General features: G+C 38.1%; 4 protein-coding genes and 1 non-coding gene across 5 annotated transcripts; 3 read left to right on the top strand and 2 right to left on the bottom strand.

Annotated features, from left to right (window-relative positions):
- Nucleotides 1–12711: 12711 nt before the first annotated feature.
- LOC104213304 (uncharacterized protein At3g49055) lies at nucleotides 12712–24728 on the bottom strand. The gene is made up of 5 exons (XM_009762778.2): nucleotides 22991–24728; nucleotides 22839–22915; nucleotides 22526–22637; nucleotides 22245–22361; nucleotides 12712–13281 (listed from the first exon to the last, which is right to left on the bottom strand). The coding sequence occupies exons 1-5, from the start codon at nucleotides 24386–24388 to the stop codon at nucleotides 12928–12930; spliced, it is 2058 nt and encodes a 685-aa protein (XP_009761080.1). The 5' UTR covers nucleotides 24389–24728; the 3' UTR covers nucleotides 12712–12927.
- Nucleotides 24729–26889: 2161 nt separating this feature from the next.
- LOC138879822 (replication protein A 70 kDa DNA-binding subunit B-like) lies at nucleotides 26890–28905 on the top strand. Its single transcript, XM_070159460.1, has 9 exons — nucleotides 26890–27060; nucleotides 27152–27182; nucleotides 27536–27620; nucleotides 27705–27829; nucleotides 27908–27989; nucleotides 28075–28192; nucleotides 28271–28428; nucleotides 28519–28639; nucleotides 28747–28905. The coding sequence occupies exons 1-9, from the start codon at nucleotides 26890–26892 to the stop codon at nucleotides 28903–28905; spliced, it is 1050 nt and encodes a 349-aa protein (XP_070015561.1).
- Nucleotides 28906–31450: 2545 nt separating this feature from the next.
- Nucleotides 31451–34564, top strand: LOC138879821 (uncharacterized). The gene is made up of 4 exons (XM_070159459.1): nucleotides 31451–31817; nucleotides 31904–32789; nucleotides 32862–33091; nucleotides 34356–34564. Exons 1-4 carry the CDS (start codon nucleotides 31451–31453, stop codon nucleotides 34562–34564), a joined length of 1692 nt encoding a protein of 563 aa, XP_070015560.1.
- A 77-nt stretch (nucleotides 34565–34641) lies between these two features.
- On the top strand, nucleotides 34642–37033 carry LOC104213305 (uncharacterized). The gene is made up of 2 exons (XM_070159458.1): nucleotides 34642–35804; nucleotides 36586–37033. Exons 1-2 carry the CDS (start codon nucleotides 34642–34644, stop codon nucleotides 37031–37033), a joined length of 1611 nt encoding a protein of 536 aa, XP_070015559.1.
- A 15397-nt stretch (nucleotides 37034–52430) lies between these two features.
- LOC138880532 (small nucleolar RNA R71) lies at nucleotides 52431–52537 on the bottom strand. Its single transcript, XR_011403267.1, has one exon. It is a non-coding gene; the product is annotated as a small nucleolar RNA R71 (small nucleolar RNA).
- Nucleotides 52538–72089: the final 19552 nt, after the last annotated feature.

Raw genomic sequence — 72089 nt, 5'->3', positions numbered from 1 at the left:
CTCAATAAGAACCGTCACAGGCTGGAGAATTTGTATGGACTATCGAAAGTTGAATCTAGCCACCCGGAAAGACCACTTCCCACTTTCCTTCATTGATCAGATGTTGGACAGATTGGCAGGGAGGTCACACTTCTGTTTTCTGGATGGGTACTCAGGGTACAATCAAATCTCCATTGCACCGGAGGACAGAGAGAAGACCTCTTTCACATGCCCGAATGGCATTTATGCCTTTAGACGGATACCCTTTGGCCTATGCAATGCACCTGCCACATTCCAATAGTGCATGATGGCCATATTCACTGACATGGTTGAGGACATAATGGAGGTATTCATGGATGACTTCTCAGTGGTGGGGAATTCATTTGATGAGTGCTTGATAAATCTGACGCGTATGCTGAAACGGTGCATCGAGACTAACTTGGTTCTGAACTGGGAGAAGTGTCATTTCATGGTACAATAAGGCATAGTCTTGGGGAACCGGGTGTCAAGCAAGGGAATAGAGGTGGATCGCGCGAAAGTTGATGTAATAGCAAAGCTGCCTTCACCAACTTCAGTCAAAGCCATCAGAAGCTTCCTTGGACATGCCGGTTTTTACCGGAGGTTCATAAAAGACTTCTCCAAAATCGTCAACCCTCTCTATAAGTTGTTAGAAAAAGATCACCCATTTTTGTTTTCTGATGATTGCAGGGTAGCATTTGAGGAGTTGAAAAAGAGACTGGTCACAACACCCATCATTGTTGCCCCCAACTGGGAGCAACCATTCGAACTAATGTGTGATGCCAGTGACTATGCAGTGGGAGCAGTGCTGGGCCAGTGGAAAGACAAACTGATGCACCCAATCTACTATGCTAGTAGAACGCTGAGTGGAGCCCAGTTGAACTAAACTGTGACTGAAAAGGAGATGTTGGTTGTAGTGTTCGCGTTTGACAAGTTCCGATCCTACCTGATAGGGTCCAAGGTAATTGTATATACTGACCATGCAGCTCTCAGGTACTTAATAGAAAAGAAAGAATCTAAGCCACTCCTAATTCATTGGGTGTTGCTATTGCAAGAGTTCGATCTTGAGATTCGTGACCGTAATGGCACTGAGAATCAAGTCGCTGATCATCTATCACAACTTGAGGGAGCTGAAAATGTAGTTGAGGTTGAGGAAATACTAGAAACTTTTCCAGACGAGCAGTTGCTCGCCACCACTCATCAGGAAGCGCCATGGTATGCAGACTTTGCTAATTACCTGGCCAGTGGTATAGTTCCTCACGGCCTTTCATCGGTCCAAAGGAAAAGATTTTTTCGTGAAAGTCGCTAGTATTACTGGGATGAACCTTATCTGTTTAGAATATGCCTTGATAATATGATCCGGAGATGCGTCCCCGAGATAGAGCAATTTTCTGTTTTGCAGGCTTGTCACACATCGGTGTATGGTGGACACTTTGGAGGGGTTAGGACAGTGGCAAAGGTGCTAGAGGCTGGATTCTTCTGGCCGACAGTGTTTAAAGATGCGCAGCTATGGGTGAAGGGCTGCAATGAATGTCAGTGGACCGGGAACATTTCCCGACGCAACGAGATGCCCATGAACCCAATTCTAGAGTTGGAAGTGTTTGACGTCTGGGGGATTGACTTCATGGGTCCCTTCGTCAGCTCCTATGGCAATAAGTACATTATTGTTGCTGTAGACTATGTGTCCAAATGGGTGGAAGCTGCGGCGTTACCCACCAATGATGCAAAAGTGGTGGTGGGATTTCTAAAGAAGAACATATTCACCCGCTTTGGGACACCACGAGCAACTATCAGTGATGGAGGCACTCATTTATGCAACAGGGCCTTTGAAAAGTTGCTTGCTAAGTACGATGTGCGCCACAAGGTGGCTACTCCTTACCACCCGCAAACTAGTGGACAGGTTGAAGTGTCCAACAGAGAAATCAAGAGTGTGTTAAACAAAACTGTGAACGCCACAAGAACTGATTGGGCGAGGAAGCTAGATGATGTACTCTGGGCTTACAGAACTGCCTTTAAAACTCCAATTGGTATGTCACCATACAAGTTGGTGTTTGGAAAGGCCTGCCACCTGCCAGTGGAACTTGAACATAAAGCGTGGTAGGCATTGAAATAGCTGAACTTAGACATGGAAGTTGCGGGCACGTCAAGAGTCACTGAATTGCATGGGCTCGAGGAGTTCAGATATCTTGCTTTTGAGAGCACAAAATTGTATAAGGAGAGAATGAAGAGGCTGCACGACCAGAACATTGTTGAGAGAAATTTCAAACCCGGGGACATGGTATTACTATACAACTCAAGACTATGTCTGTTCCCAGGTAAACTTAAGTCACGATGGTCTGGACCATTTCGAGTAGTTGAAGTTTTCCCTTTAGGAGCTATTGAGATTGCCACAGAGAATGACTCTCGTACATTCAGAGTAAATGGTCAGAGATTGAAGCCATATGTGGGCATGAGCGAGAAAAAGGAAGTGTTTGAGCTGCACCTGACTGAACCACAGAGGTCGAGCGAGCCTTAAATGCGCTCATCATGTGTCATGCCACGACGTTAAATCAGGCGCTGCGTGGGAGGCAACCCACGAAATTGTTGTAAGTGTAACACATTATATATATATAAAAATAAAAATCAGATAACTGCCCAGACCGCGGTTCCACCGCGACCGCGGTCAAACCGCGGTCAGAGACCTCCTCTGAACTTCGTTCACCGCGTTTCCACCGCGACCGCGGTCAAACCGCGGTGGGAACCCCTCTCTGAACTTCATCTACCGCGGTTCAACCGCGACCGCGGTAGAACCTCGACAGACCCCGTCGGGCCCAGGTATGCAGAAAAAAACATATCCCCCTCCCATTTCTAATTCACCTAACCCTGCACCTACCCCAAAACAATTATTCCCCCTCCCTATTCAGAATCCCTCCCTTCTCTTTCTCTCTCAAATCCCTCCCTCACTCTCAAAAACCGCCATTGTTATCTTCTACACACCTCCTCTCACCACTACCCACCCCTTCCTACCTTCATCAAGTAAGTGTTCTCTTCTTTTTGATTCTATTTCTTCTTCTAATTAGTGTAATTTAGTCTAAACTAGTTTAGTTAAACCCTAGGTAGGAATAGTGTAGATTTTCTTTCAATTTTTGCTTCTTCTCTGTTTTTATTATTGTATTTGCTTCTTGTGGATTTGTTTGGTGCTAACATGGTTGGGTCCTTCTTATACTTCGATTGTGGGGGTTGTTTCGATGATTTGGAGGCCTAGAAATAATTTTGCGGTGTAGTTTGGTGGAGGTCCCTCTTTGGCCGAAAATTTGGGGCTTGTGGTGCTATTTTGAGGTATTTTGTGCCTATCCTAGGTTGTGGTGGTGTTGTATTTGGTGCATGGTGGTGTTATATTTAACGTGAATCACTTGAGGGAGTAAGTGTGGGGTGTTGTATGCCAGAATTTGTAAGAAAGTTGTGGGGCCATTGTGGAGGTTGTAACCTGGAACACCTCACTAGTTGGGGGTTTGGCATAGTGTATGAATAGAATAAATGGGGGTTATTATTTGGTGCCATCGGGTGGTGAAATCTGAGTAACCATCCGGCTGGCACATGTAGGATATCTTTGATAGTTCTATTGTATTCTTTGCAGGTCATATGGCTTGTAAGAAGCAAAAGAGATCGGCAGGCACGTCCCAACAGCCTACATATGATGCCTCAAGGTTCGAATCAGAATTGGCAGAGGACGACTTTCATGCCAAGGCCTCAAAGAGCTTCATCCCTGAGATTCCGATTGACAGGGCAGCCCTCCGTGCAGAAAAGGAGGAGATGTATGAGGAAATCCGACGGAGGGAAATGGAGTTCTTATTTGATGAACCTGAAACGGTGAACAGGATGCTTATAAGAGAGTTCTACGCGAACTGCCCATCACATACGTTGCGGGAGGTGACTGTGCGGGGCAAATGGGTAGATGCCTCAGTTGAAACTATTCAACAGGTGTTGCAGCTGCCCAGGTTTACTGGTGACGTCGACTATTACCAGGACGCACCAGGATTCACTTGGGATATTATGACTGATGCACTCTACACAGGGGGCAACCAATCTGGATACGTGACCATATCACCCTGAACTCCAATTCATTCACCCATTTGGCTAAGTGTTGGCTCACTGTCATTTGCAGCCGGTTCTTGCCCTCAGGCAACACGACTGACATGAACTTCCAAAGAGCCCTCTTGACGTGGTGCTTCGTCACAAAGAAAGATTTTGATGTGGCAAGACTTATTGGTGATGAAATGATCATATGGTCCCCGCTGAGGTCAAAATGATTCTACTTCCCCTCCCTGGTGACTATATTGTGCCTGTTGAAGAATGTCCCCACTCATCCTACTGATGGAGAGTTGCCCCCTAAAACAGCTTTCAGAGCTCCGGGCATCAGAGTGGGCAGGAGTGCACGCACCACCATTCAGATCGATGATGAGGATGATGACCCGGTTCCCATGGCACCATCCAGGAGATCCTATGACAGTGCCGGACACTCTCGGTGCCCCCATGCTGGGGCAGGCTTATCCAGATCACAGTCCACCCAGCCTATGTTGTGTACTATGGAGGAAGAGGTCGCGGATCTTCGCACCTCGGTGGAGGGCCTACACACGCGTATGGATTCCATGTCTCAGCGGCAGGCCAGGTCTGAGAGCCGGTTTATGTCTTGGTTCCGTGCTTTGGGGAGAGCTTGCCATGTGGACCCCAACACCGTCTCCGACTCTGATTGAGGCTCAGGGAAGTCTTCTTACCCTTCTGCTCGTTATTTTTTATATGACATGGGGACATGGCATAATTTTTAAGTGTGGGGTGGGAGACTTGCTCGGGTAATGTATTGTAGTGTACATAAACATGGTGTATGTTGTAGTATTTGATTGGTGTTGTTGTGTATAATTGACTGTACTCACATTAGAAATAACTGACTTGGCCCAACGACGGACACTTGTCGACAGGTCTCTTGAGGGTCAAAGTCGGATTTATAAAAAAAAAATGTAGAGGACTCTTCCTGAGGACGGACCACTTGGACAGTACTTTTGAGGGAAGTAGTCCATGTAGTTTCTTTATTTTCTTTTTTTTTTTCTTTTTTAGGTAGTGTAGTAATTTTTCCTTGGTTTTTCTTTTGACCACGGTTCTTTTCCAAGGGCTTTTCTTGAACCGGGTTAGGTAGATTTTTCGTTTGTAGTTTTAGGACCAAAATGGGTGAAGGCTAGAATGCAACCCTTGATGTACACACCTGAGAATAACAAAAACGAACATGAGGGTGCGACGTCTAGGCTCGTTTGTAGACTCGTAAATCTATGCCTTAATTTTGCACATCCTGTCTTTCTTGAACGCTCGTATGAGTGTGTTGATAAACTAATTCGGAATGAGTTACATGCCAAGTGTGTGTGAGATATTACTTGTATTCTGTGCTTGCATGTGATACCTAGAACTTGCCCTGTGTGTTTGCAAAGTGAAATAGAAGCTGTTTGGTTTTAGAGATGATTGAGGCAATTCTTTGAGTAGCCTGTATATTTGTGAATCCACCTGTATATATTGCCATAGTTAACCCCTTTGAGACTGAAGTCTGTTCTTTGATAACCCTATAATGACCTATATCCCTGTGTTTGAATAGTTTGACTATTTGAACCAGTACCTCCTAGAAGCACTTGAATTACTAAAGAACATACAAAAGTCAAAGTGTGGGGTGGTAAGGAAGTAGGAAAAAGGGGAATCAGGAAAGAAATACTTGAATGGTACAATGGATTTGTAAAAGAAAAAAAAAGAAAAAAAACAGTTGCACCTAAAGAAAAGTGGGGGTCACCTATGAACTAAAATGTGGAAGAACGAGTGGGCTGAGCATGGAAATTGAAATAAAAGGAAGTGTGTATTAAAAGTGCTTAGGGAGGTTAGTCACTATATCCAAATATATCCTACCCGTCCCTTAGCCTACATTACAACCAAATAAAGACCTCTTGATCTTTGACTGAATAGCTCGATTAGTAGAGTACTACACTAGGGGCAAGCTTATGGTGTGTCTGTGTGGCATGTGAATGTTCTTTGCTGAGAGTGAGTGAATTCTTCCTATCTTTTGTTCCTTGTTGCTTGAATTTTATGTGTGTGGAACTTCTCTTAGAATTATGATGTGAGGTCATGTGACTCAGGAAGAAAAAGTGAGTTTTCACCTCTGTTAGAGTAACTAGAGTGAGCATGAGTGTGTCATGGTGTTAGAATCTTCATCTGAGGCGTGACTATTGCACTGCTTAGGTTGTTTCTTCATAATGGCGGGTGTGACATAAAAATTGGGTAATGCATCGAACGATTAGGCCTAGAAGTGTGGTTTAACTTGCTCGAGGACGAGCAAAGGTTTAAGTGTGGGGTGTTGATAATAGGTGAATTTAACTATAATTAGGCCCTAAAATAACCACCTTCTTGTATAGTTTGGATGATAAAAGTGATAACAAAATGCTCTTATTAGTGTTTTTCATGCTTTGCAGGTTATATATGACCAGAGAAGGCTATGGAGTACTTTTGGGATCAAATATGGAGAAAAAGAGGCCGATCGTAAAATTCCGTCAAGTAAACCACGCGAAACAGCTCAAGTCAGAACCGAAAGAGGACTGCCGCGGTTCCACCGCGACCGCGACAGAACCATGGTAGAAGAGGGCTGCATACAAAGTGAGAATTAGAGAGCATGTTTGGCCGTGGTTTGACCGTGACCGCGGCAGAACCGCGGCGGAGGCGGAGAACTTCAGGGACTAAAGTGCAAAACATGGGATTTTTAGCCCAAAACCCTATTTTAAACACTAGACTTCGCCCAAGAGAGGCATGTATTGATTTGGAGAGTATTTTGTAAAGGAAAAACAATTGTGAGAGATCACCCAAAACATCTTTCTTCTTTTCTTTGATTTTTCTTGCAAGTTTTATGATGAATATTGTTTTAGTTTGTTTACCCATAGTTATGAGTAGCTAAATCTTTTGTCTAAGGTTTTGATGGAACCTATTGGGGGATGAACTTCTTGTTTATGTGAATACAAATTGCTAGTCTCAATCTTTATTTGTTCAACTTTGTGCATGTTGTAGTTAATTGACATGATCCTCAATTAGCTGTGCTAATTAGTGTGCATAACTCGGGAGAGAGTGCATATTTAGGTTATTGTTGAACAACACCACTCCCAAAGTATAAGAGGGATCTATAACTGCGGGTTTAAAGGCGGGATTAGGGATAACGAAGCCTTGAGTGCAATCTAAAGTGAACCGTGTTAATTAGAGCTAGCTAGTGTATCTCGGGAGAGTGCATTGAGTATATTACTGTGATTACTCGGGAGAGATTTACGGTAAGATGAGCGTTCATGATTGATAGAGAGGTGTTGGTCAATTTGTATGAAGCATAAATATAAGGGATTCCATCAATAGGGGAAGTCATTACCTTAGCGTTTTCTCATTATTGTTTACAACCTTAGCATCCTTAGTTTACAGCTGTTTATTTACTTGCAATTTTAGTTATTAAAGACACCATCAACTGTGATTCACACGTTTGGGGAAATTGGTTCTCAAGAGTTTAGTGGGTCTAAAGATAGTGAGTGATAGGTTAACTCTCTGTGGATTCGACTCTGGGCAGAATACTCAGGTTATATTTGCAACGTCCGCAGGGTCCTTTTTATAAGGCATAGTTGAGTGTGATCAATGGTCTTCAATGGTGGACTTCTACTCTTCAATTTTCTTACATTGCAACCAGACGACACAAGAGGAGAAGCAGAAAATATACGGTCCCTTGAAGCATATGTAGAAGATGTGAGAAGAAGAGAGTGAAAGTAATGGTTGTGAAAATACATATTTAATTTCATAGCTTTTAGAAGCAATGGTTGTAAGAACATATATTTTGAATTTGTTAGTGCTTTCAAAATATGTACAATATGAGCTAGATCGGATAAAACTTAAAAACATGAGCCATTTTTTTGTTATGGTGTGAAGTCATGTGTATTTTTTTGTAATTCTTTCTTCATTAAAAATATTACTTTAGTTGATGTCGTGTCCCAAAATAAGGATATATATAATGTTTGTGTAAGGCATAATACATGGACATCCCTTTAAAGTTGTCTTCACTTTTCACTTAGACCCTTTATCTCAAATTGTTTCATTTGAACATTTTAACGAAGATTTTACTGTATCATTTAAACACAATATGTTGACATAGCAAAATAAGTGTTTCTCATATTTTTCAAGCGCGTGAAGTCATCCAAAAAAGTAAAGCCACGTACTTCTTGCCGAAAATGTACAGCTTCTGCCGAAAAAAATTCTGTCCAACTTCTCTTTTCTTCTCCACATGATCTGGACTCACCAAATTCCGCATACTTCTTTTTTTCTTCTGTCGGATTCTCGATCAACCAGTCCCTCAGTTTTTGCGTACCATGTGGCTTTCTTCCCCAAAGCCATATTGTTTCACATGACCAAAATTAGATTAAACTTAGTTCTTCTAAATCACACAAAAGTACGATTCTTCTCAAATCTAAATGCTTTCTATATTTATTCTTAAAATTTGAAGAAAAAATTACAACCAGATCTCGATCTACCATGCTCCACTTCCACCACTACACTATATAGATTGGCCTCGGAATATTATAGCTTTAATGAAAAAAAATGAGCAAAAAGAGATCACTAATTGGTTCACTTATGGAAAAATTTAGCCCATAATGGGCGGAGTCTCCAAGGTCGTATGTCAAGTTCGCCGAACTTTTTTTTTTTTGGAGATTCATGACATTTTTTAGACGGTTAAATGATTTATGCTTTTGCAAGCTTTTGGGAATGACATGGGAAGAATCTTGATGGAACAGAATTTGCTCAAGGTGGAAGCTGGTGACAATTTTAGAGAACGAACAAACATAGTTGAGGATTAGTCCATTGGGGAAGATGACGGTGGTGGGGTGGAGTCCTTGTTTTTATATTTTATTTTATTTTCGAATTGTTTTTAATTTTAAAAAGTTAAATTCACGTGTCGTCATTTTATTCGTCAGGCGTGTGAATTACACGCACCTTTTGTGTGTGGCTGCCTACGAATTGTGTATCCAAATGACACAATAAACCCTTGGTTAAAGTACTCAAATAGAACAAATTTAAGATAGAGTGTCTAAGTGAAAAGTGATACAACTTTAAGGGACTGTCGATGTATTTTGTATTTATGTAACAATACAAGTTCTCTTTTTATGACTTTTAACTGATGACATACTTAAGCAATGTTACATACTTCTGAGACAAATCTGATGAGTTTTCCTTTTTATATCGCAACTAGTAAAATTGCTTCGCGCGGTCGTAAAAATTAAAATAAAACTAATTTTTTTTCTAATATCTGAGTATTAAAAGCATTTAGTCCTTAAGTCCAAATATGGAGTAGATTTCATGTTTTAATCCATTTTATTACTAGCAATTATTTTAACTTATTTGTTTAATTCATCATATGAGGATATTTTGCTTTTCCTAAATCTTCCTTTTTCTTTTTCTTCTTAAAGTAACTAAAGAGACCCCAAAGCATAACAATAGTATGCAAATAAGGGAATTCAAAGCATTAATTAGCCGATACAGTTCAGGGAATTGATTGGCCGTATGCTTTATTCATTTTTCAATGCCAAAAAATTTGAATGAACCGTCTTGTCCTGTATGTAAAAAAAATGCAATATATATCATGAGATAAAGAAATCTTAGATGCAAAAACTCAAGCACCTTTTCTGCCGGCACGCAAATGTATATGTATTTCAACAATCACCATAATTTGGAGGATCAACACAAGAAGTCTTTGATGACTTCCAAGTTATCAATCAACATTTAATTTATTAACAAATGTATTAACTAAAAATTTGTGAATACAATACAATTTCATAAAGATAAGTTTCGAAATTTTCATTAATGAATATACCTGGCGAACATGCAGTATCTCTCTTCGTTATCTAATCACGAACGAAAGAGATATGGAAATCTTATAACATACAACATACCTTAACTCCTAATTATGTTCTAGCCAGAAATTTTTATCACACTACACATGAGTCCATCTTATAGGAATAAACAAAAGAAATTATAATTTATATGTTCTAGTTCTAATTTGTTAGATTGAAATTTTATGACTGAGTCATTCCAAACGAAAAAAATTAAAATCAAACATAATTCTCACAAAGTTTTCCAAAAGTTAAACGATCGACATTTCTGAATTCCAATGTGTTCAATCTCACAGAAATACAACAAAAACTTATTGATTTTTGGCTCGCCTGCCATAAGTGATACATTACTTAAGTACTATTTTTTGCTCGAAAATATACAATATTAAAGATATAGAATAAAAAATATGAAGAAGGTTAAAGATTATTCAATTCGCTCACATTGAGAAAAAGAAGAGAACTTTAATGAAGCAAATAACATTTTACCAATATATCTCATATTCCATGTTCTCCAACTGTCACTCTACTTGTTAGGGGTGGATCTATGATACCGAGATCACTTAAACTCAATATTTTCAATGCGGAGCATAAATTTACGTATAAAATTTTATTAAGTTGCAACAAAAAGTAAATATAAACACTTTAAAAATATAATGGCCATAGAATAATTAAATCCGCCTCTAGTGCCAGTATTTGTGTGAATGCATCAATGACAAAAAAAACTCAGCTTACTATAACTCTTATCCAAGAAACGAAAAAATAACGGAGAGAGAGAGTTAAAAAATCATTAATAATTATAAATAAATAAATAAAGGAGAGAGAGAGTAGGAGAGATCTCTTTTTGAATTCAATTGCCAAGTGAGGTTCATATCTCCATACATACTAGTAACTTCACAAATTTTTTTCTTCAACTTCTATAACTTCTTTTTTATCAATTGTTCCAACAGAATGAGATAGACAATTGTCATTCTGGATAACTTATTTAGTCCTTTAGAACAGAATTTTCTTCAAATAACACCTTCAGTTAATCATATATTATAATGTGACAGAAATTGAGGAAGATAAAGGGTTTCAGATCAAGAAATTAAAATAGGTCAGGAAGAAATAAACGAAAAAACTAAGAATTAAAAATGGGAAGAGAGATATTATCTATCACGTGGTTAGTATAACGTATTGATCTTATGTCAAAAAACCCTAGGAAATAGATTGAAGACAAAGAATAAATCTGCAAATTCTTGCTTCTATTACTTTTTCCTTTAACAGTTGAATTCTCAAGTGAGATGGTTTGTACATGATTACATCTATTTACAAATGGGAAACTTGAGGCGACATCTGTCGCGAGATTTTACTTCCCGTGGTGGGCACATCTCTCATTTATGCAAAACTAAAACTACATACAAAGAAGAATAGCAATACTTTAATTCAAACAATCATATAATTGTTGATAATTTCATAAAGTGAAGAATAACGATATTGCAAGATAGAATAAGGAGCCATACCTATACCGCGGTGTCTTTAGAATTGATGCACTTTCCATGGGTAGACATTGGAGGAAGAAGAAAGAAGCTGAAAGACCTAGCCATTGTATTTGGAAGCCTAAACTAAATACAATTAATTTGAGTTTAACTTTTTAGAAGCATACGGTTAGCTTTCTATGTTACCAATGTGACCTATCAGATTAACGTTTTACGTTACCAATGTGACCCTTCAGAGCAAATCCATTAGTCTTTTATGAATCAGTTTTTTTGTTCTATAGCAGAATGAAGAAGAAATTGTAGGAAAAAGGAAAAAATAGGTAAATACTAATGTTGATCATAGGGACTGCCACATCATCTTTATATTGCCAGCTTTATATTTATATATAGATATTCTAAAGATCAATTATTATCCTTATTATTGGAATTTTTAACCCATTTGATTGAAAGTTGAAATACTATTATTGAGCAATCAGAACTCTTCGAGCACCATTTTTACATATTCATACAAATAGACCCTAGGAGATGAGTTGAGGTTCTACGAGATACCCATTACTCGGAGAACCTTCCTTATAGTATTGATGTGCTCCATTTATGGATATAAAAAAGTTAAGCGAGTCAAATTGATTATTGATTTTGGAATAAGGAGTCGTAGGCTCTATTTATTTTCGGTAAGATTATCATATTTGAATTTAAAGACGAATATCGCGGTATTTAAACTCATCCAACGATGTAACGCGTGACAAGATGAACATGTCCCGACAATACTAGCAATGTAAGGATTCACCATGAAATTGTCTACCACGACTTTTTTTATCCGGACTTAAATCGGTAATGAGTATTCACGCACACCGAGTTGATTTTTACGCGACTGAACATTGACCTCAAATCAGCCTTCTTTCGTGTCAAAACATGAATTGAGTTCAACAAAAATTTGTAACATCCTTTATTTTTGTAAATGGAAATTATTATTGAAGAAATATCCTACAATCCCTGCGAGCAAACTCTAGCAAATTAAGAACTACACTATAACTCTAATGCAACAAATGGTTTTACCTTCAACTTTACGAAATGAACAGTCCAATTCTTCGTTCTTCAAAGCACTTCCCACCATAAATCATTTCTCAGATACCATTTCAATTTCCTCTAATATTAATGGAGCTACCTTTACTTTTATTTGAGACCTTCTACTCCATTTCTATCGAAAGATTAAAAAACAAAGCTATTGAGGCCAAGAAAAAAATACCAATCCTTGATGCATGAACTACGAAAAGACAGACTTCCTCTGAACAGAGCCAGTGTAACTTGTGTACAATCCAAAAGGCTCGTTTTACTTTGAACAATTAATCTCCTATATCATTTATCTGATTATTTTTCTTACAAGTATCACAAAAAATATACAGCAGGTGGAAATTTGAAAAAGAAAAAAGAAAAAGCAGAGGAAATAATAAAAATGAATTACAAGAAGAGAACAAGAGAAAAGAATAAAATACTGGGAGTTCAAAGAAGCATACTATTGTCACCAGTAAGAGAAGAGGAGGCTGTCAAAGAAGGGGTTCAGAAAGTTCCATTTCATTGGCACTCTCTTGTTGTGTCTCTACACGTCTCGTACCTACCAAATCTAAGCCAAGCCATTGCCATGGCCAGCATATGTATCTTGGCCTGTTTAGAGCAGTTCTGGATGTTTCCCTGCCATCTAGCTCTTCAAGCTGACGAGTGAGCTCTTCCACTTTATCCCTCAGCCTCGATGCTCTTAAATCTGCCAGTCTCAATGATTTCTCAGCTGCATCTCTTGCAGCTATGGCTGCATCAGCTGTTTCTTCTTTGAATTTGAGCTTCTTCTCAGACTCTAGTACGGCTTCCTTCGCTGCCTCAAGCTCCTGGCGTACAGCCGACAACTGCAAGAACCATCGTTTTTTTGTTTTTGTAGAAATAGTCGATGAGTCAGTAACCGGAATGGCAGAACATGCAGCAGTTTATTTACAAGAAATTGCTGGAGAATTGGGGGGGGGGGGGAACCCATAGGCATACTGCTCGCTTTTCTTTTGTATTTTACTAATAAATTCTAAAGCATGAAATCTGAACCGCATTAATGTTAAATTATTTGGTTGATAGATTATTATAGAGTTCTCAATATCTCTAAACCACGATCCATGGACAATTTCATAAACTGAGGTGTATTCCTATTTGCATGGGGGACAAATGGTCAATGGTGCAAAACCCAATTGTTCATTCATTTCGGTAAGAGTTATCCTGTTGATTAAGAAATAAAATGTGATAATGTCCATGCACTTCCACGGCTGCACTGTTTTTCTAGTAGAAGAACATCTAAGTGCATGACTCCAATATAAAGTGCTGTTCTGAGCTTTAGTAGAATCTGATTCTCTCTCCGATAACGGCTCTAAAATTCGCTTTGACATTTGAGGTTCAAAGATTCACATAAAACCTGCATTACAAATTGACATAAAGAGAGATTTCTCTTCTGTCTATGGTCAGTGATGCTTGGTCATTGTTATTGTTTAAGTTATCTTGTTAATTCAGTAAATAAATGTGACATTGTCTATGCAATGCTCGGTATGCATTATTTTTCTAGTAGAATCAGACATCCAAGTGACTTACCCAGTATAAAAGTGCTTTCTTGAGCTTTACTAGATTGTAGATTCTGATTTTTCACAATAGCGACCCAAAAGTTTGGTATTCCATTTGAGAGCTAGAGATGGAATAAAGGCAATAACTTCTGGACATCAAACTCTGACCTTGCATCTTAGCTTAATGCATGTATGTAACAAGGCATAGTTAATAGCAACCTAGTGAACAGTATCAAACACCCAAGTTGCAGTTCTTCTGAAACGGCATGCCAAAGTTCATACCCCTTAGCAAGCTTTCATACATCACATCACGAATCACTACTACTATCTTAATACATAGGACACCCTAGTCTTCATATCGAGCACTCTACTCACTCTAATTCTCTTCCACTCTTTGTAGCCATAGTTATGATATTACAACCCAACTGGTCATTTTGAGTTCTAGGACTGTGGTCCCTTATTTGAGACTTCTCGTAGGTTCATTTGGTGATTTATGGGTAGCACGGCCCCGAAGGGTTCGGAAGCGTTTTGGGAGACTTGAACTTGAACTAGAAGCCTAAAGTGCTTAGACTTAACCAAAGTCAACATTTTGAATAAACGAGCTTAGATTCATGGTTTGAAGGTTCCAATAGGTTCAAATGATTTTGGACTAGTATGTATGTTAGGATTAGGACCCGAGGGGCTCAGGTGCATTTCGGCAAAAGTTTAAGAATTTTTAAGTTGATTTGAGTTATAGATTTGATTTGTAGCATTCCACTTTGTGTTTTGAGCCGTGGAATATAGTTTATATAGAGTATTTGGACTTGTTGGGATGATCTGAAAGGGCCCCCGGGCACTCGGGTGAGTTTTGAGGTGTTCGGGGAAGGTTTTTAAGGCAAAAACCAGCAATAAAATAGCAGCAGCACCCATTTCAGTCATTTTCTGTAATTTCAGCCAATTTTCAGCACTTGTAAATAACCTCATTTCATACATTCATTTCACCATTTTGGGAGCCAAGGAGCTCGGACTGAGGTGATTTTGAGGGGATTTTCATCTACCTCATTAGGGTAAGTAATTCTAACTTTTGAATCTATGATTATTACATAAATCTATTTTCGATTTTGCCTTAGAATCAAGGATTTCAAAGAGGGAAAAAGGGATTTTGAACCAATTTTTTTTTATGACCGAGAAATCAGTCTGGGGCCGATCCTTTGGACCAACGCAGCCTTCGAAACTCGGTGGATAATGAGCCCGCCCTCTACCCTTCTCCACTTAAATATCAGGCTTTGCTTAGCATGATGTGGGGGCTTGAACCTGTGACCTAAGACACAAATCCACCACCCTCTGCCACTTGAGCAGGGCCTGGGGGCATTTTGAACCAAAATTTTGAAAAGTGAATTTTGAGGTTTCGAATACCGATTTGGACTCAAATTTGAAAATAAATTACATATTTGGACTCGAGCGGCTATAAGTCACCGGAGTTGGTCTTGATCTTGGATTTTGACCATGTGGGCCCGGGTACATTTTTTGTTGACTTTTGAGATTCTGATAAAGATCGAGTCTTTTTCATATGTGATTGATTCCTATAGCCTTATTTAACCTCGTTAAGTATTATTTGGCTAGATTTTGGACGTTTGGAGGCCATAAAGAAAGGAAAGGCGCTTTTGAAGGTTGAAGCTTATTTCGAAGAAGGTAACTATCTTAGCTAACCTTGACTTGAGGAAATTTTTCCAAAGAATGGATTTTTTTTTTTTTTGATAAGGTAAATTGTATTAATCAAAAGGGAGAGAACTCCCGTATACAAGAAGTATACCAAAAAGTAGAGAATTTACATCAGAACATGATTCTTTACAAAAGACGCCCAATCTTCTATACAAATAGGGGCTATATGAGTGAACCAAAAAGCGATCAAAGATAAAAGACTATTCTTAAGATGTGAAAAAGGAGACTCAATCCCCTCAAAAGCTCCCCAAACTATCCACATGAGTGCTAACGGGGCGAACTTCCACGCCTTTTGCTTTCTTCTTCTACGGAAACCGGCCCAGTTATATAGCATTTCCTTTACGGTGCTTGGCATCACCCATTGAACACCAAAAAGGTTCAGGATCGCCCTCCACAAAGCCGAGGACACAGGGCAATGCAACAAAAGATGATCAACTTCTTCCCCTGAGCTTTTACACATATACCACCAACTAACAAGTGTAATTCCCCTCTTTTGCAGATTCTCAGCAGCCAAAATCACTCCCCTCGCCGCTAGCCATGCAAAAAAGCACACCTTCGTGGGCGCCTTAGGAATCCAGATCGAGGAATATGGAAAAGAGGCCTCCTCTCTCACCAACATACTCTGGTAAAAGGACTTTACGGTGAACAGACCATCGCCACGCAAACCCCATCTCCAAGAATCACAAATGGTTGAGGCCTGTCTTGCCCATATAGCAGTGTCAATAAATCTTGGAGCTCCGCAATCTCCCAATCTTGCATGTTCCTTCTAAATGAGAGGTCCCATACTACCCCCTACATGCTCGTTACGAATCTGTTGGACCATCAATTCCTTCTGGTTTGAAACTCTGAAGACGTGGGGGAAGGAGACCCTCAGAGTATCCTCTCCACACCACCTATGATTCCAAAAACGGATTCTCCTTCCATCTCCCACCCTGTAAGAGATGTTGCCACCGAAGGATTCCCAATTCTTCATGATGCTCCTCCACATGCCACACCCGAAAGGTGTTGTGATTGCCTTGGTCCTCCAACCCCTCCCGTGGAATCATACTTTTCTACTATGACCTCCCTCCATAGAGCATGCTCTTCTACCCCGAATCTCCCCACCCATTTCCCTAACAAAGCTCTGTTGAATACCCTAAGATCTTTTACTCCAAGTCCACCCCACTTCTATGGGGAAGTGATTGTTTGCCAATTCACTAGATGATACTTTCTAGTTCCATCCGCTGCATCCCAAAGAAAATTCCTTTGAAGCCGCTCCAGTTTTTCTGTAATGCTCACAGGAGCTTGCATCAGGGACAAGTAATAGGTGGGCATACTAGATAAAGTGCTTTTAATGAGCACTTCCTTTCCGCTTTTTGACAAGTACCGTTTCTGCCAGCCTGCTAATCTTTTTTCAACCCTTTTGATCACTGGATTCCAAGTCGTAGTATCCTTATGCGAAGCACCCAATGGGAGACCCAGGTAAGTAGTGGGAAGGGAGCCCACCTTACATCTGAGAACATAAGACAAAACATCAATGTTAGCAACGTCACCCACCGGGAAAATCTAACATTTGCCGAGGTTGATTTTGAAACCTGATACTATCTGAAACCACTGCAGCACCTGCTTCAGGTAGGTCAACTGATCCATATCGACATCACAGAAAACCAGGGTGTCATCCGCAAAAAGCAAATGAGAGACTCTTCGGGCACTGGGCACCCCGATCGGAGCTGAGAATCCTCTTAAGAAGCCTCCGCCCGCCGCTCGATCCATCATTTTACTCAAATCATCCATCACTAGAATGAATAGCATGGGGATAGGAGACCCCTAGAGCTGCTAAAGAAACCACACGGGATACCATTAATCAGGACAGAGAATCTGACTGAGGAAATGCAGAATTTGATCCATCCCCTCCATCTTGCCCCAAACCCCATCCGCATCATAATGAAATCCAGGAACTCCCAATTGACATGGTCGAAAGCCTTCTCAAGGTCCAACTTGCATAGTAAGCTGGGATCTCTATTTTTCCTTCTGGAGTCTACAAGTTCATTTGCCACCAAAGCGGCATCCATGATCTGCCTACCTTCCACAAACGCATTCTGGGAGGACGAAACAGACACGTCAAGAACCTTCTTGAGTCTATTGGAAAGCACTTTAGAAATAATCTTGTAAATGCTCCCCACAAGACTAATAGGCCTGTAGTCACTGATAAAGTGAAATGCACCTTCTTTCTTAGGCACAATAGTAATAAAAGAAGCATTAATACATCTCTCGAAAACACCATTCACATGGAAGTATTCAATGGCTTCCATCAACTCCCCCTTGATGGTGTCCCAACAGAGCTGAAAGAAGGCCAAGAAGAAACCATCAGGGCCGGGGGCCTTATCACCAGCACAAGTCGACACAGCCTCGTGCATCTCCTCCTCCTCGAAAGCCCTTTCTAGCCACTCATTGTCTCCCTCCCCTATGTGGTTGAACTCTATTCCCCCCAAAGCCGGCCTCCAACTAACTTCCTCTTTGTATAAGTTCTCATAAAACCCCACTATCGCCCCTTTTACCTCCTCCTATCCCTCAATCACCCCATCCACAACTAAGGACTCTATGAAGTTTCTCCTTTGATTTGCAACCGCCACCCTGTGGAAAAATTTGGTATTTGAATCCCCTTCCTTTAACCATAGTGCCCTCGATTTTTGCCGCCAACTAGTCTCCTGAGCTATTGCTAACTCGACTATTTCCCTTTTAACCTCCCCCAAATCTCTCTTTCTCAGATTCATCTAACTCTCTCGCCCCTTCCCCTCTCTCTAGATCCCCCAATTCATACATAAGCTCCCTCATTTTAACCTCTACCCTCCCAAAAACCTCCTTATTCCACCTAATAATATCTCCCTTGAGCAATTTAAGTTTCTTCGAAAGACGGAATGAAGGTGTCCCTGATACCCCGTAGCTTGTCCACCATTCTTTCACCTTGTCACCAAATCCTGGCACCTTCAACCACATGTTCTCGAATCGGAAGGGAGCACGCACCCCCTCCCTCTGCATCCATCTAGCAAGATAGGCAAATGATCCGAAGTCAGCCTAGGTAAAGGAATCTGCAGCATATTAGGCACTAGCTCATCCCAGGAGGGCGATATTAGAAATCTATCAAGTCTAGACCTTGAGTTAGAATCCTCCGCCCTGGCCCAAGTAAACCTTTCCCCTGACAGAGGAAGATCAATGAGAAAGTGATCATTGATGAAGTCAGAAAACTCCTCCATGGCCCTCGAAATCATACTACACCCTAATCTCTCCTCCGGGAATTTAATAGTGTTAAAGTCTCCCCCAAGAAACCATGGAATATCCCATTCCCCCATCATATTGGCCAGTTCCTCCCAGAAAAACACCTTGGACCCTTCTCCTACCGGTCCGTACACTCCCCCAAATCCCCACTCCACCCCACTCACTCTATCTTTGACAAGAGCTGCTAAAGAAAAAGCTCCCTTCTTAATCTCTTTTACCTCCAAGCTTCTATCATCCCACATTAGAAGAATGCCCCCGGCACTTCCCACTGCTGGAACCCAGTCATATTTTACCCAACTACCTCCCCAGACACTCCTCACAATCACATCCGACAAAACTTCCAATTTTGTCTCCTGAAAGCAAACTAGGTTAGCACCCCACTCTCTAACTCCCACTTTGATGATGGCCCTTTTATTTGGGTCATTCATCCCTTCACATTCCATGAAAGAATCTTAACTTCCATAAGAAACAATATCCCCCTTCTCCCCACCCCCTCTAACCGAGCTCCCTTCCTCCCTGTCACACACCCGGCCCCTTCTCTGGTACACCACTATATCCCCTAAATTATTTTGCTTAACACCTTGACCCAACTTCCTCCCTGCACCATCATAACAAGATTGTTGCTCAATCTCCCTCAACAGTTCTAACACCCTATCTTCCTTCCCTTCAAAAGAATTACCAAGGAACTTCCCAAAGTTTAATAGTTTATCCTCCATCAAGAAAGACATATCCCCTCCTCCAATCCGTGACGAAATCGGACAGGCGTCTTCTATATGAACCCTTTCCTTACCCCTACCGGAGGAATACAAGACCATAGCATTGCTAGCAATAGGAACTTTAGGTGCCGAAAGGATCTCGCCATTTGCTTGAGGGGTATCAATCTCTGAAATTAGCACCCTGCTGCTACATGAATGACCAGGAACACCAGTAGGGTAGCAGGAAGGAGGAGAGCATGGAGTCATTGGCGGCATCTTAACTGGAGATACTGGTCCGGCACTAACATCAGATGGGGCATGCTCAACGATCTTCCCAGAAGAAGAAGAAGCTTGAAGTGTAGCCTCAACACAACTAAGCCCAGGAGCAGATGAGGGGGCGATGGAGTTGGGTCCATCAGAGGCGGGAGGTTGTGGAATAACAGTACCATCTATAGCCGATGTCGCCCCTGAAGCAGCGGCCATCGAAGAAGCTAACAACGAATGGACTTATGTGCTACATGTGATGGGAGTGACATATACGAGTTGACGAGCGTATATGTTGATACCAATGTTGTACTATGTTTGGGGTAGATTTTAGGCTTCTTTAAGCCTTGTTTTGATCATGTTCTACTTATGACATGCTTTACTTGTTTGTATGACTACCTGAACATTTTATTCATGTTAGAGATAGGTTCATATGTATTGGACTACATGAGTTACTTGTTAGTCATATATTGATCATTATTATTCTTTGAGTCATGACTATATGTGCATCATCACATACTAGTTTAACATGATAGGATATTGTATGTCATAACTAGTTGTTGTACGACCATTTAAGCATCTTATTCATGCTAGAATAATTTTATAGACACCCTTCTTATGCTAATTTAATATTATGGATTTCATGTACTGGTTTTACATCGTAGAACTGTGTAGTCATACACTCTTTCATATACACACTTTGTTAGCTTATATACTTGCTCTCATTACTTATTTGAGACTGTTGTGAGCCATTGAGTTGATAGGGCATGTGAATTCACGCTCCTGCTTTATTTCAGTTAATTTTTTGGGACAGGTGATGACAACACTCTTCTATTTCTTCTGGGTTTTTTTTCCAGATCTATTATTCCTTCCTTCTTTGAATATAACAGGAAAAATCACAAGTATCTTTTGTCAGAAGAGAGAACTCATTGGGTATGGCCTTCTTTTTCCCAGATGTATTGTTCTGATCATCTGGCCTTGCTAAAGGAACAAACTCTTGACCAGGAGAATAAAAAGAAACCTGACAGCAAAGGGATCTCAATTTCTAAGGAAATTCTGTCTCTAAAGAGAGCCAGCAGACATATCACACCAGAATCCAAATCAATCAATCAATCAACTTGACCTCAAAACCCAACTAGTTGCGCCTGTTTGTGTGAATCTTCTATATCCTTTTGGCTCTATACACATTCATTGAATCAATTGCTGATTCCTAAAAGCATAGCTTACATAAGGGCGTCGAGCTCACTACACATGGTAGGTTCTTGTGCGCTTTACATGCTTTGGCCAACTTTCTTGATAATATGAAATTTCACCTCTTTCCTTTTTATATCACAATGTACTACCTCCTGCTAGCAACAAAAAATTACTCAAGACTTTGGAGTTGATTTTCTTTTTGAAACAGAACTTTGAAATTGAATATCTCGTTTTGGCTTTCATATCTTTAAATCTAATTCAAAATTGAGATAGATCGCAACGCAATTTGAGAACTTTTTTGACTCAAAGCTTTCTAAAATTACCTCTAGCATTAAATGTTTAGCTATAAGCTGTTAGAACAGCAGTATCACCGTACTCTAGGCTAAGAGGCACACTCTCAAATCCTGAAGCCAAAATATCCATTTTACAGCATTACATTGTCATCTTTACTTAATAGCAGGATAATACAGAGTTGACATAGAATTTTGTTCCTCCACATGCCCCAAGTCACAATTAAGCATCAACATGCCTGACAAACTCGCAAAAGGGAGATTCAGCGACTAAAAATTGAGAAACGCAAGCCAATAACCACCTCTTCACACTGAAACCCCCCCCCCCCCCCAAAAAAAAAAAAAAAAAACTCCTCCAAAATAAAAAGGGGGGGAGGGAAAGAGAAGAACATTACTAAAACAACTTTTAAGATCCATCTCTTTTCATGAAGTAGTAAATATCTTTTATCATTCCAAGACGTTTAATTTAAAGGCCAAACGAAACAAGGGTTACACTTCAAACCCATGAAAAGGTGTCTGGTTGGAAGAAAAATCTGCCCAAAGCAGATGATTTATCTTCATTCTAAAATACAATAGTTGATACAGAAGTTGAAAGACTTTGGCAGTACTGATGAAGTAACCAGTTTCAGCCTCACAAATAAGTCAGAAACATGCTAACAGTTTCTTAGCAATTGAATAAACAACCACAAGTGTGACAGCATGTGTCAGCTTGTGTTCTAGTGGAAACAGAACAGCATAAAAACCGAAACCCCCAGCACGACAAAAGTTTTCCCGGACCAGTTTAATAGAGATCAGATTCCACTCGTCAGAAATGCATTTATGACTTTCACAATAATTAGTTAAATTACATTAAGAGCGTTTAAGCATCAATTACCTGTGCATCACATTCTTGTTCAACAGCTTTACCTGCAGCAGCTTCTTGCTGTGCAGCGATTTTCCACCGTGTAATTTCTTCTTCAGCGGCAGTGATGTCCATCATAAGCCCTTCAACCTACAATGAAGAAAGTTATTTGTAAGATAATAAGACAAAAAGGATTACATATGAATATGAGCTTACCAGAATTCTCCTACGCAAACCTCCACAAATGACATCAAACTCTATGAACCAAATACCAGTATTATGACATAATATATTGAGATTTGGCAGTGCATTACATTTTCATTTGCCACCCTCTCCTTCTCTTCAAGTTCCTCCACACGTTGCTTCCATTGGCTGAGTTCCTTCACTTGTGTTTCCACATGTTCCTTCAGTAAACTTGACTCTGCCCTTTGATTCAGTAAAGCAAAATGATAAAACAACATAGTCAGGATAAGGATAGGCTAAGTCATACTCGAGTGTTTCTAGAGGAGAAAAAGAAGACAAAGGGGCCATGCATCAGATCTGCTCGCTCAAGCCGAGTAGCATCACATAGTGATGAAATGCGGCTCAAAAAACAGTTAACCCAATATAAGCTTGAACAGGAGGTACCTTAGCTCTTCCACAGTATGTTTTAGGTCAATGATCTCAACCTGAGACTGCCTAATTATATTTTCTAATGCACCAGCCTACATCAAGAACATCAATTAGTTAATAAAATAACAAGAAACTTTAAACACGAATTAGTACCAAAAAAGACTTACCAAAGCATATACTTCATCCTCTTCTGTATTCGCTGCATCCTTTTTATTATCAGAAGCAGGGATCTTGCCATCGCCAACACGATTATTGAACTTGTAATTTATCCCAGCTTCTCTCAATCCATTTTCCGCTATCTTAAACAATTCATTTGTTTTGGATGATAAATCCACTGAAATTCTCTTTGAAAGAGCACTTCTCAGTAAAGACCCAATTTGTTCTTTTTCTTTTACTAATTGAGAAACTGACTCATTTAGTTTTTTCACTTCACGACTCCTCTCCTCTAACAAATCCCTCGTTTTATGGACAACGAATTCACTCATTTCATAAATAGATTCCAATCCCGCTAAAACCGCCCTTATATTCTCTTCCATGTCCATCTCTTGCGCAAGAAACAAGGATTCCGACAACTCAGATGCCTTCCTCGCATCAACAACCTTAACAGCATTATAAATCTGTTCGTGTATATTCCCAACATATTTCAGTTGCTCAGCAAGTAATGGTCTTTGCATTTCCAGCTTTGTTTCTGAACTGCTTAACCTACCCTCGTATTCACTCACCAAATCCCTCAATCCAGCCACTTCACTCTCCAATGCATTTTGCTTCTCACACATCACTCCTTCCAACTCCGATAGTTTCTCATCTTTTTCACTTACAGATTTCTCTAAACTGTCGACAACTGAAGCTTTCTTCGCAACCTCCTCTCTCAAACCACTAATCTTCGCCTCTAACTCTGAAACTTCAATAGCAATTTCATAATTCCTGTGTTCCATTTGTTCCCGTGCCTCGTTCCATGACTTTGTTGTTGATTCAATCTGTCTTAAAAGCTCCTCTACAATCTCATTCATCCGTTTGATCACACCATACGAGACAGCTGGCAATCCTGTGTATTTCGGTGACCTAGGTAATCCACCAGCTACAAAATTCTTAAATTGACTAACTTTTCCAGATATTTTATCAATTCCACTAACTAACATTGAACCAGAAGTTTCCATCTCAGTTCTCATTGATTCTTTCGCTTTTTTCACTTCCTCTAACTGCTTAGCAAAATCATCTTTCTGCTTAATCGCTTCTTTTAGTTCATCCGTTACCTTCTCGACTGTTCTAGAAACTTCTTCCTTTTCCCGTAATGCTTCATCGCGTTGTCTCGAGTGCTCATCGCGCTTTTTGATTGCTTCATGAGCGAGAACTCTCAATCTGTTAAACGAAACTTGCAATTCCGATTTCGAATTCTCTGCGGCTAATCGAGATTGCCGCTCTCGATCCAGCTCCGCAAGAATCTCATGGAATTTCTCAATTGAGACATCTTCCGGTGGCGGAGAATTTATATCAATAGGTAGCGGATCATCCGCCTCCACGTCGCTCAGTACAGCGTCGTTGTCTTCCTCACCGGCGCTCGCCATGAATAAATTGCAAAATTTTACAATCTAAAACTTTGACATGACTAGTTACTTACGAATTCTTGCATCAATTCGATAATTCAAAATCCTCAAACCCTAAAATTAAGATAAAGCTGAAGTCAACTAAGTGTAAAACAAAAGGAAACCGATCTCGAAGATATGGTGATCGCCGGAGATTACGTCGAAAGGAGTGGATTTTGTATATTGTAAGGATAATCGGGGATTGATGATCGGCGAGATTTCAGTTCGGAGAAATTAAGTGCAGTAAATGAAGAGAATGAAACCTTGGGGGTTCCGTTCAATTATGCCACCACCTAGTCTCTCGTTCTTGTTGGTTTTTATCTTGTTTTTACTTTCTTTTTTTTTTTTTTTGGATGTTGGGTTTTTAATTCAGTTTTCTTTTATGTTTCCCGAAAACCGGAAGGAAAAAATGTGACTCGTGCACTTGTTGTCTTTTGGCTTTTACGGTCGGAAAAGGAAAAACATGTGAGGAGGAAGCTTCCTTTTTTTTTTTTTGGTAATAAAAAAAAGTTAAATATATTGTTGTCTTGGTTGTGTAATTACTAACAGTAGTAATTAATCGCTCTGATAATTATATACTAGTATAGTAATTATCTTTGTTATTTGCCATAACGTAATTGTAATGTAATTCTCGCTGTCACGTTTGATTGGACAAGTATAATTATATAATTAAATATATTTTTTCCAGATAAACCTATTGAAATATATTAAAATTTGGGGGAGTTACATTTAAATACAACTCTCACACATACATTGCAATTAAGTGATCTATATTTAACTTTGCAAGCCCAAAAATAATAGGCTAAGATTCAACATTCAATTCCAAATAGGTTCTCGAAATTATTATTTAATTTTTTTTTAAAATGCTCAAGCTTTTAATCTAATTTTCGAATCTGTAATTGTCACTCAAATATTAGTTCAACAAACTAAATATATTTGGGTGGTAAAAAATTAAATTTTTAAGATAATCCACCATTGTTGAACACACTTTAATAAGTAGGTTTAAATTTCGAATATGATTTTATTAGAAATTTGGAGTGGATGTTGTTTAGACTTGTTAGAAATAGTATAAAGAGGTTGTATACAAAATTTGAAGTCATTTAGTAAAGATTAACCATTGTTGAACAAGCTTAAATAAGTTTATTTAAATTTCGAATCAGGTTTTGTGAGAAAATTGGAGTAGGTATTCTTTAGACTTGTTAGAAATAGTATAAGGAGGTTGTATACAAAATTTGAAGTCATTTAATGGAGATCTGGAATGGTTTGAACAAAAATTGCAATTGAAAATCGTGGAAGTTTGTATACAAAAGTTTGTATAAATCTATATTATATTAAAAGCACGAAGGCCCTTAGCGAAATGTCGTTCGCCTTTTTTTACCCTTTAAGACATAGAGTTCCCATATGACAATATAGTGATTTAAGTATTTCATAAATATTTAAAAATATCACTTAATTAATTTAGTTTTCTGATTTTTTGGTAAATTTTTCTTCAATTATTTGTTATTAAACTTTGCCTTAATTAATTGGTTAAATTTTGTCACGTTTCTTACCGAAGGAAAGTTAACAAAAAAAATTTCCTAAACTTTTACTCTCATTAAATTTTGTCCCGTTTCTAACCCAAGGAAACTTAACAAAAAAAATTTCCTTCGTCCGTTGCACACAAGGAAAGTGTAAAAAAATTTCCTTCGTCCGTTGCACACAAGGAAAGTGTTTAGAATTTGACTTCGTCCAGGGAAATATTTTGGTAGAAGTTTTTATTATTTGATAAATTTTTCTTGTCTCTTTAACTTACACACAAATTTACTTTATATAATTTCTTTTATGTGTCAAATTGTGTACCATAATACTTCTATAAAAGAAGCTACAATGTCACAATTTAATCATCAAAGTTCACCCTATTCCAACATCGCGATTTCAGGTGTTTTTTTTTTTTTACTAATATCAACATCTTTTGCTACTTTGTATTTTCCAAGCACATTTGCATGCACCAGTTTTTAATGTTGTATCACTAATTTATTTTTATTGTTGCATCAATAATTTTTTATTATATAGTTTTTGTTTCATGTTTTTGACTTGGATAATTTTACATCTCACATAATTTATAAATTTTGTTACAGGTTATTGAAGAATTGCAATTCATCACAGAAAATCGGTTAGACATTCGATCTAAGTCTTATCATTTAAATATTAGTATTATTTATTTCCTTTGTTGTATAATTAATAATACTTATAATTGTTATGCCAGCTCAAGTTGCTTGTTTTAAAAAGAATTAAAAATTATACTATCTGCTTTAATTTGTGTTATATTAATACTACATGATTTGCGTTATTGCAATTTCCATGCTTGAATCACTCAGATTTCAACAATTACATCTGTTCAGGTAAACAATCTTCCTTATATTATAAAAATAATCAATTATTGAATTAGTCACTTTGATAACTTATAAAACTCTTAAGCATGCTTTATTTTAGGTACACTTGCAATGGCCAGTGAAAAGGAATTGTTAGACCAATGTGTCCCAATTAATAGTCTAAGAGTATCCGATTCAAGTTGGGTAATACGAGTGTTAGTGTTTGGGAGTGGAATAGTAAAAGAATTCAACAATAAAACAAATCAAGGCACCCGAAAAATTGTGACATTAGTTGACGAAGAGGTAATTGTTATTTTATATCAATATTTTATTTCATGTCTTTTCATATTATAGTTTTAACCATCAGATTAACTTACAGTGAAATTTTTTACAGGGAACAAAAATTCACGCTACACTTTTCAATGGTTATATTGAGTTGTGGAAAAATTATTAACAACAAAACAAGATCTATTATATCATAAACGGACGCATCAATAGTGCAAATCCGAATTTTCAATCAGTGCACAACGAGCTTGAGATTGGATTTAAGGAAAATACGTTAGTTGAAGAAAGCAATAGTCACTTTTCGACCATTGGTTTTTCAAATAATTTTATTTCATTCGATGAGGCATCAAAGTGCACCAATGGAACAATTTTTGGTAAGTTGTTTAGATTTCATCTCATAATCTTTCACTAAATATACAAATAATATTTTATTTCTATTCTGCTTATTAATTTTTGGGTAATATACATATAATTATTTTGATATTCTTTTTAGATATAGTTGGAATTTTAGTGGATATTAAACCCTCCATGGGAGAAGGTTCAAAGAAACGAAGGGAGATAGTGCTTATCAACGAGATGTAAGTTGGTAGTTTTAGTTCAATATGTTAAATGTTTCTTCGTAATTAAGATGAATGTCTAATATATTTAATTGTAAATTTCAGGGTTGATAGAAAGACTGTAACCTTATGGAATGATTTCTCAGAGATAGACGGTCAAGTACTACAAAAATTGATTGATGAAAAACCTGTCGTTGCGGCATGTGATGTTAGGAAAACATCATATAGAGGTAATATATCAAGAACTTTGGTATTTTTTGTAAATTGTAGAATTTTTTATTATATTTAACCTTTTTTTATTTGTGAAGGAAATTTTTCAATATCTACTACATACGTTAGTAGTATAATGATAAATCCAAAGTTTGAAAAGGCGGTAGCTCTCCAAAAATGGTAATATTTGCTTAGTTTTTCTTTTAAGTTTAAGCAATCTTAGTAAAATATAGTTATTATTATTTACTAATTACACAATATGCAGGCATGACTATAAAAAGGCAAAAAACATAGATATTAGTTTATTGCCAAGTATACAACTGAAAAATGCTCGAGAAGTAAAGATTGAGGACATCAAAGATGATTCGTTCGACAATAAAGAGGTAAATTATTCCAACTACTTAATATTTATACTTTTTAAAAATGACCTATCTAACCTATTTTGTTATATTTATTTGCAGGATACATATTTTAAATTTAATGCAAGAATAAAAGATATAATGAACAAAGACGAACCATGGTATTCTTCTTGCAAGAAATGTTACAAGAAAGTGGACGTTATAAATAATATTGCAAAATGTCATCATTGTGGCGTCGAGAATGTTGATTACCAGGAAAGGTAAAACACATAAAAAAAAATTCAATTCTTTCTCTACATTTTCACATATCAATAAATGAGTTAATTGTTTGATTATTTATGAATTTGTAGGTATATTCTAAAGCTTGAGGTGTTTGATAAGAAAGAACGTTGTTATGTTACACTGTTTGAATCTACAAGATACTTGCTTGGTTGTGATGTTACAACGTATATACAATCAATATCTCAAAAGGTCAGATTATCTCTTGATTACACCATTATAAAATATACAAATTAGTGACATTTATGTGGTTTGAATACCTTATCCAATCTTAACTAATTTACTCTTTTTTTGTACAGAAAGAAGAATTCAAATTTTATCGCAAATTGGTGTTGAGTCGGGAAAAAGAGTTCACCTTTCTTGTCAAAATTGATTCCAAAAATGGTGGCGATCGAGATGGAAGACGATTTATTGCGGAGGAGATCCAGGAAGTTGAAAAATTGCTGCAATTGAAATAGATGAAGAGATACAAACGGAAACAGGAATCAAGAAGACCAAAAAAGTCGAAGAAGACATCAACAACCCAATAATTTGCAAAAAAGTCAAAATTGAAAAGGATTAGTGTTGTTGCATTCTCTAAGAAATATAAGCTCTTTTTTCCCCGTATTCTATATAGTTATTGATTGTTGAAGTTTCTATTTTCTTTTAAATAATAAGGAACAACTTTTGCTGGCATATATATAATATTTAAATATCAATTTTACTCGGTGTATTCTTTGTACTATGTGTGTTTTAGCTGAATTAGAATACGATATTAACTACTAATTGTATTCCACAGGCTATTCTTCATTAACCACATATGGCAAAACAAGGTACATATAAACATAATTAACAAATTATGTTCTTTATAATTTTGTTAATTGCGGCATTAATTTTTTTAAAAAATATTTCTTTCTATATGTATAGATCAAGGCAATGTTTCTTATGCGATTCGGAGATTTAGCAAATATAATGCTTTACATGCGTCAAAGTCAAATTATGGAAACAACAATATATATGAAGAACAAAATTCAGGTAAAATTACTATTAGCATGTAGCTGTTTCCTTGGCAAAATTCACTTCAAGCTGCATATTTTAACTTATTACATCAGATCAATACATAATCACTTTTATTCATGCATGTGTATTAATTGTTTTTAAATAATTTTTGCTCCACTAAAATATTATAGGCTAAAAATGTTTATTTACTGCAACTTCCAAATGAAATTCTAATTCATTATAGCATAAATCAATTTAATTGTTGGGACCATTATCCATCTAAAATCCTACTATAAATTCGTTACCCTTTACTTAGTTATACTATATTAAAAGCACGAAGGCCCTTAGCGAAATGTCGTTCATCTTTTTTACCCTTTTAAAATAAAGTTCACACTAGACAAAATAGTCATTTAATTATTTTTCTAATATTTAGTATTTTAAAGTCAACTAAAACTTTACTTATTAAAGTTTTCCTTATTTGAACGACTACACAAAAAAATCTAAGTATATATCAAAATCAGATACATTTACCATATACAATATTATAATACTAAAAATATGAATGTTTCCGTATTATATTTTCTAAGAGGATGTGCATATAATTAATGGAAGGAAACGGCCAAACTTATAATAGAATAGCCCGATCATAATTTGAAAAGAAAGAATTACAAGAAAACATATATGACTTCACACCATAACAAAAAATGATCTATGTTTGATATTTGTCGGTGATTGATATATTGTGCATTAAATGTTTTGTTTTACCATCTGAAGTTAAAACTAGCCATTTCTTGTGGATGCTTTTCCATGCTGACATATATAGTATAACCATTGACCATAGAAGAATGTCAAAGATGCTTGAGAAGTTTGCCTTTGAAAAACATAACGTATCAGCATGTGGAGTCCATCTTAATAGTATGGTCATTGACCATTTTAAGTTTTTCATGCTCAAATGGAACAAGTCCTCATGCACCTTGTCTCTTCATATAACCTATTCTGCAGGTGTCCATGTAGGATACCAATTATTCAGACAGATAAGCCATTTAAGCTTGGACCGTTGACTACGGTAGCATCGGTCATAGAAGCACGGAGGTTAAAATCACCGGCGTTGAATGCTATAGTTGCGGCGCCGGTAGCGGCGGCTTTGTCACTCTCATATTTAGCTTTCACTGATGCCTTCGTCATTTTTGCCATAATTTTTTTTAAGGACCTTGTCTTTTTTTTTTCTTCTTCTATTTATGAACCTTTGTATGTCGTCAATTTTTTGAAATATAATTAGTAGAATTTACTTTGGATCTAAAATATGCTTCTTATTTTTGGGAAATCTTGACTCAATCAATGGAAGATATTAATATTGAAGAAAGAAGACCAAGGAAGCAACGCATGATAAATTGGTTTTTGAAGGCTCTATCAAAAGAGTGTGAAATTGAAGGTAATATGCAGTACTAAATTATCCAGCAAAATTACTTATATTTTATTTGTGTTCGAGTTATTACCTTCTAACATTTGGCTACATAAATCATAACATTTGGCTACATAAATATAGGTGAAATTGTCTCTAAACCATCTACATCTTGTACTCAAAAGTTGGAAAATATTTCCGATTGTATTCATTGTCACGCTATGAGGTTTCAGCATGAAACTCCAACATTTTGTTGCGGGGAGGGATCAGTAAGATTGGCAAATACTGAAGTTCCAATATAATTATACGAGTTACTTGTTGACGAGTTAGACAAAGCAAAAAAGTTCCGTCGAAACATTAGAGCATATAATAGTATATTTGCATTTACGTCTTTTGGTGTTAGACTTGACAAAGAACTTGCATCTTCAAGGAAAGGAGTTTACACCTTTAAGGCACAAGGTCAAATTTATCACAATATTCCGTCATTGCTTCCACGTGAGGATAATCCATGTTATTTTCAATTATATTTTTTGACACGGACAATGAATCATGCAGTCGGATTTCAAAATTGCAAGAAGCCAACTTATCTGAGGAAGTTGTGACAAAAATTAGGCAGCTAATGGATGAGAATCCAATATTTACAAATTCGAATTGCTGCCAATGCTACACTGGATCAACGTGTCTACAACAAACCATCGATAGATCAAATTGCTGCAATTTGGGTAGATGGAAACAATCCAAATGTACCATTCGATAGAGAGATTATTGTTCATGAGCATTCCGGCAACAAACATAGAGTCAAACATTATTATGGTTGCTATGACCCACTCCAATATCCTCTGCTTTTTCCAAATGGAGAGGTTGGCTGGCACCAAGGAATACACAAATATAAATCAAAAAGAGGTGCAAGTACATCTGAAGTTGCCAATGTAAACCAGAATGTCCCAACATACACGTCCGCTAATGAGGTGTTTCACAAAGAGGAGCAAGGTAAAGTATTGCAATTAAATTACGTATCACTTTAGTTTTCTTATTTGAATATTAACTACACTAATAGATACGACTTATTTTTGTAGGGGTACGTCATGAATCTAAATCATGTGTGTCTTGTAGAGAGTATTATTGCTACAAATTTCAAATACGCAAAGGAGAAAAGACAATACTACTATTGTGCGGACGGTTATTGCAGCAATTTGTGGTTGACATGTACATCAAGTTAGAAACAATAAGACTTGAATTCTTTAGATTACAGCAAGCATTACTTAAAAGGGAAATATTACAAGGTATAGTTGATAGTATCATGGCTGGAGAATATAGAGGAGATAAAGTTGGCCAAAGAGTAATATTGCCGGCATCATTCATCGGAGGCCCTAGAGATATGCGCCGTAGGTATATGGATGCAATGGCTTTGGTTCAACGTTTTGGAAAACCAGATTTATTTATCACAATGACATGTAATCCCGATTGGGTGGAGATCCAGGAAAATCTATGTGAAGGACAACTTGCACAAGATAGACCAGACTTAGTGACTAGAGTTTTTAGGGCAAAATTACAAGATTTAAAGGATCAGATTTTTAAGAAAAAAATATTTGGTCCTGTTGCGGCACATGTCTTCGTGGTTGAATTTCAAAAAAGAGGCCTACCACACATACACCTTTTGATAATACTTGAACAAGGGTACAAGATAACATTAGCAGACCAATATGACAAGTTTATTTCTGCGGAACTTCCTGATGAAGAAGAATATCCACTCTTGCATGACTTAGTTGTCAAGCATATGATGCATGGTCCATGTGGAAAACATCGTCCAACAAATTCATGCATGAAGGATGGTCAGTGCAAGAATCACTATCCTAGGCCATTTAGTAATAAATCAATACAAGGAAAGGATGGATACCCTATTTATAAGAGAAGAAATGATGGAAAGATCGTAAATGTCCGTGGCATGAGAATGAATAATCAGTGGGTTGTGCCATATAATCCTTAGTTACTAACTAGATACAATTGTCATATTAATGTGGAGTCTTGCTCTAGAGTGAAAGCAATCAAGTATCTCTATAAGTATATATATAAAGGGCATGATAGGTGTGTTGTTTATATTGAACCAGATGATGGAGAAAAAGTAGTTGATGAAATCCAAAATTTTCAAGACGCACGTTGGGTATCTCCGCCAGAAGCACTATGGAGAATTTATGAATTCAATCTCAGTGAAATGCAACCTCCTGTCATTAACCTTCAACTACATCTCCCGGATAGACAAACAGGTAAATATTTATCTCCAACAAGGTTAATTAAAACTTTTGATGAAATAAATAACTATACAAGTTTTTGTGAAATGTCAACACACAGTGTGCTATTGGAGCAAGCAAAATTTGCAAAATGTGATTGCGTGGGAATATGCGACGCTAACCATGCTCACGGAGTATTTTCGGACATGCTCGAGGGATACTGAAGCACGACAATACCTATACAAAGAATTTCCAGAGTATTATGTGTGGAACTCACAGGGAAAGATATGGACAAAAAGAAAAACAAGATCAGTTATTGGTCGAATTGCTACTGGTAAGATGATCTATCTATTCTCTTTCAGATAAATCTTGATGAAATTAATAATTTGAAACAATATTAGTCTTGTAAGATTGGGCACTTTCTGTTTGATAAATTAAAACAATTAAGGCATCAACCAAATAATACACAGTCTAGGATATGATATACAGGCTATCAAAAAACAGAAGTCAGGGGTAGAAAGTTCACAACATAAATGTGAGTTTCAGAATGTAGCCAATCCTAAACCCAAATAAAAGAGGAGGGTAATGACAGGCTGACGCCAACGCAAAAATAGTCAAAAGTATAACGAAGCTGTGATTTATAGTCCAGAAACAAATGCGAGTCCTTTGGAACTATTTATGCAAAATAGAATAGGGCTATTACTTAAAGTTCTAATCAATAAGAACAAGAATCAGTAATTCTAGATAGTTTTTTCCGGGGGTCCTATTCCTTTTACTGCAATATGGCTATATAGCAGTCTATAAGAGTTCATCATTATTTCTTAGAGCTGAATCCATTAGTTTCGTTACATGATTGATTGAAATAAAATAGGACACAATGACTTCAGCTAATGCCTAATCTATTTTTGGCATATGGCCGATTTGAAGTTAACGTGATGAAGATACTAAATGGAAAATATTTTTTGTGCTGCATACAAAAATATCTACAAATGTGTATAATGCAAAATTATCAAAAACTATTTGCACTTGTCACAACAAAGTTAGAAGCTGGTGTTATATGTTTCTTGATAAACATATTTCAATTCTTATCAGCTAAGAATATTCTAAGGCTTCAACAAGAATTCAGAATCCAACATGTTTAAATAACGACACTTCTTTTAAGTAAAGAAGGAATATATTTTGGCATCATTCATTGACTTGGCTACATTATACTGACAGTCTGCACCCTATTGTATTTTATCTGGATAAATGACAATGATTAGTCTTAACAGTTAATATAGAATTTTACTCAATGTTACAGCTAATCCTAGAGAAGGCGAAAGGTATTATTTGAGATTATTGTTGAATCACGTCAGAGGACCCTTATCATTTAAAGACTTGCTAACTGTTAATGGAAGAGAGTGTGAAACATTCAAAGAAGCTGCAAAGGAAAGAGGTTTATTAGAATCAGCAACAGTATTTCAGAATGCTTACGTGAAGCGGTCCTCTTCAAAATGCCATCGGCACTGAGAAATTTATTTGCAACAATTTTGGTTCATTGTAATCCAACGGACATTAGGAAGCTCTGGGAAACCTATTACGAAGATATGTCAGAAGATTTTAGAAAAATACGTGACAATTCTCCTGTTGCTCAACTCCAATGCACATTGAAGAGCATCAATTATTTCTTAGAGAGCATGGGCAAGAAAATTGACAAGTATGACTTACCTAAACTTGATCATGGTAGGGATAATGGTAATGTATCGGAATGCAGAGAAATAATCGAAGAAAGGTCTATAAATGTATCGCCCGAAGATTTTGATGCACAATCAAAACTAAATCCTGAACAAGAACAAGCTTTCAAGACTATATTAGAGAGAGTCGACTCTGGCAGAGCGGGATTGTTCTTTGTGGATGGACCTGGAGGAACTGGAAAAACATTCCTATATCGTGCATTGCTTGCAAATCTCAGATCAAGAGGCATGATAGCTTTAGCAACGGCAACAAGTGGTGTAGCAGCTGCAATTTTACCCGGAGGTCGTACAACTCACTCTAGATTCGACATCCCTCTTCAGACAACTGATACAACAATCACAAATATGTCAAAACAGAGTGGTGGTGCTAAATTGATAAGAAAATCAAAGCTAATAATTTGGGATGAAGCACCTATGGCCAATCGTCAGACGATTGAAACCGTTGATAGGAGCTTCAGAGATATAATGGATATTAATGAACCCTTTGGTGGAAAAGTGATGGTCTTCGGAGGTGATTTTCGTCAAGTACTACCAGTAGTTCCAAAATCTACCAGAGTTGAAACAATAAATGCAAGCTTGGTAAAATCATATTTGTGGAATAAAATGGAAAAGATTCAATTAATAAGAAATATGAGGGCAAGAGCAGATCCAACATTCAGCGATTTCTTACTACGGATCGGTAATGGAGAGGAACCTACAATAAGATATGATATGATCCTTCTTCTAGAAAAATTGATCGTCAAACATGATGGTGATAGTATTGGTGAAGATAATTTAATAAGAGAAATATTTCCATCTCTAGATGAAATGTCAAGTTGTGCAAAATACATGACAGAAAGGGCTATCTTGGCTAGCAGAAATGAGTATGTTGATCAACTAAATGAGATGTTAATTGCTAAATTTCCTGGTGAAAGCAGAACTTTTTTGAGTTTTGACTCCGCAGAGGATGATACCAACAACTACTGCCAGGAAGAGTACTTAAATAATTTAACACCAAATGGCCTTCCACCACACAGGTTTGTGTCAAATTGCTATTCTCTATATTTCTGTGAATTCATTGTGTACTAGATCTGACAATATAAAAAGAATCTCTCGATATGTTTTTAATTGAAATAAATTTATTAAACTTACCGTAATCATATTATGTATACTCTTGCAAATTCATCTTATACAATTTTTTCTTCAGAGTTTTACACAAAAGTTGCATGCGTTCCTTTTAGTTATACGAATACTCAGTTCTATTATTGAAGTCAATATTCGAAACTTATAGCAAATGTAACATTCAGGATAGACAAAAAAATAGAAGATCATTCTGAGAATTGGGAATTATATTAATATATACTATCACATACAGTAGCTTCATCTTTACAATCTACAATTGCAGATTTATTTGAATATTTTATAGTTTGCAGGTAACTATTTTTTTGTGTGAATGGTGTTTTTTTTTTGGATTTTTCTATAATTTCTAAAATATTCTGTTTGTTACATTCTACGTATATGTCAAGGAAATAAAGACAAAGTAACATACTTCATCCTTAGACCCGGTAATTTTAGCATTACTGTAATAAAGTATGTCTATTTCTCTACCGTCTTCCTTGTGTGCCTTTTTATACTCAAAATCAAGCAGAAAAATGGACATCAGGGATGAATAATTCTAATTATCTTGGTGGCTTGCAAATCAGCTAAAGGAATTAAAAAAGAAAAAAGAAAAGAAAAGAAAGAGTATTATGAAATCATTTGGATGATAACCTGAACTTCTGCTTGTTATGTTTAAAGATATTATTTGTTGTTTGACAGGTTGGTTTTAAAGAAAAATGCTCCGATCATGTTATTAAGAAATTTGGACCCGGCAAATGGCTTATGTAATGGTACAAGAATGATATGTAGAGGCTTTGACAACAACGTCATCCATGCAGAAATAATGATGGGCGAAAATGCTTCCAAACATGTGTTTATTCCCAGAATTCAACTTTCGCCTCCAGAAAATGAAGGTTACCCTTTCAAATTCATCAGAAAACAATTTCCAGTACGTCTATGCTTTTCGATGACAATAAATAAAGCACAAGGACAAACAATACCTAATGTGGGACTGTACTTACCACAACATGTATTCTCACATGGACAACTATATGTTGCACTCTCAAGGGGAATATCTATGTCAACAACAAAGGTTTTAGTCTTGACCGAGCAGCCAAAGCGAAAAAAGGAACATATACCAAGAACATCGTCTATAAAGAGATATTAGGTAAGATTCACCACCATAACATAACATATATCATAGAAACATAATTGTATGATGATCTGTTGTTATTCTTCAAGCAATATTTTCTTTTTCATGAAACTTCCTCAACTATACACAAATTAATTATACATATTATACATGAATTTTACATATATTATAACTATATAATTATATTTATTTTTACAGACTCTAAACTGTTTCACTGAATGCATCGACAATACCATTATATTTTAGAGGCGCCTTCCTCTTACCAGAATCAACTGAAGCAACATTCTTCATGGCGCACATCAATATTGTTCCACATATGACATCAAGAGGGTAGCAACAGTCTGACTAATAGTTCCAGCAACATCATCACACCCATGCTTCATTGTAACACTCAATTTAGTGTCTGCATGCTCAATACAACTATTTCTTTAATGTAATAACTTTTTTTGCATCGTCAAATGCTATTTCACTTAATTCATTCTTATTCAATTTAATATGCACTATTTTAGATAGTTTACCATTTAAATATTTGTTATATCATCAATTACCTTTATACTTAATTCATTCTTATTCTACCTAATTAAAATACGTTCTTTTGTGCATAACGCATAATACACGTGCAACGCACGTACACTAAATCTAGTATATATAAAAGTGTATAATAGTATATAAGAAGCATTTATATACACATATATGTTATTATACAATACTATACATCATTATACAAAAACTGACTTCGTCTTCTTCTTTGCGTCTTTTCTGAAATTTAACTCAAATCTTGCTCAAATCTACTCCAAATCACTTCAAATTTTAATTTTGAACTACTCTTCATATTTTCAATTAATTGGAACAACACCCATCCAAACAACTAACAAACTCAAAAAAAAAATCTTATTTCAAAAGCGAAGCTTTAATTTGAATGGTTTTCAATGGTGGACTTCTATTTTTTAATTTTCTGTTCTTCAATTTTCTTACATACACACGCATACACTGCAACTAGGTGATACAATTATAACTTTGCAAATCTGTAACCCTGGCCAAGGTTTTAAAGAAATTAATTTTTCATACAATTAACAACTATTTTCATACAAAGGTAGCAGAAAATATAAAGCAGAAGCTCCAAACAACTAAGTCTGATAGCTTTCAATAATTTCTTTTCAAATTATGTACACATTGGGCTAAGCCGGGTAAAAATTTGAAAGATGGGCCAATTTGTGTTATGTGGTCCAGCGAAGTGATTCTAAGTGTAATAATTATTCCTTAAAATTTATAAATAATACATTAAAAGTAGTAGTAAGTATCTTCTAAATAAATAATATTATTACTTAAATGAATTAATCAAAATTGCAGTAACGATTTAATTTTTACTAACTCATTAACTTATGATAAATACATGTATATATAAGAAATGCTAGATATTAATTGTAATAAGGTATTTAAACTAATATCAATATTAGAATTATTATTATGGGATGTATGAATAGCTATAAATTTTTACACTCTCTTTCTTATTCTTTTAAGTCACTATCTTTTTTTTTTTGCTTCTCTCATAAGATTACATACTTTCTCTTTTATTTCTTTCTTATTTTCTCTCTCCTATGAGTTTAAAGTGCAACAGTGGTAAAATTTGAGATTATTAATGATAAAAATTTTAAAAATAGTCTTAACCTTGAATATTCCTTAAAATATATTCAATAGTCACTATGATGTTGATGGTTCAGACTTATTCTAAATTAAAATTGTTCAAAAAAAAAATAGTACAAATAGAAAATAATACTCTAATCAACATATTCAATCAAATAAAAATATTTTATTCTTTTCTAAATGCTTATATTTCTTATAAAATAATATTAACATTTGCCTCAGCGGAAAGAAGTTTTTTAAAAATAAATTGATAAAATCTTATATAAGATCAAATTTTCTCAAAAAAGATTAAGTGAGTTGGCAATATTATCATTGAAAAAGGATTACTAGAAGAAGTTGATAACAAAAAAAAATTATTAACAATTTTGTATCTCAAAAAGTTAGAACAATAATTTTTTTTGGAGATTTTTTTTTAATTTAAGGCCTCCAAATAAATTTTGATTTTAGACCACTAAAGTGCTTGAGCCTCCCTTGAAGAGGGGTCAAGGACAATTATTCCAACTTAAAAACTTGGGGGGTAAAATTTAAAAGGCTAAAAATTAATAAAAATCCACCGCCCAAAATCGTTCTTCCCCTGCCTACCCAATTTTTCTCTTACTTCTTTTTAGAACTACTATTTCCTCGCCTTTTTTCTCTCAAATTAAACCTCTCTCCAACGATTTTCATTCAAAATTAATTATCCCACAATCTAGGGCTCCAAAAATCGGCTCAATTTCTACTATATTTCGTTCAAACTTGTAACGATTTGGCCGATTATTTTGTGTACTTGGAGACTCTGTCCTCAGGTGGGCAGAGTGTGGGACGGGAGGTAGGGGAGGTATAGGGGACAAGGGAGCCTATAGGTTGAGAATCGGGTCATGGAACATAGGTTCGCTAACGAGTAAGTCTATAGAGTTGGCGAAGATACTTCAGAAGAGGAAGATTAATATAGCGTGTGTCCAGGAGACTAGGTGGGTTGGATCGAGGGCGAAAAACGAGGATGGGTATAAGTTATGGTACTCTGGAGTCCTGAGGGGTAAGAATGGAGTGGGTATCCTGGTAGATAACCATCTTAGAGATTCGGTGGTAGAGGTCAGGCGGGTGAATAATAGACTAATGACTATTAAATTGGTGGTAGGTGAGTGTACTTTAAATGTCGTTAGCGCGTACACGCCGCAAGTAAGCTTGGATGAGGAGATTAAAAGGCGTTTTTGGGAGGGTTTGGATGACATCGTTCGTAGTATTCCACCTTCGGAGAGGTTATTCATAGGAGGAGATTTCAATGGTCATATTGGGTCGTCTGCAGTTGGTTATACTGAGGTGCATGGTGGCTTTGGTATCGGGGAGCGGAACGGAGGGGGCACTTCGCTGTTAGACTTTGCCAAGGCATTCGATCTAGTGATTGCGAACTCAAGTTTTCCTAAGCGGGATGAGCATTTGGTTACTTACAAAAGTTCGGTGGCAAAGGCTCAGATTGACTATCTCCTCCTCAGGAGATGCGACAGAAGGTTGTGCGAGGATTGCAAAGTTATCCCAGGTGAGACCTTAGCAACGCAACATAGGCTTTTGGTGATGGACATTGGTATTAGGATAAGGAGGAAGAAGAGGTCAGTACGAGGCCGTCCGAGGATTAGGTGGGGCGCCTTGACTAAGGATAAAGCTCAGGAGTTAGAAGGAAGGTTATCGGCAATGGGAGCTTGGAGAAGTAGTGGGGACGCAAACACTATGTGGTCGACGACGACTGATTGTATAAGGAAGGCGGTGAGATAGGTGTTAGGGATATCTTCGGGCCGCACCGGTGGCCACAAAGGAGACTGGTGGTGGAATGCAGTTGTCCAAGATAAAATGGAAGCAAAGAAGGCGGCGTACATGCAGTTCGTAGGGAGCTCTGGAGAGGAGGAGAAGAGAGCGAACAGTGAGAGATATAAGGTAGCTAGGAAGGAGACGAAGATGGCAGTAATGAAGGCTAAGATGACAACTTTTGCTCGTCTGTATGAGGAACTAGGGAATAAAGAAGGGGAGAAGAAATTATTCTGACTCGCTAAGGTTAGAGAGAGGACGACTCGGGATCTGGACCAAGTGAGGTGTATAAAAGATGATGACGACAAAGTTTTGATGGGAGATGACCAGATTAAGAGGAGATGGCAGACCTACTATCATAAACTTCTAAATGAAGAAGGGGATCAGGATATTGTGCTAGGTGAATTGAGGAATGCCAACAGCCCCCATGAATTAAGTTATTGTAGGGACATTGAGGACGATGAGGTCATGGAGGCAATGCGTAAGATGAGGAGGGGCAGAGCTACCGGGCCAAACAAAATTCCGGTTGAACTTTGGAGGTGTGTGGGTAGAGCAGGCATGGAATGGCTTACTGGGTTGTTTAATGTTATATTCAAGACTAATAAGATGCCTGAAGAGTGGAGGTGGAGTACAATGGTTCCGCTGTATAAGAACAAAGGCGATGTTCAGAGTTGTAACAACTATAAGGGTATCAAATTATTGAGTCATACCATGAAAGTCTGGGAGAGAGTGGTAGAAATGAGAGTGCGAAGGACGGTGTCTATTTTAGATAACCAATTCGGGTTCATGCCGGGGCGATCTACCACAGAAGCTATCCACCTTATTAGGAGGATGATGGAACAATACAGGGATAAGAAGAAGGATCTCCACATGGTGTTTATCGATCTAGAGAAAGCGTATGACACGGTTCCTATGGAGGTCCTATGGAGATGCCTAGAGGTTAAAGGGGTCCCGGTTGACTACATTAGGGTGATTAAAGACATGTATGATAGAGCTAAGACTCGAGTTAGAACAGTAGGAGGCGACTCCGACCATTTTTCGGTTGTTACGGGGTTGCACCAAGGGTTTGCGTTCAGCCCTTTCCTATTTGCCCTGATGATGGATGCCATAACACATCATATTTAAGGGGAGGTGCCATGGTGCATGCTATTTGCTGATGACATAGTCCTAATTGACGAGACACGACGCGACGTCAATGAGAGGCTAGAGGTTTGAAGACATGCCCTTGAGTCTAAAGGTTTCAGGCTGGGCAGGACGAAGACGGAATACTTCGAGTGCAAATTTGGGGTCGAGCCGATGAAAGCAGGAGTGGAAGTGAGGCTCAACTCTCAAGTCATCCCTAAGCGGGGTAGTTTCAAGTACCTTGGGTTAGTTATTAGGGGACCGGGGAGATCGACGAGGATGTCACACATCGTATAGGGGTGGGGTGGATGAAGTGGAGGTTAGCAACGGGAGTCTTGTGTGACAAGAAAGTGCCACCGTTACTAAAAGGTAAGTTTTATAGAGCAGTGGTTAGGCCTGCTATGTTGTATGGGACCGAGTGTTGGCCGGTTAAAAATTCACACATCCAGAAGATGAAAGTAGTAGAGATGAGGATGCTGAGGTGGATGTGCGGGCATACAAGGATGGACAAGATTAGGAATGATGATATTCGAGAGAAGGTGGGTGTGGCCCCCATGGAGGACAAGATGCGGGAAGCAAGACTTAGATGGTTCGGGCACATTCAGAGGAGGATAACTAATACACCAGTGAGGAGGTGTGAGCGACTGGCTGTGGTGGGCACGAGGAGAGGTAGAGGGAGACCTAAGAAGTATTGGGGGGAGGTGATCAGGCAGGACATGGCACGACTTAGGATTTTTGAGGACATGGCTCTTGACAGGGAATTGTGGAGGTCGAGCATTAAGGTTGTAGGTTAAGGGGAAGTTTGTGAATATTACTACAACGCACTAGAGGGAGACTAGCCATTTAGGGGTTAGACTTAGGATACTACTGATCAGCTACTGATGCAGGGCTGTATCTGCTGGATATTAGTATACCTTACATCCTTTTCGTATTTCCTATATTGTTGTTATTTTGTTATTTTATGTTATGTATTTTATGTTATTTACTATGAGTCTATTGATAGTACTAATATATTGTCTCTTGAGCCGAGGGTCTCCTAGAAACAACCTCTCTGCCCCTCGGGGTAGGGGTAAGGTCTGCGTACATATTACCCTCCCCAGACCCCACTTGTGGGATTATACTGGGATGTTGTTGTTGTTGTTGTTGTTGGAGACTCATTTCCTATTTGACATTTTGCCTATGCTTGTTTGATATTTTATGATTTTGGGGATGGTTATTTTGGCTTCGGGTAGGTTTTGGAGTGAATTCGGATATTTAGTCTCATTTTGGAAGCTTAAGTTGTATGAGGTGACCAAGGTTTGACTTTTGTATAAACGACCTCAGATTGGTGATTTGATGGTTCCAATATGTTTGTATAGTGATTTTGGACTTAGACATATGCCCGTATTTGAATTTGGAGGTTCCTAGGATGTTTTGACACAATTTGTCGAAAGTTGACAATTTGAAGGTATGGAGAGCTCACAAGTTTGACCGGGAGTTAACTTTGATGATATCGGCTTCAGATTATTGTTCTAGGACTTGGAATATGTTTGTTTTGTTAGGACTTGTGTGCAAATTTTGGATGTAATCCGGATTAATTAGACTTGAATTGGACGCTTGGTTTGAAGTTTGGAAGTTATTGGACTTAAGAGAAGTTTAACTTGTGCTTGATCGATAATTCTTGATTTTGATGTTAATTACAGTGTTTTGAGCCTCTGAATAGGTTTGAGGGAGGTATTAGGACTTGTTGGTATGATTAGACGGGTTCCTAGAGGGCTTGGGTATGTTTCGAATGGGTTCAGGACCATTTTGTTTTTTGTTAGCAGGTCTGGTGCTGGCGCATCGCACCTACGAGCAGGAGATTCGTAGATGCGAAGAGGAGTCTGGTTAGGTAGTGGTTTCTTTTGCGAAGTGTCACGACCCCAAACGGGACCCGGTCGTGATGGCACCTCTCATGAAGACAAGGCGAGCCGACACAATTTCCAAATCAACCATTTTCAACTTAAAAGTGATTTTTATACCATTTATAAACCATTAATCTCATAATGAACATTTAAAAGAAAAATGCGGAATAATTACACAAGCCCGACATCGGGGTGTCACTAGTCATGAGCATCTACCAAGGTCTGAATACAACAAAAACAGTCAAGTGTACTAAGTACAGAAATGGAAATGAGATGAAGAAGCAGTGCTACGAACGTCATGTAGCCACCTTGCTAACTCTGATGACTCCACGTCTGAGCAATCAATACCCACTACCGGGTTCTGAAATACCTGAATCTGCACACGAGGTGCAGGGAGTAATGTGAGTACTCCAACCAAGTAAGTAATAAGAGCAAATAAAGACTGAGTAGTAGGAAACAATGAATCCACATTCATGATAACTCAATAAGCACACAGGCTGCTAATTCAGAATACGAGTCGATCGTCTTATTTAAAATCCAGCCTTTTGGTAAAAATCATTTAAACAGGTGAAAATGCTTTCCAACAGTTTCAGTAGGGGTTCAATACCATTTATAATAAAAGAGATGAAAACCATAATCGGCCCCTAGGGCAAAACATAGTTCGTAAACAGCCCCTCGGGCAAAAAAATAGGAATCATAAACTGCTCATAACATGAAAATCTCAGTGGAAATAACAAAGCCAAATCAGTGATTAAATTCTGAACATCTCATAAACCCCAACTTAAATGAAAGTTGTTTTAAAACATTTGTTCAACACTTTCGACAGAGGCTCAATATAAAGATGAGTGAAAACAGTCTATAATCAACATATTCGATAGAAACTCATTTTTAAAGAGGAGTGAAAAATCAATAAGTTCATAAACAGGCCCCTCAGGCAAAGCATAACTCATATGCATGTATATATCTATCGCCCCTCAGACAAGCCTCCCAGTCACTCGTGACTCAACTCTTACTAATCAGCGCTCACACTTAGCACTCACACTCACTAGGTACCATATAGTAACCGCTGCGGCGCGCAGCCCGATCCATATATCGCTGCGGCGTGCAGCTCGATCCATATATCTCATCGACGACACTCACTGGGGGTGTGCAGACTCCGGAGGGGCTCCTACAGCCCAAGCGCTATATCGCTGCGGCGCGCAGCCCGATCCATATAAGTATCGCTGCGGCGTGCAGCCCGATCCATATACATACATACATATATATATATATATATATATATATATATATATATATATATATATATTGTTGCGTCGTGTAGCCCGATCCATAACTATATAATCCTTACAACCAGGCCCTCGGCCTCTATCAGTCATTAACCTCACGATCACTCGGACCATCAGTAAAACAGGGAACTTAGCCTAAACAATTTTCATATTTTTAAGAAATAAAGTGATAAACTAGATTTAAACAATAAACAGGTAAAACATGACTGAGGAGATGCTTTCAAAACAAATAGAGTGAGGATGTCATACAGTGAGGATATGCTCTCAGCAGGTCGGCACAAGGCCCCAAGCATGGCATATAGCCCAAACATATAATATCAATCTCTAGAACATGGAACATCATAAGAGTTCAAATCAAATACGCGACTTAACAGTCGTACGGGGCAGACCAAGTCACAATCCCCAACGGTGCACAACTCCACGCTGGTCATCTAGCGTGTGCGCCACCTCAAAGTAACACAACGATGTGTAATCCGGGGTTTCAAACCCTCAGAACAGTATTTACAATCATTACTTACCTCGAACCGGCTAAATCTCTAGCTCGCGACGCCCTTGCCCCTCAAATCGGCCTTCACGCGCATCGAATATACCCAAAATCAGAACGAATATGTCACAATATGCCAAGGGAACAAAGCCCAAGCGAAAACAATCGAGAAATACCAAAAATTCCAAAATTAGCATAAACCCGAGCCCCGGGCCCACTTCTCGAAACTCAGAAATTTTCACATCATCAGATTCCTTATTACCCCACGAGTTCATACATATCAAAAGTCCTCAAATCCGACCTCAAATGGCCCTTCAAATCCCAATTCAAAAGTTCAAAATCCCAAGCCCTAGTTCTTCCATTTTTAACTTAAGTTCCATGATTTTCTAGGTAGATTTCACAATAAAATCACGTTTTAGGTTCAAAAATCTTACCTCCAATTGATTCTCCTTGAATCTCTCTTTAATCTCCCTCAAAAAGCTCTCGAAATGAACAACTATGGAGGAAAAATGACCCAAAATCGCGGATGAAATAACTTAAAAACTTTCTGCCCAGCACTGCCCGTTACTTCATCGCGATCGCGGCACAAGCCTCGCGATCGCGAAGAGCAAATCTTCAAGACCTCAGCAGTACACTATGCGAACGCGACAAATATTATGCGAACGCGATGCTTCAGCTTACCATACTTATGCGAACGCGATCCCTCTAGTGCAAACGCGAAGAGAAATTCCTCTTGGACCCCATTTCTTATACGCGAACGCGGACAGCCTCATGCGAATGCGAAGCACCAGCTCCTAGCCTTCTGCGAACGCGAGGCCTCCTATGCGAACGCGAAGGTTTAAATTATGGCCTTCCAAATTCCTTCTACGCGATCGTGATATACCCCACGCGATCGCGAAGGCTTAAATGTCTGCAACACCTGAACAGTTTTTCTACAACATTCCAACTCCAAAAATAGCCCGATTGACCACCCGAAACTCACCCGAGGCCTCCGGGACCTCAACCAAAAGCACCAACACATCCTAAAACCTCGTTCAAACTTGTTCCAATCATCAAAACACCTTGAACAACACCAAATCCACCAATTCACATCGAATTCTAGCCTAAATTTTCTACAAACTTCCGAAATACGCTTTTGATAAAAAACCCAACCAAATCACGTACGAATGACCTGAAATTTTGCACACACATCTCAAATGACATAACGAAGCTACAGCAACTCTCGAAATTCCATTCCGACCTCTATATCAAAATCTCATCTATCCACCGGAAAACACCGAAATCTCCTTTCGCCAATTCAAGCATAAACCTTCCACGGACTTCCAAAATGCATTCCAATCACGCTCCTAATTCCCAAATCACCTAACGGAGCTAAGAAAATCATAAAAATTCTGATCCGAGATCATATACAAACAAGTCAAATATTGGTCAAACCTTTCGAATTTCAAGCTTCAAACTGGGAACTGTTCTTCCAAATTCATTAAGATTTTCTTGAAAACCAAAACCAACGATTTAAATAAGTCATAATACATCACACGGGGCTAGTCATGCCCAAGAACTGGCGAGCAAAGTGCAAAATCTCAAAACGACCGGTCGGGTCGTTACATCCTCCCCCACTTAAACATACGTTCGTCCTCGAATGTGCCCAGAGTTGTTCCAAAAGCCAACCAATCGCTGAATAACCTTACCATGCATATACCCGAGGGTGATCCCACGTCACCCTATCTCACATAGGTCCGATAACACCTTGTAACTGAAATTACACAATACCAATCCAGCCCATAACCATAGAACCACATTTCCACTTCTGAAACCATCAATACGATCACAACCCCACATCTATACTCTGAATAGGCCCGAACCAGCTGTAATAACCCATGCTTGCAACCTCAGGTGCAATTATATGATATACCACATAACTCAAGCACATGTAGCGATAACTCCCATTCACAACAACTGCACACAACAACTGAATACCGGTAGAAAACCTTTTATCCACTAAAGTCTCATTCCAACACTTTCATATACTGCCAATGAAAGGCCATAACCATTTCTCAGATCAACCATTCATGAAGCCCCTTCTCCTTTGTCAAAGACCATAGCAATTTTTTTTGAGCCGAACCTCGATATTATCTTTCCAACATACTGAAATCGAATCCGTTCGTATTCATTAATGATCCCAACGATCTCCTCTGATCCAACACACTACTCTGGTGACATGACACATCAATACAGGCTTAAGCCACAACTTGCATAATACACGCACCAATAAGCAACGGTCCGAACATACTCGAATCATGAAAATGACTCTAACGAAAAAGCTGCCCTTCAAGCTCACCAGTACCATCACAACACAAGGCTGAGAACCCATATCTCATCATAGAAATAGAACACATGAATCTAACATGCAAGGTCATAAATCCACATAGCTTCGCTGCAACGCGCGATCCTAACCAAACACTGCTCCACATGAAACTCCTCGAGTCACTATGCTCGAAATCGACAACCACGCACAATTTGATGTCTTGAGCCAATGCAAATCATACACCCACGGAGAAACAAATAACATACACCACGCAAACCCGAAAGGACATAAAGGATACGCCATTCACCCAGCAATACCCAATCACTCTTCCCGCTCGACTTCCACTATGAAACTCCATAGAACCGCACAATAAGTGCTTATAATCAACAGATCATAACGTCTCGCAACACAAAAAGGTAACTCATAGATCTCCCCAGATTACAAATAAGCTCAATAACAAGCGAATCAACATATCCCTCGCCTATAACAACTCGAAGTCAACAAGGCCGTCTCGATGCCGTACACATATCCATATAGGTCTACCAATGGACCACACATCAACTCTAGTTACCCACAACAGATAAGTATGAGGTTCACCACAGTTTAATTGAAAATAGGAAGGAGAAATCATGTTGCGGGGTACAACAAGTATCAACAGGAAACCAACAATCTAGTGTAGAGAAACAGTAACACAGTTATCAATAAAAATTAGGAAATAAAAGACAAGTGCACGGCATCACCCTTCGTGCTTTTACTCTCTCTCACCAAAACAATACACGACATCACCCTTCATACTTTAACACTCTCTCACCAAAACAATACATGGCATTACCCTTCGTGCTTTACGCTCATCCTCACCCAAACAACAATTACAAGGCAAATAGGGTAAGGGAATCTATAACCTCGAAATAAAATTAAGTAACAACAAAAAATTAGTAAATAAACGCAAGGGCATAACTCAATTATCAGCAAGAATCAGGGAAAATCAAGGTCAAGTGCACGACATCACCCTTCGTGCTTTTACTCTTGTCCTCACCATAAGGATCAATACAATAGGCACAGAATGGTACATCATGCGGCATGACATCACCCTTCATGCTTTACACTCTTTCCTCACCATAAAATCAATATAATAGGCACGGAATGGTACATCGTGTGGCACGGCATCACCCTTCATGCTTTACACTCTTTCCTCACAAAACAAACAATGCATGACATCACCCTTCGTGCTTTAACTCTCTTCCTCACCCAAACAACAATCACAAACAATAGGGCAAGGAAATAAAGAAAATTGCAATAAGAATCCCGGCAAGGGAGCAACAAGTCAACAATTAAATCCCGGCAAGGGTACAACATCAATAACATCAACATCCCGGCAATGGAGATAACAATTAAATCAATAATAGCCCGGCAGGGGTGACAACATAATGATCTCTTCTCTTTCTCATTTTTTACTTCACGATTCACTTCACAACTCGAGCCAATGCTCTAGAGGTTCAATTATCACTTATACCTTCACAACTCATTTCACAACTCGAGCCAATGCTCTAAAAGTTCAATTGTCAATTATACTCTCACAATTCGTTATACAACTTGAGCCAACGCTCCTCAATGTTCATAGGTCACAATTCTTTCCACAAACTTTATACAACAAATATAAACCATTACCAAGGCATGAAAGATACAACAGAGTCATGATAATTACAATGTAAAGACTCACGGGCATGCTAGACACCAACGTATAGATACTCGTCACCATGCCTATACGTCGTACTCAACAATTACCACATAGAAAATAGGACTCAACTCCTAATCCCTCAAGCTAAGGTTAGACCAAACACTTACCTCGATGCCACAAACACAATTCATGATTCAATTATAGCTTTACCCCTTGATTCCACCACCAATTCGCTTGTATCTAGTCATAAGTTACTTAATTACATTAATAAACGCTAAATGAATCAACCCCAATGCATGAAAATGAGTTTTTCTAAAGTTTTACCCAAAAAATCAAAAATCGCCCCCGGGCCCACATGGTCAAAACCCAAGGTTCAAACCAAAACCCGATTACCCATTTCCCCACGAACCCAAATATATAATTTGTTTTGAAATCAGACCTCAAATCGAGGTCCAAATCCCCAATTTTTGAAAAACCTAGGTTCTACTCAAAACACCCAATTTCCCCCATGAAAATCATTGATTTTAAGTTGAAATCATGTTAAAAGATATTAATGATTGAAGGAAATGAGTTAAAATTAACTTACAATCGATTTAGAAGAAGAGTTGTTCTTAAAAAATCGCCCAAAGGAGTTTGTGTTTTGAAAAGATGTGAAAAATGGGTTTAAAATCGTCTAAGTATAAAGTTGCAGGTCTCAGATATGGGAATTGCAAACAGGGGTTTGCAATTGCGAACCCCGACCTTTGCTGGCTTAGGAATTGCGAAGGGAAGCTCGCATTTGCGAACCCTTAGGAAATCTAGGCTTTTCGCATTTGCGAACAAATAGTCGCATTTGCGAACAAATAGTCGCATTTGCGACTTCAAGCCTTCCCGGCATACGTCGTATTTGCGAAGGGGATCCTCGCGTTTGCGATCATAGAGGATTTAGGCGGGCGTCGCATTTGCGTCATATACTTCGCATTTGCGAAGAAGGCTGCCCAGGCCACCCCTCGCATTTGCGATGCAAGGCTCGCATTTGCAAGCTCGCATTTGCGGCGAAGCCTGCAGGTCTGAAACACCATCAATAAAAACCTACTTTTTCTAAGTTCAAAATGCACCCTGTGGCCTATCCAAAACTCACCCGAGCCCTCGGGGCTCCAAACCAAATATACACACAACCTCAAAAACATCCTACGGACTTGTTTATGTACTCAAATCACCAAAATAACATCATGAACATCGAATTAAACCTCAAGATCAATGAAATTTCTCAAAACTTCTTTAAACAACAAATTTGCATTTAAGGTCCGAATCACGCCAAATGGGTTCTGTTTCTTACCAAACTTTACCGACAACACATATAAATCATATTGAACCTGTACCAGGCTCCAGAACCATAATACGGGCCCAATACCACAGGTTTCACATAACATTTCACTTTCAAAAACCTTTATATTTTTCAGAAAATAATTTCTTTCAAAAATTCATTTCTCGGGATTGGTACCTCGGAATTTGATTTCGGGCATACGTCCAAGTCCCATATTTTCCTACGGATCCTCCGAAATCATCAAATTACGGGTCCGAGTCCGTTTACCCAAAACGTCGTCCGAAGTCAAATTAATCCATTTTATAGTCAAAATTTATCATTTTTCATAGATTTCACATTTAGGCTTTCTGGCTATGCGCCCGGACTGCGCACGCAAATCTAGGTGATGCTAAAAGAGGTTTTTAAGGCCTATGAAAAGTTCCACTAGTGCGACACAGGGCGCGACGTAATAGTGTATTTTCGCGGTCCAATTTTCTTACTTCGGTTTGGAAAGGAAAGTTTCGTCCAGGACCGTTCCTAATTGGTGTGAGTACACCAAAAATACATCTTTTTACTTTTGACCCATGGAAGATTGGAAGAGCAGTGGAGACTCAAAGCTGAAGGATTCATTATTCTTTCCTCAACTCAACACTCGAGTTTGGATTAAATTCATGTTTTCTTATTCTTCAACTTTATGTGTGATGACTTTCTCCATAATTATAGAGTAGGTTACTTCAAGGTTTGACGGATATGGTATTTTGATTGATATTTGTGTATTTTAAGTCTAGTTATTTGCATGAATTCGTTTATAGAGCTTAGAATTGATTGCAATTTTGTTCACCAAATTATTTAATCGAAAGAGGAATATTTTGGTGATTATTTTTGCATTATTTGGTTTGGTTTGGTTTAATTTAGTGATTCTTCTAAGTAATCGAGAAAGCTTTTAGGAGATATTCAAGAGACGTTTTCCTAAAGACCAGTCCATTAACATGTTCTTGCATAATTTCACAATGATTTACATTAGTTCACCTCGTAGAGTTAAGATTTAATTGGGAGAGAAGTCTTGGCTACATGTTTGAACTAATAATCGAGTGAATTCGTGAGAATAATTAGGACATTAGAGTGAATTGAACTAGAATTAGGCCCCGAATAGCTATCTTGCACCTATCCTGTCACGACCCTTATTTCTCCATTGATATTCTTGTGTTGCTCAGTTCTAGTTACTGTGGTCAATTGTTAATTGCTTAGGTTTAATAGTTAATTTTAGTTCATAATCATTCCAATCAAAGTGTTAATCATCCTAAATAATGTTTAAATCAGAAATTATTTGAACATTATTTAAATCCTATCCACGTGGAGATAATGATTAAACTATACTATCTTTGGCTAGCGAGCATCAATTTAGTGTTATGTTTTGCACTCATCAAAATTTTGACGCCGTTGTTGGGGATTCAGAATCAATAGTATTCAGAATAGTTTTTGGTGCTCATTTAGGACCAATTTTATTTTCTTGTATTCATGTTTTTCTTACTTGTGTGCTGGCAACAGGTTTAACTTCTTTGGTTTATGACTCAATCTTTTTCAAAAGAAGTGATTCCATATGATCAAAAGGTGGAAAAGTGTCTGTGATAGTCGAGAAAAGAGAAAGAACTTAGCGGAAAATTCTTGGGGCAACCTTAAACCCAATAACACATAGCAAAGAACAGTGATAATGGAGTAGACTTAGTTGCAAGAGAGGCAACACAACATAGAGAACAAGTTGCACAGTTAGCAGCTGAAGCAGTTGCTTCAAACCATCCCAAAAGTTCTACTGAAGGGCATTCCCATTTTCACTGAAGGATGACGTGAAGCACTGGCTTCAAAGCTTTCCAACTGGGTTGATCAAGACATGGGAAAATATGACAAAAAAATTTCTTGACAAGTACTTCTCAGCTGAAAAAACAGTAAAATTCAGAAGGGAAATCCACAACTTCTACCAGAAGGACACTGAAACAGTCTTTGAAGCTTGGGAAAGATTCAACGAGATATTAAGAAAGTGACAGCATAATGGAATCAAATTGTGGTTGCAACTCTAGGACTTTTGGGATGGACTGACACCCTCCTTACGATGAACTCTAAGTACTGCAGTTGGAGGTCCTTTAATGAAAAAAACTCTTGAGGAGATTATTGCGATTCTCGATGAGCTCTTTGAAGATTCTAACCAATGGTCTGCTGAGAGTGGTGATAGAAGAAAATCAGCTGGGGTTCACCATGTCGGATCTAACACATCAGTGCAAGCCGAGCTAGACACCATGGCCAACGAGATAAAAAAGTTAACCTTAGACAAGGTCTAGGGCTAGCCCTCATCAGTTTGTGACTTTCGTAGAATAGGTCATCCAATGCATGAGTATCAGGCCTCGACTATAGATGAAGTGGTAAATGTTGTGGGAAGCTTTGACAGAGGCAACTACCAAAGTGGTAATAATTTTAACTCCATAGGATAAAGGAACCTAGGATTTTCTTGGAATTCACCAAGTGGTAGTCTGAACTCATGGCAGTAGAATAATCCGAGATGCCAGAGACAAGGAGCTTCAGGATTTCAAAATCAGCAGAGGCAGCAATTCTAGCCTCCAGAGTTTAATTAATCTAGCATGAATGATCTGGTGAATGCCTTTATTATTACGACAGATGAGAGTCTTGAAACTCATGACACAGTTATCTAAGAATAGGGCACAATCATTCGAAGCTTGAAAAGATAGGAGAGGCAACCTTCTAATATATTGTCCGAGAGGGTTCCAGAATCTCTCCTTGATGATACCAAAAGAAATCCAAAAGAAACAATAAATGCTGTATCTTTGAGAAGTGGGAAAGTATTGAAAGACCCCATAGCAAAACAAAATGATGAGTTGATTGAAAGACAAGTGGACATTGTGGGAGAACAGAAAAATAACGACAATCAAGAAGGTGAAATGAGGGTAGATCCAGATGATAGTCTGAAGAAGAAGGGGAGGAATAGAGCTCTGAAAAAGAAAAAAGGATATGAATTCAATGAATGAGGAGACTGAGGAAAGAAAATACATGCTTGCTTTACCTTTTCCCTAGAAGCAAGGAAGAGAGAAGCTGGACAAACAATTTGGGCATTTTCTAGAAGTGCTCAAGCAGGTGCATATTAATCTACCTTTCATAGAGGTGTTCTCACAAATTCCAGCATATGCCAAGTTTTGAAGAATATATTGTCCAACAAGCGGAAAGAGGAGGAGACATTGGCAGTCAAGCTCACAGAGTATTGTAGTGCTATTATGCAAACTAAGATCCCTCAAAAGTGTGGAGATCCAGGGAGTTTTACTATACCTTGCTATTTAGGAAGTACTAATTTTGAAAAATCTTTATGTGATTCAGGTGCTTCTATTAAACTTATACTTTTGTCTATTTTCAAGAAGCTTGAGAGAGAGAGAGAGAGAGATTTGGCCAATCAAGTTTGTACCTATGTCTTTGTAGCTGGCAGATCAGACCACAATAATGCCTTAAGGAATAGTGGAAGGTGTATAAGTTCGGGTGGACAAATTTGCGTTTCCTGTGGACTTCATCGTGGTAAACATGGAAGGGAACAAGGAGGTCCCTCTAATTTTAAGGAGACCTTTCTTGTCTATTGGCAGAGCTATTCTCAACATTCAAGAAATGCAGTTCATGCTAAGAGTGGGGGGGGGGAGAAAGAATGATCTTCAAGATGAAGGAACCAATAGGGGCACCTAGAGAACAGTCGGCTGCACACTCTGAGTTCAAGGCAAAGGCCCTAAAAGAACGAGCTGGATGAGGTAAGCATGATAAGTGTGGGGTATGCCTGAAGAATGCAGAAAAGAAACTTTAACCATGGATGTATGCACTGTGTGGAGCATGATAAGTGGACCCCACATTGATTCAGACCCATATTAGGTGATTTAGGGAGTTTTCTTTTCCTCTTGCTTTTTATTTGTGTGTCATGAAGACATGCTACAATTTAAAGTTTGGGGTGGGATATGTAAATATGTATGTGTATATCTATTTTTTTGTTCTTTTATCTTTGTGTGTGTTTTCCTTAGTATTGGTGTTTTTTTAAATTTGTTCCAATGATGGATTTTCTCGACTGTCTTCTTTAAGGTTCAAAGTCGAAGAAAAAAAGTCTTTTATCTTTATTTTATTTTCTTTGATAGTGTAACAATTCCCATTGGTTGTTCTTTGTGTCGCAGTTCTTTTTCAAGGGTTTTTCTTGAACTGGGTGTAGTTAGTTTTTCTTTTGTTAGGAATAAAAAATCTTGTGTTATGGTGTTAAACAGAGATAACTATTCTTGACTTTGCGTATGCCTTGAGAGTGGTAAGTGCCTTAGTTGTGACGCCTAGGCTTAGCTCTTGACTCATATATAAGTACCTTAATTTGTTTGATCTCAACTTTGCTTAACTGCTTTGACTAGAGAGTTGGGATAGATCCGGTCCCGAGTAAGTTATGTGCCAATGTGTATGTGAGGTTATTATTGATATTCTGTGCATGTCAATTGATGTTTAGAACTTGCCCTGTGTGTTTGAAAAGCGAAATAGTAGTCTTGTTCAGTCTAGGATGTGATAGAGGCATTTCTTTGTAGAGCCAGATATATGTTTTTACCCACCTAATTGTGATGTATCTTAGTTAGCCCCGTTGAGCATGTAATTCTATTTTCTTTGACAACCACACTACAAGCATGATCCCTTTTTGTTTGAATTGACTATATGTTTGAACCTTTTTACCTCTCTTGAGCACTTGAAGTTGTTACGAGCTTATTAAAAGCTAAGTTGAGGTATGGTCAGGTTTTTGAGTGGAACCGAGAACAATAGGAGAAAGGTGCAATATTTTGTAAAAAATGAGAGTCACTAGTAGGGAATTTAATGAAAAAAAACAAAAAATGGATTAGTTCGAAGAAAAAAATCAATTAGAAGATAAGGAACAAAAAGTCATATGTTTGTATGTACTAGAAAAAAAATTGATTCCTTGCTAGTGGTAGTCCTTATCTTGTTTGTGCTTAAAGAAATTGGGAGCTTGATGTTATTATATTGTGAAGGTTGGAGTTTGGTTCAACATATGTGTGGGGTTTAAATTGTGAATTGTATGTATTAAAGTGCTCAGGAACATGTAGCCACTATATTCAAATATATTCTACTCGTCCCGCAACCTACATTACAATCAGTTAAAGTCTCACTTGATCTTTGACTGAATGAGCTTAATATAATAGAGTATTACACTATGAGCAAGCCTATGGTATGTCTTCTATGGTATATGAATTTTATTTCTGAAAATGATTGAATTTTTTCTATCTTGAGTTCCTATTTGTTCTTGAATTTTATTGTGTGTGGGACAACTCTCCATTTTTGGTATGGGGGCATATGACTTGCGAAAGAAAGGTAATGTCTTTGGCCTCTGTGTTAGAGTAAGTAAGCAGGTTTGAAAAATATGTGGTGCTTTTGAGTCGAGTCTAGGATGTTATGGTAGATTGCTTAGTCTGCTTTAAATATTCTCGGCATGATGAGCTAGGGAAGTTGTTTGATGAAAAGGTCATCTCTGTGAAGTAGGGTTTGATTTCTCGAGGACGAACAATGGTTTAAGTGTGAGGTGTTGATAGTAGGCTATAAACTCATATTTTAGTCATATTTTACACGTTAATTACTGCACTTTACTCGTGATTGAGCTTAAATAATGCTGATTTGCACTTATTACGTATTTTATGGCTCGCAAGACATGATTCCGAGTTAAGAAGATGATGTGGAGCTATATCGAGTAATTTGGAGCTTTGAAGTCTGAGTGAAAGCCCAAGAAATTAAACTGGGATTGCGTTCGGGGATCGAGGACCAAGTCCGGATATCAAAAAATGCACAAAAGAAACTACTCTGAGAAAATTTCACTATTGCACCGCATGGCCGGCGAGGTGTGGCGCAGCGGTGCAAAATGGCTTGCTTGACAAAAATCTGCTCTCTAAAAAGTTCCACTAGTGCGACATAGGTCACAACGCATTAGTGTATTTTTGCGCTTCAATTTTTTCACTTCGGCTTGGAAAGGATAGCTTCGTCCGGGCCTATTCTTACATGGTATAAATACTCTAAAAACATAATTTTTAGAGAACTTTTGACCTATGGAAGATTAGAAGAGCAGTGTAGACTCAAAGCAGAAAGATTCATCATTCTGTGCTCAACTCAACACCCGAGTTTGGATTGAATTTATATTTTTTTATTCTTCAACTTTATGTGTGATGGTTTTCTCCATAATTATGGAGTAAGTTACTTTACGGTTTGGCAGATATGGTGATTTCATTGATATTTGTGGATTTTACCTCTAGTTATTTGGATGAATTCATTTATGGAGCTTTGAATTGACTGCAGTTTTGTTCACCAAATTATTTCTCAAAAGAGGAATATTTTGATTATTATCTTTGCATTATTTGGTTTGGTTTAATTTAGTGATTCCTCTAAGTAAACGAGATAGCTTTTTGAATTATTGATTAACCTAAGTTAGGAGAATATTCAAGAAACATTTTCCTAGAGACTAGTCATTAACATGTTCTTGCATAATTCCACAGTGCTTTATATTAATTCACCTTATAGAGTTAAGATTTAATCGAAAGAGAAATCTTGGATGCACATTTGAACTAATCATCGAGTGAATTTGCGAGAATCATTAGAGCAATAGAGTGAATGGAACTAGAGTTAGGTCCTGAATAGTTATCTTGCACCTATCCTATCACGACTCTTATTTTTCCACTGATATATCTGTGTTGCTTAGTTCTAGTTTTCTGTGACCAACTGTTAATTGCTTAGGTTTAATAGTTAATTTTAGTTCATAATCATTCCAATCAAAGTGTTAAGCTTCCTGAATAATATTTAAGCTAGAAATTATTTGAATATTGTTTAAATCTAATCCCTATGGAGACGATAATTAAACAATACTATCTTTTGCTAGCGAGCATCAATTTTATATTGTGTTTTACGCTCGTCAATATCGCATTTGCAAAGGTGTTCCGCACCTGCAAGGATTGACCAGTTGGGAAAAGGTCAAAAATGCGTAGATTTGGACCGCACCTACAGGCTCGCGAATGCGGAATCACGGGTAGGCTCTTCTATTTCGAGGGTTTATCTCATTATTCATTATTTGGAGTTTTGGAGCTCGTCTAGTGGCGATTTTTAGAGAGAATTTCACAATACTTTAGAGGGTAAGTAATCTCTACTTGATTTTGACTCCATGGTTTTGTACACTTGAAACATAAAATTAAAAGAAAAAATTGGGGGGGGGGGGGATTATGCCAAATTGTTGAAGTAAATAATTGAGTTTTGAACCCCACTTCAGAGTCGGATTTGGATGGAACTTCTATATTTGGACTCATGTCGAATGTATAGTCGGTATTTGTGAGTTTGGTCGGGTTCCAAAAAATGAGCCTAGGTTGACTTTTTGATTGGTGTGTTATTTGACTATATTCGAGCCGTTTGGAGGATTCTCTAAGGGAAGGTATTTTTGGAGTATTAATTTGCTCGTTTAAAGTAAGTATTTTGCCTACGTTTGGCTCGAGGGACTAGTCGCTTGAATTATTGATGTTGGCTACATGTTCAGGGTAGTGTACATGCGAGGGGCTGAGCATATGTGCGTGCATCATGTTTATTCATGTTCAGGGTAGTCCTTAGGCTATATTATACCTTATTTTGGACATTGTGAGTCTTGCTATAATGCTATTACATGTTTGTATGATTATGTAATGTAATGACCCGGCCAGTCATTTTGAGCTTTAGAGATCCGTTCAGTGGTTCGAGGCCTTTAGTGGCTTCATATTGTGTATTATGACTTGCATGTGTGGTCGGTTTCGATTTTGGAGAGTTTCAAGATTGATTTGGAAGAATGTTTTTCATTTTAGAAGCTTAAGTTGGAAATGTTGATCGATGTTTGACTTTTGTAAAAACAACCCAAAGTGGTATTTTGATGGCTCTGATAGGTTCGTATAGTGATCTTGGACTTGGGCGTATACCCGAAATTGAATTCGGACGTCTCTAGGTTGATTTGGCATATTTTGCCGATAGTTGGTAATTTGAAGGTTTAGAAATTCGTTAGGTTTGACTTTATGGCTATTGGGTTCGGATTTTGAGTTTTGGGACTTGGAATAGGTCTGTTTCTCTTATTAGAACTTATCTGCAATGTTTGGCGTTGTTCCGAGTCGATTTGATAGGAATCAAACGCGTGGTTGTGTTTTTAGAAGTTCTTGAGTTTCAATGTAAATTTCATGCGTTTTGATGTCCGATGTTTGGTTCCGAATGTTATGGTGTTTTGGTTGCGCGAGCGAGTTTGTATGATTTTTTAGCCTTGTATTGATGTTTGGAGTGGAGGCCCGAGGGCTCGGGTGATATTCAGACGCATTTCAGAGTATTTGAAAAAGTTTCAGTTTTGCTGGTATAAGAACAAATGCTTCAGGTCTCGCAAATGCGAGATTTTGTTCGCATTTGCGAGTTGGGAGATTGCAATTATGAGATTTGCTGGGGACTGTGTGGTTCGCTTTTGCGAATATTTAATCGCATTTGCGATGGTGCTTTGGGCTAAAAAATTCCCCATTTGCGATCATGATGTTGCTTTTGCAAAGTGTTCCTTGTTCGCATTTGCGAACATACTGTTGCTTTTGCGACATTAGAAGGACTGTGATGAGTGTCGCTTTTGCGATCATTCTTCGCATTTGTGGGGTTAGTAGTTGCTAATCCCACGATGCATTTGTGACACCTGCACCTGAACATAAGGGATGGAAGACGGGATTTTGGTCTTATTTTCATATCATTGAACCCTAGACTTAGTAGGAGATGATTTGGAGAGGGGATTTTTACATACAATCATTGGGTAAGTGATTTTGATTAATTTTCAATTATATTACATGATTTTATATGAGATTTAACATCTAAATCATGAGATTTGAAAGGGTAATTTTGGGGATTTTTTTCTATGTTTTGAAAAATAAAAAATTGAGATTAAGAGTCGAATTGGACTCGAATTTGAAAACAAATTACATATATAGACTAGTGGAGTTATGGGTAGTCAAGAGTTACCCTTGGACTCATATTTCGACCGGCCATGCTGGGCTTGACTTCATTGAATTTTAGGAAATTGTGTAAAGATCTTAACTTTATTTATTAAAATTGGTTATTGTTGCATTATTTGATGTTATTACGTCGATTTTAGTTAGGTTTGAGCCGAGCGGAGGTGAATTTTAAAGGAAAAGTTTTTTTTGAGTATTGATTGAGGGATTTTTAGGTAAGTATCTTGCCTAACTTTGTGTGGGGGAACTAACCCTTAGGGATTGGTTTTATTGCACTATTTGAATTACGTGGAGACGTATATACGAGGTGACGAGTATGTACACGACCTTAAATGTAAAAATTTGACCAATTTAGACTCTTAGGTTTCTTATATACATTAAATTGAAGTTGCCTTATCATGTTATATCCTCATTTGTTAAATTTACTCTTAAATTCTTTACTTGAAGTTGTTATGCATGTTCTATCTTTTATTGTCATGATATTCTTATATGATCTAATTGAAATTGTTGCCTCTTTTATTGTCACGTTACCTCTTTCATTGCTGAGTTATTCTTATTTGCAGTAGTTATGTTATCTCTCTCATTGTTAAGTTATTCTTAATTGAAATCATTATTACATGTTATCTCTTTCATTGTTGAACTTATTCTTCCATTCCATTGTGTTGTTATAATTCTTGTGTTGTTTTACTTGCCATACTCCCATGTTATTGTTGTTGTTGGTGTTGTTGTATTCAATATTATTGAGCCGTAGGCTATGTGTAGTTGTGGTATTGGAATTAGTTGTTATGGAAATGTTGTGGCATATGGGCACATGTCGTGCGAGTTGTTATGTTATATTGTTTTGTTTTTGGCACATGTGGGACTGTTGAGAGGATTGTCAGGGTGTTCGCACGTGAATTATCCGTGCTATTGTTATTATTGATATTTGCACATGCGACGAGACAAGACGGGGTATATATGTTCGGTTACTCATGTGGAAAACACAAGGTGGGCTAAGTACTTACGCACGTGTGGCAAGACAAGGCGGACATTTACTTTATTAATGAGCTCGCGGCGAGAAGGGGGGCTTTGTCAGGAATGACTGTGATGGCCTTATTGTTATTGACGGTATTTGTGTGGTGGAGTGACCTTCTTGTGTGTGTCATGCATATTACATGTTTTTATGTGTCGTTTCTAGTGTGTTACTCGATGTCTCTGATTTTACTTGTTAACTCGAGCTGTGATAGTACACTTGTACAAGAATACACCATAACATGTCACCTATATCAGTCCGGAAGTGTAAATCTTGATGTTCATTGATCATGTACATGTATTCTTGTATACCTGCCTTCTGTGTGTGAATTGGACTGGTAGCACGTGAGTTGTCCGTCCGGATATGAGATATTTTTACTATTGGCACATGAGTTATCCGTGCGGATACAAATTATTACTAGTGGCACATGAGTTATCCGTGCAGGTCTGAGGTACTAATGGTTTTGGCACATGAGTGGTCCGTGTGGTTGTGTTGATGATGTGGGCAAAAGATGCCATATGGTTATGATTCGTGATTTGGGACTAGTGATTTGTGATTATGAGGTATGTACCTCAGTGTTATTCTTGTGTGAACTTTGTAATAGAACGGTCGACTATCTGGTTGTCATTTGTTTTCCTTAATTGGTTTTACTGGTACTTTAACTGTGTTATAACTACTTGCTGCATTATCACCTATTTACTTCTTGTTGTTTCTACTTTCCATTGCTATCATTATATTGTTGTTCTTTTTATGTTTAGCTTTATATTGATATTTGTTCCTCCATTAGCTTTATTTAACATTTCATAGGTTATTATGTATAATAGGTGTCTTGACTTGAACCTAGTCACTACTCCACCGAGGTTAGTCTTGATACTTACTGGGTACCGTTGTGGTGTACTCATGCTACTCTTCTGAACATCTTTTGTGTAGATCCAGTTACCTTGGAGCATGCCGATCGTTAGATAGTTGATTGTGAGTTGTTGCAAAGAATTCAAGGTATACATGTCATCGTATTCGCATGCTTCGGAGTCACTTTCTATTGTCTTTCATTGCCACTGTTTATTTTTATTCTAGAACAATTTTGTATCTAGAGATTTTTAGTGAACTCAGTAGAGCTTATGACTTCGTATTACCAATTTTGGAATATTGTATATCTATTGATGGTTGTTGGCTATGTATGGCGTTTACTGATTAAATTGTTTAAATATGTTAATAACTCAGCATGTGTTAGGATTACCTAGTCTTAGGGACTGGGTGCCATCACGACTACCTAAGATGGGATTTTGGGGTCGTGACATGTAACTTCGTAAATAATGCTAGAGATCATGCGTAGATTTGCTTTCCTGTTTGAACATGATACTCGTTGTTGTGTGGATTAACCGCCTAATTTGAGTTGTAGTCATACACTTAATACATGCATACACCGTGGAATGCTATTTTGTCAACCCAAAAATGTGTGATTTGATATCCATTGACTGTATAGATATATTCTTATATATGCTTTCTGTGTTATGGACTAGTTTGATAGCACGTGAGTTATCCATATAGGTTGAGTATGATAGTGGAGTTGTCCATGCGTTCGTTATGATTATGGAACGTGAGTTGTTCATGCAGTGTAGGGATAAGGATCCACCCCCTAGGGTCGTCCTCTCATGTTTCTCCTTGATGACATACACGTGGTTATAGAAAAGTGATCAGTGTTGGGTTTTGTGTATCTTCTCTATATGCAAATTCCATGGATGTATAAATGATTTTACTATTATTCTCTATATGTTAGCTCCGTAATTGTATATATGCCCTTAGGAGCGTATCTTCTCCATATGTCGCTTATGTTGATGAATTGATATACGATACATATCTTCTCTATATGTCTTTCGTGTGGTTTGACTTGTCTAAATTATGAATATCTTCTCTAGATGTTGAACTATCATTCTGTTTGATGTTAGTGCGCGCATATCTTTTCTAAGTGCACTGTTGGCCTTATCTATATTTCATGCGTAGATTCTGGAATTGTTACTGCGTATATGTATGTAATCGTGAACCGCACAGATTTATCACATGATTATCATTAGTGATTCTTGCCACTACCTTTCCGAGATTAGTCATGATACTTACTGAGTACATAGATTCAATTGTGCTCATTACTACACTCTGCACTTAATTGTGCAGATTTAAGAGTTGGACCAGCAGAGCATTGAGTGCTGGATTATTGTTGAGCTGCTAAGAACCGAGGCAGAACTGTTATTATTTTAGATAACAAGCTCAAGTAAGGTATGTTGGCTAAACTCTTTCCACAGAATTTGATTTCTCGAAATTCTTGTAAACTTCGATTATGGTTTGATCAAGTTCATATTTTTCGTCATTACTATCTACTTCTACGGTTAGCTGGTCCAAATGCCTATAGTTTGATTCACATCTTGATTGTATAATTCTATGCTCCTCTTTAATTTTTATCCCTAATGTGTTTTGAATTCTTACATGTCTATGAGCTGAAGATATGATTGTTCACAATGTTTCAAATATCCTTAAATGTTTTAAGATGATCCTTAAGAGGTAATGAAAGAATGAGAGTATGAATTGTGAAACACGGACGTCGTGCCAAGAATGATGATTTACATATGAGGCCAAGAGTGCCCCTGAAAATGAAAGAAAGTATGAAAGACTATGAAAAGTATATGATCCTTTTTATGATAAATACTTTTGGGAGTATCATTAGGTCATCGAGGAAGGATGGGTCATAAATACCCAAGACTAAAACTAGACGTACTAGTGTAGGGATTGATTGAGGGATAAATCTCCTGTTAGCGGAAACGTAAAAGAAAGAACACAAGATTTAACGTGGTTCGGATCAAAATAATCCTACGTCCACCACAGAACAATTGCCCTTTTAATATTAACAAAGGAAGGGGAGATTTCCCAATTACACTTAAGAGAATTTCTCTCTTAACTCTTTACTCACTACAATGTATTGTATTATTTTGGGATGATTTCTACAAGTGAAGGAGTGCATCTATTTATAGAGGTAAAAACCTCCTCTTGATGTCATTGGTGACATCAAACTACCTCCTCTTGATGTCATGAGTGACATCAAAGGAGGAAGCTTCCTCCTAGCATCCACACCAACTCTTTCCACCAACTCTTCCAATTGGCATGCCATTGTTGACTAAACATAAACCAACATTTTCAGCATGCCATTGTTAACTAAACATAAACCAACATTTTCAATCTCCACCTTGGTTTGCGTTTCGAGCGTGTGAACAACTCTGGCCAAAACTTCTAAGCTTACTGGGCAACCCCGTTGTAAGAAACAAGAAGAATCAAACCATTGTTGAACATACCACCTCCACCTAGCAACTGTTCTCTTCGGAGTTGCATCAGTTGATGCACACCCCCGCCAAGTCCTTGCAGTGTGCAAACTTAGCGAGCGGGACTATCTTGGTCAACATGTCTGCAGCATTATCGTCTGTGATAACCTTCACGACCTTGATAGTTCCCTCATCAATAACATCTCGAATAAAATGAAATCTGACATCAATGTGTTTAGTGCGCTCATGAAATCTCTGATTTTTCATTAGATGAATAGCACTCTGACTATCACATCTAAGAGTTGATTCCAGCTGAACCAAACTCAATTCCGCTACTAAACTTTTCAACCAGATAGCTTCCTTTACCGCCTCCGCTGCTGCCATGTATTCTGCTTCTGTCGTAGACAAAGCGACAATCGACTGCAAAGTCGACTTCCAACTGACGGCACTGCCAACGAGGGTAAAGATGTATCCAGTTGTGGACCTTCTTCTGTCAAGATCTCCTGCATAGTCAGAATCCACATAACCGAGAATTGAAATACCTGTACCACTTTTTCGAAAGGTAAGACCAACACCAGAAGCTCCTTTGAGATATCTCAATATCCACTTGACAGCTTCCCAATGCCTCTTTCCTGGGTTGGACATGTATCTACTTACCACACTTACAATATACCTCTTCTGAGAAAGATGTACAACATCGTCTTCTCTTGAAATCTCCATACCAAGGATTTTCTTTGCAGCTCCTAAATCCTTCATGTCAAATTCCTTACTCAATAGTTTCTTCAAAGCATTTATCTCTGTAATGTTGTTAGCAGCAATAAGCATATCATCAACATACAACAGTAAATAAATCATTGAGTTACCAGACATCTTCTTGTGATACACACAACTATCAAATGCACTCCTTGAGAATTCATGTGTAGTCATGAATGCATCAAACCTCTTGTACCACTGTCTAGGGGATTGCTTCAAACCATACAAAGACTTCTTTAGTTGGCATACGTGATCTTCTTTTCCCTCAGCTAGGAAACCTTCAGGTTGATCCATATAGATTGTCTCTTCTAGATCACCGTGTAAGAAAGCAGTTTTGACATCAAGCTGTTGAAGCTCCAAGTCAAATTGTGCAACCAATGCTAGTAGCACGCGAATTGAGCTATGCTTCACGACCGGAGAGAAAATCTCATTGTAGTCAATTCCCTCCTTTTGGCTGAAACCTTTTGCAACCAATCTCGCCTTGAACCTAGCATCTTCCACTTCAGGAATTCCCTCTTTCTTTCGGTAGACCCACTTGCATCCAACTGTCCTCTTCCCCTTTTGTCTTTTCACTAAGACCCATGTCTGATTCTTGTGAAGAGACTCCATCTCTTCAGTCATGGCTAACCGCCATTGTGCGGCATCCTTGCAAGAAGTTGCTTCAATATACGAGGAGGGCTCCAGATCTTTAATCTCTTCTTGTGCAGCTACGAACGCATATGCAATCAAGTTTGCTTGATTTATAAGGCGTTCCGGTTCTCGTGTCTGCCTCTTCTCCCTCCCCTTCGCAATTGTGTATGGTTCATTGACAGCAAGTTCTTCAACGCCTACATCTTCTGACTCATCTTTAACCTGAGTCTCTTGATCCTTTTCCTTGGCAAGCTGGACACCCAAATACTCGTAAGTATGAATAGTTAGAGGGTTCACCTGACCATACCTCATTCGGAGTCTTAAAGTCAATTGCCGATGCTGGAGATCGATTGACAATATGAGCAGCAGTGTGAACTGCTTCAGCCCAAAATACTTTGGACATTTTGGCTTGTAGGAGCATACAACGAGCCTTTTCAAGAAGAGTTTCTGTTCATTCTCTCGGCAACTCCATTCTGCTGTGGGGTATGCCTGACAGTCCTATGTCTTGAGATCCCATGAACCTTGCAGAATTCATTAAACTCTTCATTGCAAAACTCCAAGCCATTGTCTGTGCGAAGATACTTGATTTTCCGCTCCATTTGATTTTCAACCAAAATCTTCCACTCTTTAAATGCTTCAAAAGCATCACTTTTTGCCTTCAAAAAATACACCCAAACCTTTCGTGAGAAATCATCAATAAAAATGAGAAGATACCTCTTTCCGCCCTTCGATGGAAGTTTAGAAGGACCCCATAAATCTGAATGGATGTAGTCTAGCACTCCTCTTGTCTTGTGTTTGCCAGTGCTGAAGCTGACCTTCTTCTGCTTCCCTAGAACGCAGTGCTCACAGAAGTCAAGCGTGCTGATCTTCTCACCTTCCAAAAGTTTACGATTGCTCAACATCTCCAGTCCACGTGCGCTCATATGACCCAGTCTCATGTGCCATAGTCTTGCCTTGTCATCATTAGATAACTGCACTGTAGATGCATTTGCAGAGCCAACAATGGTGCTTCCGGCCAATGTGTAAAGGCCGTTCTCCAGCTTGCCTTTCAGCATGACTAAAGAACCTTTAGTCACCTTCATAGTTCCTGCTTCGCTCATGTACCTGTAGCCTTGTTCATCCAGAGTACCCAAGGAGATCAAATTCTTCTTCAGATCAGGAACATGACGGACTTGTGTAATAGTCCTCACGATTCCATCATGGCAGCGAACCCGAACTGAGCCAATGCCAACTATTGCACAAGTTGCATTATTGCCCATTACTACGGTTCCTCCACTTTTCTCGTAGCTGCTAAACCAGTCTTTTCGGAACGTCATATGCAGAGTACAAGCAGAGTCTAACACCCATTTGTTTTCATAACTACTATTATTATTACACGATGTTGTTAGTACATAATCATTATCAAAATTATGTACCTGTTCAACTGTAGATGCACTCGCCTTTTCCTTGGACTTTGACATTGGGCAATCTCGTTCAAAGTGCCCCTTCTTGCCACAACCCCAACACTCTGTATTCTTCTTGTTCACACGAGACTTTGATCTGTGCTTTGATTTGGTCTTTCCCTGTTGGCTAGTCCGGCCTCTTACAAAGAGGCCACTTGCCTGGTCATCTCTATCTCCTTCAATGTGCCTCCGCACATCACTAGAGTTAAGTGCCTGCCGCACTTGCTCAAGCTTGATAGGCTCCTTGCTATACATCATTGAATTCTCAATATCACGATATCCTGAAGTCAATGAAAATAGCAAAGCACATGCAAGCGTCTCCTCCTCCCTTTTAATTCCTGCAATCTGTAAGTCCATGACAAGTTTATTAAACGCATCTAAATGATCTTGTAACGAAGTACCTGACCCCATCTTAAATGTGTGAAGACGCCGTTGTAACAACATTCTTGTTGTCACTGATCGGTCTTGGTATAGCCCTTCTAGCTTTTCCCACAACTGTTTGGCCGTCTCTTCGGTACCCGTACTCACTTCACAAAGCACGTTAGGTGCAAGGGATAGTTGGATTGCACTCAATGCATCCCCTTCAATCTTCTCCTTGTCGGGAGCTGATATATCCGTAGGATACTTTCCGTCAATAGCATGGATTGAACCTTCCCTCCGCAGTAACGCCATCATCTGGATCTTCCAGATATTGAAGTTGTTGCGTCCATTGAATCTATCAATTTCAAACTTCATGGAACTCATATTTGCTTGTTCTTTCTCCTTGGATCGTTAAAGAATCCTGTCGCTCTGATACCAATTGTTAGCGGAAACGTAAAAGAAAGAACACAAGATTTAACGTGGTTCGGATCAAAATAATCCTACGTCCACCAGAGAACAATTGCCCTTTTAATATTAACAAAGGAAGGGGAGATTTCCCAATTACACTTAAGAGAATTTCTCTCTTAACTCTCTACTCACTACAATGTATTGTATTATTTTGGGATGATTTCTACAAGTGAAGGAGTGCATCTATTTATAGAGGTAAAGACCTCCTCTTGATGTCATTGGTGACATCAAACTACCTCCTCTTGATGTCATGAGTGACATCAAAGGAGGAAGCTTCCTCCTAGCATCCACACCAACTCTTTCCACCAACTCTTCCAATTGGCATGCCATTGTTGACTAAACATAAACCAACATTTTCAGCATGCCATTGTTAACTAAACATAAACCAACATTTTCAATCTCCACCTTGGTTTGCGTTTCGAGCGTGTGAACAACTCTGGCCAAAACTTCTAAGCTTACTGGGCAACCCCGTTGTAAGAAACAAGAAGAATCAAACCATTGTTGAACATACCACCTCCACCTAGCAACTGTTCTCTTCGGAGTTGCATCAGTTGATGCACACCCCCGCCAAGTCCTTGCAGTGTGCAAACTTAGCGAGCGGGACTATCTTGGTCAACATGTCTGCAGCATTATCGTCTGTGATAACCTTCACGACCTTGATAGTTCCCTCATCAATAACATCTCGAATAAAATGAAATCTGACATCAATGTGTTTAGTGCGCTCATGAAATCTCTGATTTTTCATTAGATGAATAGCACTCTGACTATCACATCTAAGAGTTGATTCCAGCTGAACCAAACTCAATTCCGCTACTAAACTTTTCAACCAGATAGCTTCCTTTACCGCCTCCGCTGCTGCCATGTATTCTGCTTCTGTCGTAGACAAAGCGACAATCGACTGCAAAGTCGACTTCCAACTGACGGCACTCTTGGTGAGCCCCACTTCATGTCGGAGTCTTGTATCTTTTGCTTCTTGAACATAGTGTTTTGAGGTATAGACGGGGCCTTGTCGCCGGCACTATCATATTACTCTTTTGTATTGAATAAAGGCTCCGTATACATAGTGTGGGTTATATTTTGATTTGGGAAAGTCAAACTAGAAATGTTGTATTTGTAACACATGTTTCCACTTTTAAACTACGAATGTGCAATGTATTTTGGGTAACTATAAATGGGATTTCTAAAAGAAATGAAATTGGTGTTGTACATGTTACTCTTTCGTTGTCTAACTCGTGATATTCATCTTAGCATTATTCATGGGTAAGGTCGGGTAGAAAGCATCAAGTAGGCTTGCTTGACTGGGATATCTCGGTTGAACGACGGTCATGTTCCCAAGGTCGGGGCGTGAGAGAGCATCCCCTCTTTCAAGCTAAGAGGTTGTCCATAATTTAATATTTCTTCCATTCCTTACTTTCAGTTTAATAGAACTTTTAAATTCTCCCAACAAATTTGCAATCTGTTTCCAAATGACAAAACCATTGGGAGATTTCACAAGCTTAGGAACCTAGCATCCATTTCTACCATATTTACTATCAAATAGATCGTTCCACGTAACCTCCTTGCGATCACTTAACCTCCACATCCATTTTCAAAGCAAAATTTTATTATGGAGTTTGAGATTTCTAACTCCCGGTCCTTCTTCTTCCATGTGTCGTGCCCCCTTTTTCCTCGCGGAATCCGGATTTTGATATTTCGGAACAACTCCTTTCCTTTTGGAATTGGGTAAGAGATTTAAAGAGTCGTCACCTAACGGATTAAGGTGCGTTAGGGCACCTAAAGCAAATAACTCATATACTAGTTTACATTACCAGAGATTGGGTAAGGGCTCGAAATTACCTTGAGGGAAGGTGTTAGACACCCCTCGAGGTCCATAACGGTGGGTCTCGGCCAAACTCAATTTAAGCGAATTAGTCTTATAAGCAATTTAAACAAATAGATATTACTCTTAAAACAAGGAGTAAAGGGGGTCCTAGGTTTTTTAGCCTATAGGATCACTTCTGTGCAATACTGGGTAATCGTCCCCAAGTTAGGGTGCTACACATAGCATTAGCATACATGTTATCATTTTCTTTTACTACCCAATTATCCTCCCCTTTTTTAAGTATTACCTAAGCATTCTAATAACATCCAGTACGTACCTTATGCGTGCACTACCTGTCCCTTACCTCTGGCCCTGGAGGTGTTTAGGGCCTCTATTTAAGGCGGTTCTAGACTCACCTATGTTATTTAAAAGTAGAAAACTAAGCGACAAACAAAAGTCAAGTAGGACTGTCACACAAGAAGCAATTAAGTGGGTGTAGATATATAATTTTTGACCCATCACGTCTTCAAGCTATATTAGCAGTTTTGCATATTTTATATATTTATTTGAGTTATTTAAATTTTTCTAGGATTCTAATATACTATTTTTATTGTTATTTTATTTAGTATTTAAAAAAATCAAACACAAAAATAGTTTCAAGTCTATTTAATTTAAGGTTAATTAGTATTTAATGTAGTAATACTATTTTCACCTATTTTTATATAATCTTGAAAAATACCAAAAAAATAGTTTCACAATATAATATTATTTATTTTAATTAATTAGAGTTAGTTATGTATTTTATGGTATAGATTTTACATTTTTTGTAGAAAAAGAATTAAGATTTTGGGTTGGAAAGACCCCATTTCGACAGCCCTACACCATTACCCTGTGACAATCCGGCCAGTCGTCTCATGAGTTACCGCTCCAATTCTCCCATTTCTGCTTCATTATGCTTCGTTATTCGTGTTTTATGTGATCGAGTTGAGTAGTTTGCGTTCGGAGTGGATTTGGTAAGAAATGAGACACTTAGTCTCTTTTAAGAAGGTTTAAGTTGGAAAAGTCAACCGGATGTTGACTTATGAGTTAGAGAGATTGGATGTGAGTTCCGATGGTTTGTTTAGCTTCAGGAGTGATTTATGACTTAGGAGTATGATCGGAATTGGTTTTGGAGGTCCGGTGTAGAATTAAGCTTGAATTAGCGAAGTTAGTATTTTGGCGATTTCCGGTTGGTAGGTGAGATTTTGATCCGAGGGTCAGAATGGAAATCCGAGAGTTGTTGTAGCTTCGTTATGTCATTTGGGATGTGTGTGCAAACTTTCAGGTCATTCGGACGTGGTTTGGTTGGATTTTTTATCCAAAACGTATTTCGGAAGATTTCTCAAAAACTAGGTTTGAATCTGATGTGTTTCGGGTAATTTGATGTTGTTTGAGGTGCTTTGATCATTGGAACAAGTTTGAATAAGGTATTGGGTCATGTTGGTGCTTTTGGTTGAGGTCTCGGGGGCCTCGGGGTGAATTCGGATGGTTAACGGAAAGATTGTGGACTTAAGAGATCTCAAAAGTTGCTGCTTCTGGTATTTCCGCACCTTCGGATTGGGGACCGCAGGTGCGGTGCCGCACATGCGGAAGAAGAGCTGCAAAAGCGATTTGGGAAGAATAGCCAGGGACCGCAGATGCAGCATATGGACCGTACCTGCGGAGTCGCAAATGCAGCTCATGGACCGCAGATGCGGAACTTGGCCCCCTAAGTGATTTCCGCAGATGTGGAGGAATTACCGCAGAAGCGGTATCACAGGAGTGATGGTGGGATCACAGATGTGAAAACCCCTAGGCAGAAAGTTTATAAGTCATTTTATCCGCGATTTTGAGCCATTTTTCCTCCATAGCTGAGTATTTTGAGAGATTTTTGAAGGTGATTAAAGAGGGATTCAAGGAGAATTGATTGGAGGTAAGATTTTCGAACCTAAAACTCGAATCTATTGTGAAATTAACCTAGAAATTCTTGGAACTTAAGCTAAAAATGGAAGAACTAGGGCTTGGGATTTTGAACTTTTGAATTGGGATTTGAAGGATCATTTGAGGTTGGAATTGAGAACTTTTGGTATGTATGAAATCGTGGGGTAATAAGAAATCTAATGATGTGAAAATTTTTGAGTTTCGAGAAGTGGGATCGGGGCTCGGGTTTTCCTAATTTCGGGATTTTTGATATTTTTCGATTGTTTTCGCTTGGGCTTTGTTCCCTTAGCATATTATGACATATTCGTTCTAATTTTGGATAGATTCGACACGCGTAGAGGCTGATTCAAGGGGCAAAGGCGTCGCGAGCTAGAGTTGTAGCCGGTTCGAGGTGAGTAATGATTGTAAATGATGTCCAGAGGGTTTGAAACCCCGGATTGCACATCGTATTGCTATATTGAGGTGAGACACACACTGGATGATGAGCGTGGGGTTTTTACTACTGGGGATTGCGACTTGGTCCATCCCGATCGATGATTTTACCGCGTATTTGACTGAAACTTATTTGTTATCATCATGATTTGGGCTAATTGCCATATTTGGGCTTCATGCCAACTATTTGAATCCTACGGGAATTTTTATCACTATTACCTCACTGTTTTGATTTATTATTTGAACTCAGTCCTATTGGTATCTACTATTTTACGAACTCAGCCACTTTTACTCAGATTTTAAACTTAAATGATATTTCTAAATGATGTTTTGAGCTGAGAACTACTATTTTACGAATGCCCGAGGGGCTTGTGATGATTTTCGGACTAAGTGAGGCCGAAG

This window comes from Nicotiana sylvestris, chromosome 10, assembly GCF_000393655.2.
Source record: "Nicotiana sylvestris chromosome 10, ASM39365v2, whole genome shotgun sequence".
NCBI lineage: Eukaryota > Viridiplantae > Streptophyta > Magnoliopsida > Solanales > Solanaceae > Nicotiana > Nicotiana sylvestris.
Note: the sequence above shows the minus strand (reverse complement) of the source record. Positions and strands in the feature narration are given on the sequence as shown.

Coding starts and splice junctions, on each gene's coding strand:
- LOC138879822 (XM_070159460.1), top strand. CDS start 26,890: ATGGCCAGTGAAAAGGAATTGTTAGACCAATGTGTCCCAATTAATAGT. Junction 27,621..27,704: donor ATAGTGCTTATCAACGAGAT/GTAAGTTGGTAG, acceptor TGTAAATTTCAG/GGTTGATAGAAAGACTGTAA. Junction 28,193..28,270: donor ATTCGTTCGACAATAAAGAG/GTAAATTATTCC, acceptor ATTTATTTGCAG/GATACATATTTTAAATTTAA.
- LOC104213304 (XM_009762778.2), bottom strand. CDS start 24,388: ATGGCGAGCGCCGGTGAGGAAGACAACGACGCTGTACTGAGCGACGTG. Junction 22,362..22,525: donor AGAGGGTGGCAAATGAAAAT/GTAATGCACTGC, acceptor TCTTCATTGTAG/GTTGAAGGGCTTATGATGGA. Junction 13,282..22,244: donor AACAAGAATGTGATGCACAG/GTAATTGATGCT, acceptor TGGTTCTTGCAG/TTGTCGGCTGTACGCCAGGA.
- LOC138879821 (XM_070159459.1), top strand. CDS start 31,451: ATGAGAATCCAATATTTACAAATTCGAATTGCTGCCAATGCTACACTG. Junction 31,818..31,903: donor GTTTCACAAAGAGGAGCAAG/GTAAAGTATTGC, acceptor TTATTTTTGTAG/GGGTACGTCATGAATCTAAA. Junction 32,790..32,861: donor GGCATGAGAATGAATAATCA/GTGGGTTGTGCC, acceptor GTCTTGCTCTAG/AGTGAAAGCAATCAAGTATC.
- LOC104213305 (XM_070159458.1), top strand. CDS start 34,642: ATGTCAGAAGATTTTAGAAAAATACGTGACAATTCTCCTGTTGCTCAA. Junction 35,805..36,585: donor AATGGCCTTCCACCACACAG/GTTTGTGTCAAA, acceptor GTTGTTTGACAG/GTTGGTTTTAAAGAAAAATG.